General features: G+C 41.6%; 4 protein-coding genes across 4 annotated transcripts; 2 read left to right on the top strand and 2 right to left on the bottom strand.

Moving 5' to 3' along the window:
- Positions 1-2,243: 2,243 nt before the first annotated feature.
- Positions 2,244-5,987, bottom strand: LOC138197042 (histone H3.3A). Its single transcript, XM_069147505.1, has 4 exons — positions 5,880-5,987; positions 4,841-4,984; positions 4,416-4,569; positions 2,244-3,735 (listed from the first exon to the last, which is right to left on the bottom strand). The coding sequence occupies exons 2-4, from the start codon at positions 4,966-4,968 to the stop codon at positions 3,607-3,609; spliced, it is 411 nt and encodes a 136-aa protein (XP_069003606.1). The 5' UTR covers positions 4,969-4,984; positions 5,880-5,987; the 3' UTR covers positions 2,244-3,606.
- A 1,425-nt stretch (positions 5,988-7,412) lies between these two features.
- On the bottom strand, positions 7,413-10,164 carry LOC138197041 (histone H3.3A). The gene is made up of 4 exons (XM_069147503.1): positions 10,056-10,164; positions 8,850-8,993; positions 8,425-8,578; positions 7,413-8,332 (listed from the first exon to the last, which is right to left on the bottom strand). The coding sequence occupies exons 2-4, from the start codon at positions 8,975-8,977 to the stop codon at positions 8,204-8,206; spliced, it is 411 nt and encodes a 136-aa protein (XP_069003604.1). The 5' UTR covers positions 8,978-8,993; positions 10,056-10,164; the 3' UTR covers positions 7,413-8,203.
- A 583-nt stretch (positions 10,165-10,747) lies between these two features.
- On the top strand, positions 10,748-18,917 carry nop53 (NOP53 ribosome biogenesis factor). The gene is made up of 12 exons (XM_069147502.1): positions 10,748-10,972; positions 12,027-12,103; positions 12,239-12,341; positions 13,240-13,442; positions 14,330-14,385; positions 14,483-14,578; positions 15,819-15,920; positions 16,013-16,183; positions 16,983-17,158; positions 18,019-18,085; positions 18,483-18,559; positions 18,670-18,917. The coding sequence occupies exons 1-12, from the start codon at positions 10,767-10,769 to the stop codon at positions 18,728-18,730; spliced, it is 1,395 nt and encodes a 464-aa protein (XP_069003603.1). The 5' UTR covers positions 10,748-10,766; the 3' UTR covers positions 18,731-18,917.
- Positions 18,918-25,336: 6,419 nt separating this feature from the next.
- On the top strand, positions 25,337-55,542 carry LOC138197039 (gap junction delta-2 protein). The gene is made up of 2 exons (XM_069147501.1): positions 25,337-26,149; positions 47,879-55,542. Exons 1-2 carry the CDS (start codon positions 26,079-26,081, stop codon positions 48,726-48,728), a joined length of 921 nt encoding a protein of 306 aa, XP_069003602.1. The 5' UTR covers positions 25,337-26,078; the 3' UTR covers positions 48,729-55,542.
- Positions 55,543-67,724: the final 12,182 nt, after the last annotated feature.

Here is a 67,724-nt window from a genome sequence, read left to right as displayed (position 1 = left end):
CGGAAACATAGTGGAGCAGATTTGTGTTTAGCTGGAGAATAAATAAGAATGTTGTGAGGCTGATCTTCAATATTTCTTGTCACAGTAATTAATAAACCACCAGTCACAAAAGCCTAACCGCACTTGGACGCTCCTCCAGCAGCTGTAATGCTGTAAGCAGCAATGTGCTGACGTTGGGTATGCATAAATACAAGCAGCGCAGTTGAAGCAAGTGGTGACCTAAAAGAACTAAAGGGCTGGATCTCAGTCGCAAAGCAGTCCTTGTATGGAGAGCTGCTCGGGTGTGTAGATGGTGCCACCCTGGGGATTTTCAGTTTGGGTATCAAACCAGTTTGAGTCTAAGAAATCTGAGCCACTCAAGAGGGTAATAATTCAAAAAGTCTTTGGTGTCACATGGATTTTTAATCACAGTTAACAACATAGCAATATATTAAGGCCTTCATCAGGACAAGGACAAAATGGTTGCCTTTGGGCTGTTTCGTATACCTGTTGACCAGTCGTCACATGATCAGTATGTGCCAATAAGCCGTCACATAGTGAAGGCAGGTGAAGTCACATGGTGAGACAACCACACATCAGAAATAATGTATATTGTGAGGGCACGAAAGCAAGATACAAATATATATTGATCATCTTTAAGTCTCTTAAGTTTTCAGTACACACACGCTAAATGGCATGTTACATTTTAAAAGGACCCAGCTGACCAAAGCTCTGGATAAAAGTTTATAGTATTTCTGCCTCTTTAAGTGGTAAATGTGCTTATTCAAAACTCCTGGAAGAAACAAAGGAAATATAGGAGTTCACCAAGCCAGACTAAATAAATAAAAATAAAATCCAGAATCACTGTGTCATGAAACAATCTTCAGTAATAGTTGATTGTTTTAACCGGTCAAATGTGTGTCCTATTAAAATCATTCGAGCTGTCAATCACTCTTCGACACCCCAGTGAGGTGATGCCTGTCAGGGGGTTTGTGGGTGCACGTGTGTCCGTAAGTCTGCACCACTGGAGTTGTCATGCCCATTCAAAACAACAGGATTAATGGCTGGTGTTTGATGTTTGTTTGTCTTTATGTGTTTCATTGCAATGAGTATAGCTGTGGTCACAGCGAGATGGGTGAATGTGTGTTTGTGTGTGTGTGTGTTCATTTCATTGTAATGAATGTAGCTGAGGGCACGGCTTGATCCCTTTTAATCAAGGAAGTAGAAGGATGAAATGAAACACTGATGAGGGGAATGATGTCAACCCAGAAAGGGATATTAATTGTAATGCTGGAGTTTCGCATCTCTGTGTTTTTGTGTTCCTGTGTGTGTGTGTGTGTGTGTGTGTGCGCGCGCGCTAGAGAGGGGCGCTTAAAAAAATGATCCAGAGTCTTTTAGACTTGACTTTAGTTTAAAGAAAGAAGTTAACTATATTCCTTAACTAGTGTACGTACAGACAGATGCAAAAATGTATATATATTAGGGGTACATACATATTTTCATATATAAAGTATGAATATAAATGTTTTTATTCTATTATCTGTTTAACACATATTACACATAATATTGACTCCACTTTAAGTTAAAGAACATTTTAATGGCAGTGTGAGATTTCTGAGTATAAAGGAGGTAAACAGTCCACTGCATGAGTTTGGGTTACAATCAGTGTTTTACTGCCATCTAGTGGTGTGACGGTGCAACTGGCATTAATGTGAGATGAGGAAGTCGCTGAAGGTTTCCTAACTGTAAATCTGTGAAAAGTACATGTACTGAGGCTCCACAATCCTTATAATGGCTTTGAACTGTGAAGTCATGATGTGCTACATATTATAAAGGCCAAAAAGATGCTCTTGTATTAGTTGTTTGTGAGTAGTTATTCATGACGTGTGAACTCACGGTCGTTTTAATATTTCTCACAAACTCCACAAAATTCAAAGCTTAATAGTGGAAGCTGAAAATGAGAAAAAATTATACAGTTCAAAGCTTTTTAGTGTCTGGACTGTTTCTGCTCTATTGTACCTTTGTTTATCGTGGATTTCTTTTACTTATTGCATGTGAGGAACCATTCAGCACACTGCAGGTCTAATTGTTCTGTTTTTTTACTTAATTCTTATCCAGAGCCACCAAACTAGACCGATGTAAAATAAAACAAGTAAAGGATCAGCGGTCCCGTATGCATTTTTGTCTCATTTAATTTCTTCTAATAAAACATAAATCATCTTGGTATAAGGTGAGTGTGTATTTATGCACCGCCGACACAGGAGTGTGTGTAACATCCATTTATTACCACCTTATATGACAAATCTGGAAATTACAAACATTGTTTAATTGAAACATTATCATCAACATTTCAAAAAAAGAAAAAGAAATCAAAATTGAGCCCCAAAAAAAAAGAAAATTAAGTTAAAAGGGTGACAAGTCAACCTGAGAAACGGTACAGAGATGATCAACTGATCCAGAGGGAAAAAAAAAAGAAGCACAGGGGGGACGTATACAGAAAACATGACCAGGAGTGTCAGTCATGTAACACAGATTTAGAATACATTTTCACATTTTAATCAGTCATTTTGTTTTAAAAAAAATAATGTCTACACTTGGAGAACTTTTGGTTTTCGAGAACATTACAAACCTCGATGAACCTCTGCCGTAAAAAGGTCCTTTACTAAAAAACGTGCCGCTGCTATAAAAGTACCTCTGACACCGTTCTCGAGCTCTCCAACTTTGGCTTTAAATAATTAGATGAAACCAATTTGAACACCACAAAAACAGGTGAGGTTAAACTTCTGTTAGGAAACGAGCGTCTACAAGAGGATCAAACTTTGGTGTCAGAACGAGTCAATAGCGTCACATTTCAGTAGAAAAAAATAGTTTTAATCTGCTTTTTTTTGTTTTTGTTCTCGGTGTTTTAATCTGATTCATCCCCCCATCTCTGCCATCCACAAAGAGCTTGAAGTAAAAAAAAAAATTTAAAAAAAAGAAATCCCATGTGTGAGACTTATTTGGAAGAAAGAAAAAAAAAATCCGAACATGATGAATGACAGCAATGATCAATATGGTAATCATAAATCAACTCCTCCAAAGATGCTGATGGATTGTATACAATTTGCTGTGGTGATCAGAGCCAGCACTCATGCAGACACATTCAGGGACACAGAATTGCTGGCTGAGGACAGAAAGCAGGAGAAGAGGACCAGGAAGTTCTTCTAGCACCCTGCTGCAGAAAGAGACCAGAGCCCCCCCTCAGCAGAAAACACCCAGCCTCTCCTCCCGTTTGTCCCTCCTAGATCTGCATTGTTCTCGTCCTCGTTTTTCCTTGTTGGAACCACAAACTCTCCATTCTGTCACAGAGTCAGTCAGAAACAGTGCAAACTAGGAAATGTGTGCTTGAGGAGATCCCATCACCAAAGAGTCGGTACATGCACAAAAAGAGAGTACCCTAGAAGTCTGCTGCCGAGAGCACTAAGAAAAACACGACTATACACTTTAATTATAATATAATCACTTTTCCTCTACACACTACTAACACGGGGAGAGGGGGAGGGATGGGCCGAGGGACGGAGAGACAGAACGGTGAAGGAGGGACAGGAAAAGGGGAAGAGGAGAAAGACCGTGAGGAAGAGAGGGCGTCTAAGCGCGCTCCCCGCGGATACGACGTGCCAGCTGGATGTCTTTGGGCATGATGGTGACACGCTTGGCGTGGATGGCGCACAGGTTGGTGTCCTCAAACAGGCCCACCAGGTAGGCCTCGCTGGCCTCCTGCACAGGAGAGGAAGACAAAACACAACAGTCATAATCGGAGCTGAAATCATGATTAATTGGTCACTTTTGGTTTTGGTCTCTTATTCTAGGCACGTTAGTTTGGAAACTTTTAGAGTAAATGATCTATTTTACAACAAAAATGTTTCACATCATATGTGATAGTGTAAATAACAGTATCAGTACAGCCAGAGATATCAGAGCATTGTATGTCCAAATCTTTAGCAGTTTATATGGACACAACATACATTTGGCACGTTCTGTAAACATACATGTTTTCTCCAGTCCAGTATTTTCTAAACGTCTTTGTTTTGATAATCACACTGCAGACATGTTGTATATCAATATGTTTTTTTCAGCTTTGTCTTGTCCTCACTATGAAATCCTACAACTTTAACAGTCTCTCTCTCAGCTGAGTGCACACATGGGTCTCACGATTATGAACATTGTGAGATATGATTTTAGGAATGTGGGAAAAAGACAAACAAATAAAAAAAATGTAACTATGGGGAGTTCATTCCTTGGATCTTTACTCACATGCGTGAATGTTGTATTGTTCGCTTCGGAAAGTTCCATAAATGATTAAACACAAAGATCTAATGCTATTAGGGGTATGTGGAGGGGATTTCTGAAGCTATGCGTTAAGCTGTTCAGGAGTACAGAGCCCACTTATTACGAACCTGCAGAGCTCCGATGGCTGCGCTCTGGAAACGCAGGTCGGTCTTGAAGTCCTGGGCGATTTCTCTCACCAGACGCTGGAAGGGCAGCTTGCGGATCAGCAGCTCGGTGGACTTCTGATAACGACGGATCTCACGCAGAGCCACGGTACCGGGCCTTCAGATTTCAGAAAGTAGGGATTCAAAAATTGGGCAAACATCGGAAAGCAGAGCTTGGTTGTAGAAAGTCAACGACACTCAAGTCAAACCACACAAACACACACAGATAGTTTACTGGGAGTTTACATTCTCTGTTTTGACCACTTGTTTGTTTTCTACAATTATTTAATGTTTTTTTTTTTCTCTGTGCCTGAACTGATGGTAAATGATTTCTGGCTGGCTTTAAACAGAGTGAAAACACTGGTGGAAGCTGTTGTCGCCTGTCTCACCTGTAACGATGGGGCTTCTTGACTCCACCGGTGGAAGGAGCGCTCTTGCGAGCAGCCTTTGTGGCCAGCTGTTTACGTGGGGCTTTGCCTCCAGTGGACTTACGAGCGGTCTGCTTGGTACGGGCCATGGCTACAACAGATCACCTGGAGAAGACGGGCAAAAGAACAATGATCAGCTTTGGTTTCACGTACAAGACATTTCATAGACGAGAGTTTTCTTTGTTTACAGAAATTACACAAACCGAATGCTTTTGTAGAACTGAAAACACAAGTGTATTATTTTGTTTGTCTACACTTGATGTGATGCTACTGTTGTGGATGACACTTCTCAAATAGTGATTATTAAACTCCTTAAAGTCACTTACGTGTGAACAAGCCATAAATTACAGCTTTTAAACGGGAACTGGCAACTTAAATTAACTTTTTCAGTTAGTAAACATACAAGACGTTCCCGTTCACAGTGAGCCCGACAAACGTCAATCAAAGATAAACGACGATACTATTGGCTGGTAGACCGAAACGTATCTAAAAATAAAACCTAGGAGCCAATCAGCATACAGATTCGGGAAAGTAGGCGGGCTCTACAGCCAGCCGCCCGCCACTGTTGCTAGGCCCCGCCCACCTCGCTCTGATGATGGCGGCGGTTTGATGCGCAAACGGGATAAAGACTCGGGGCAGAAGAGCAGGGGAGCAGCGCCTAAACAACCGCAATTTTATAAATAATCGCGGTGCCAGCGTGTCGGAAAATAAGACAACTACACGAAGGACATTTCAAGGAACTCGCAGAGAGGCGTAGGGAGGCTGAGCGGTGCCGACCGGCCGCGTAGGACCGAGCTGAACCGGCGCATAATTTGAAACCGAATTTCACCTCCTAGAAAAGACCGCATTTCACCGTCGTTTCCACAGACGTCTGTTATCTTCACACACGACTAAATAAGAGCGTTTCCCCTTGTTTAACGTCGCTGTAAACCGAACATAACGTAACTTTAAAAATTTAAAGTTCACTTACGAGCGCGGTGACGTGTTTCGGGAGGCTTACCTGGGGGGAAAGTGAGTAGAAGTCGTGAGAAAACGTTTCGCTTGTCTCTATTTTCTTCTTCGTATCCACAATGGGAAGCAGCGTCCAGCGGGAAAATGGCCGCCGCGTCAATCACCCGACCCACAATGCAACAGCGTTCACAACGTCTCTGTGGTTACTTCGGCACGAGCCGGGTCAACACGGGGTGATCGGAGTGACCCCGGCCCACCCCGGCCCGGCCCGGCCCGGCCCGGTCCGGTTAGGAATATATTACCATTATAAGGCCCGAGAGCAGAAAATAATAGACTCTTTGTTGAGAAACTTTTTCACAAAAGTTTTGTCTTCCAAGCTTTTTGGATGTTGTTTATTTCTTACTTGGTGTAGACTTCTCTAAAGTTTTGTAAACAATGTACACAGACATGGTATTAATTATGGTCAAAAGATGTGTGAAATTGCATATTTTGAAAACAAGATAAATACAAAATTAATATTTTCTTGCGAGAAGCCTCCAACCAAATATACACACCTGAGTCGTCCACAAACTTGGGGAAAAATACTATAGATGTACCTTTAAAATAACAGAAATTCTTTCTTTTATGTTTTTAATGTCCTGCAGTGTTTGGTGAATTTGTAGAATTATAATTTTTATGGGTGATTTTGCCTATAGAGATGTCAAGAAAAATGTCCTTTAAATGATGTCCTGGATTTAACTTGAATATAATAAAATAATCAGGTCATTTGCAGCATTATGCATGATTTTTTATTTTAACCATGCAGTCCTGACCACACCGGGCATTGACATTTTTTCTTTGTTTTTGACCCACAAACTAAGCCCACATTGTATTTTTATAGCCTACTGATTTTGAATATGATTTTAGTTTTTTTCCCTTTCAGGCCTGCTTTTTAAGTAAGTTTATGCTTTTTAACTTGTTTATAAATATGACTGCAGTTACACTTAAAACATGAAATCTTACTTCTAAAATGTATACAAGTGTATGAGTGTCGGCATATGGCCTCAGGAACATCCCTCTATAGTGTCCAAAGATTAATCTGTCGACAAAAAAGGGGGCTCAGTTTGCTAAAATATATGATCAACTTTTTTTGGTTTAGCATGGGTTGAAGTCTTGACCAGTGTTCTTGGAAGGATGCAATAATTAAAAAAAAATCTTTGCATCAGAATATTAACCAGGACAGAAATTTATGGGGGATAGTTTTATTACATTAATATTATTTTAATGTGACATTTATTTTTATAAAATAGTTGTTTAGTTTAACAAAAGTCTATAATTTGTGAAATTTCCTTATGTATTGATGTTTTGAGCAACTGAACATGACTTGTTTTCGTGAGACCCAACAGACCAAGGAAGCTCACTTCATGTTCACAACAGACAAAAAAAGCACATTAAGAAGCAAATTACAGGATGTTTTACACATGTTTGAAAAATGAACAGAAATGTAGTCTAAAAGTAATTTTTTGTCCAACAGGTAAATTGACCAATAGTTTTAGATCAAACATGAAGTGCTCTGATGTAGATAAATCACTGTGACAGCTCATTTAACCACAAGAATCTGTTTATTATGTTTATATGTGAATTCCGGAGTACAAATACTTTTTAAAAATGACTGAAAACATAAATCAAAAACACAGTAGAAAAAAAAAAAAAAAAGGTTATCATACCAACCTGAGAGAGGAACAAAAAGTCATAACCTGGACAGAATAACGTGGCTGAAAATCAAAAGATGATCAACATAGGTCTGCTACATATATGCCGCTTGTAGTCTGTCAAACCATGCAGTGTCATCATAGCACAATGACGTTTCTAATTGACAACCAGAATCAAACTTTTGTATTTTGATACATTAAACAGTAACAGTAGAAATACACCATTATTGTAAAAAAAAAAGAAAGAAAACTAACTACTTTTACAACAAATTTCAATTTTTTTTTTTTTTTTTTAAAGGAAAAAAAATCAGAAGATCGATTATATCAATGTATGTGTCCGTCTAAAGATGAAAATATCTCAACCTTAATGCTAATTCCTATGCTCATGTCAGATCATATGCTATTCTTGGCTGGCAAAAACACCTTATTCAAAGAGGCATTCCTGTGCACTTACTAATTAGAACTCATGAGCGTGACTCAAAGTTTGAAACATACATGAAGATAGCTCAAAGGAAAGTCTGCTACTAGCAGCACCAAAGAAGACATGATCACACATTTACGGTTATCACGATCATATGATATATATAGAACCTCAAACCAAACTACTAACTAAGTATAGAGCAAGGAGAGGGAGAAACAAGTGGTGAAAGGGAGGACAGCGGATAATAAATCAGAAAGCATTTTAAGCGCGCTCCCCGCGGATACGACGTGCCAGCTGGATGTCTTTGGGCATGATGGTGACACGCTTGGCGTGGATGGCGCACAGGTTGGTGTCCTCAAATAGGCCCACCAGGTAGGCCTCACTGGCCTCCTGCAGAGAGCAGAATGAAACATTTCAGCATTTTGGTGGAAAAGTCAAATGTGGCACAACATGAAGAATTTTCTACGGTGAGCGCTGCTGACCTGCAGAGCTCCGATGGCTGCGCTCTGGAAACGCAGGTCGGTCTTGAAGTCCTGGGCGATTTCTCTCACCAGACGCTGGAAGGGCAGCTTGCGGATCAGCAGCTCGGTGGACTTCTGATAACGACGGATCTCACGCAGAGCCACGGTACCGGGCCTTCAGATTTCAGAAAGTAGGGATTCAAAAATTGGGCAAACATCGGAAAGCAGAGCTTGGTTGTAGAAAGTCAACGACACTCAAGTCAAACCACACAAACACACACAGATGGTTTACTGGGAGTTTACATTCTCTGTTTTGACCACTTGTTTGTTTTCTACAATTATTTAATGTTTTTTTTTTTCTCTGTGCCTGAACTGATGGTAAATGATTTCTGGCTGGCTTTAAACAGAGTGAAAACACTGGTGGAAGCTGTTGTCGCCTGTCTCACCTGTAACGATGGGGCTTCTTGACTCCACCAGTGGAAGGAGCGCTCTTGCGAGCAGCCTTTGTGGCCAGCTGTTTACGTGGGGCTTTGCCTCCAGTGGACTTACGAGCGGTCTGCTTGGTACGGGCCATGGCTACAACAGATCACCTGGAGAAGACGGGCAAAAGAACAATGATCAGCTTTGGTTTCAAATGTGTTGCACGTTCCAGAAATGAGTAGTCTTCTGATTTCTTGTACAAAGTTTATTACAGTACAGTAACAAAAAAAACAAAAAAAAATATATATTTTTTTTAGTTTTTTTTTTAAAAGTCTAATGTTGAACATTATGGATTCAAGATTTAAAAAGATGGACATTTTATTATTTATAAATATATACAATTTTACATCAGCGAGTCTTCTCAGTTAGAGTGTGTTATAAAAAATCAGCATCAGGAACTTCAGGGTTTTTTTTCAAGTTATACCAAAGTCAGCTTACGCAACGGCAGAGAGATATGGGCAGTTAATGCATCGAATCACATCACAGCGCTTTATCAGATAAACCAATCAAATTCAGTTGTCTTGCCTGTGGGGCGGGATGTTGTGAACCTTTCGACCACTCACCGCACGATGTTTGTCAGAGAAGCCCCGCCCCCTGCGCATTGACTGCGGGTTAGTTCGTTTCTTCACAGTGGGCTCGCCGATTGCGCACGAGTCTTGTGTTTTTATTCAGAATGAGCTATTTTCAAGGAAAACCAGCCGACCCCGCCCTCACCGGCTGCCCGTCGTTTATAAACTAGCGCACCTAAAGATGATGGCTGGCTGTTGGCTTGAAGAATGTAAACGGGAAGGAAAAAAAAAAAAAAAAAAAAAAAAAATCGTTGTAGCAAACAGGAGAAGGTGATGATAAAAACGACGGAAGAACATTAAAACCACGGCACGAAAGCGGGATATACTTTTTGAAGATGACACTAGACATGTCAGGGGATCTTTTGATGAACAATATTTTGTCGGATGACCCCTCACTTTGGGCGCATTTCCGAGTCAAATTCGACCCGATCACAAAGTGCTGTTTTCGGTCCCCGACTCCCCGAGCAGCCGGAGAGCAGCTCGACTCCCTCTCTCGCGTTTTCTTTCTTTCTCACCGAAAATAAACGAAAAAAACAACATTTATCCCAAACTAACACGACGCGACACGATAGATCGGAGGTTTATTCAAGTAGTCATACTTACCTGTAAAAACTTAGTGAAAGATTTGCAGCTGAAAAACGGGGATTTATTCTTGAGTCTCTTAAGCGTTGTTCTCGCTATAAAATGAAGGGAGGGAAAAAAAAAAGGAAAAAGAACATAGGAACGCAAGAGGAGACACGTTTCCCATGATGCATTTGGAACAAACATGTCACACACATGCTGCAGCATGATGAACTATAGCGCGGCCACATACACAAGTTTTGCAACAACTTTTCCTCGACCCTGATACTTGATCTTTTTTCTTAGTTTAGATAAATAGCAGACGGTTTTTGTTTTTCCATTTCATCTCATCTTCCTTGCATGGAAAGGAAAAAAAAAAAATGCAACTAAAACACCACCAGTATCTGAGAGTGACGATAGGGAGGAGTGGAATTCATTCTGTTAGTCTTTTGAGACTGTATTTACTGTTTTAACACTATTTGTTTTGTAATTAATATAAAATGTACAATTTAAAACCAACAAAATAACACTCATTTTTTTATTTTTTATTTTACACCCAAATTTATAATAAATTGACTCCAATGATCAGAATCTTTAAATAATATGATATAGTTGGGAAAACAACAACTTTACATTAGTTATTTGTCAGAGACACTTGAGCAAGCGTTTACACCGTCAGCCCCGCAGGGGGCGCCACCACCGTCAACTCCGACACCAACGAAGAAGAAGAAGCTGCTTCTGTTGTCTTCCGACATGGCGCCTAGCAGGAGGCTGAGACGCATGGCGGCCTCGCAACCGGGTTTTTTAACTTTAAAAGCCACTTCGGACGGTGCGGGCTCGGCCAGCGGTCGGAGAAAACGCACGAACAAGAACAAGAAGAAGAACTGGAACAAACACAGCGATATAAACGACGTCGAGGGGTTTTTAGAGGACGTCAGGCATCAGGAGAGGACCACGGGGTGAGGTGGCCATGTGAGGGCAGGACTGGAAGAAACAAAGCTTTAAAGTTCAAATTATTCACAACCAGTCAAACTAGATCAAACTGGGAATCATGCTTTCAGGTTTAGAAATTGTATTGTTTTTATATCAATATTGTGATATCCAGAGTCAAAAAGTCCTGTTGAAGGTTTACTTCTTTTTGTTTTTTTACATCGTCTTTTAGGATTCCTACATTTTTTTTTTTCCTCCAAACGTTTTATCTGACTGTGTGACTATTTAAATTTTCACAATCCAGGAAAAGTATATTTCTCACATTACTGGTCAAATTCTTCAAAGATTTCTTTCATCTCTTTAAGATTTACCAGCAGGACTCATAAATCTGATTGAAAGCAACTTATTTCCATCACTGCACCAACAATTTAACTAATTATGTATTTTGTTCAATTTTTATTTTCATACAATTTTACAAATTCACCAAATTATTTGTGCGCATCACAATCATGATTAAGGTCGGGAAAGTGATAGATTTTGTTGAGTGCTCACAATGTTTATTATACAAATACAGCATTTTTATTTTTACAATCAAACAAATGCACAAAAATATTTATACTTTCTAATGTTTCTTGTACAGATTTAAAAACACATGACATTTAACAAATATTACTCAATCTTTACATGTAGATAGTTACCGTCTTACGTTTTGAATGTCGAGATATGGCAGAAATGTTGTATTTTCTTGGTTGCATCACAGTAAAACTTACCAGACTGTTCTAGCTGTTATAAAATCTGCCTTTATCATTTAGTCAGTTTATCCACATCAGTGAATATTTCATGGCGAAGCACCAGTAATCATTCTTACTATACTGTTGCAACATCAATAGCAAGGTATTTGGTAAAAATATAGTAATTGTTTTTTGTATTTGTTCATCAACCAGCCTTGCGTACTTGTACTCATTAACCATCAGATGTACTGATGAAGTGAAATGATTGTTAGTAGTTGTAGATAAAATGGTGAAAATGTTTTTTTTTTTTTCAGTTTCTAATATGCGATGATGTGATCTGTGTGTATTTCAGTGGTTTGCTGTCTGAGAAATCAGATGAAACTTTGTTCTTTTTGGATGTTGGACAACCAGCGAAAGCTGAACAGAAGGGTAAGTATGTGATTTCATGACACAATCAGTTGTAATAAATAGTAATGAAGCAGCTTCTTCATCTCTTTACTTTTACACTGTTCAATTTCAGCTTTTTCATTTGGTTGATCTGAAAAATCTCTTTTCTGTGTGAAGCGCCTGAACCGGTCGAGGGGAAGACGAGGAAAGGGAAAGCGTCACGTCCTCTGAGGATAGACCTGATCCTCCAGCATGACTCCCTCATCCCAGCACCTAAAGAGTCAGTATCCATCAGTGTGACCTTTTCTTTTTTTTTTTCTTGGACGATATAATGTTGTCCACTGTGTGTCAGTCTAACACTCCACACCTCCATAAAACCTCTCTGACTTCAGCTTCCTAAATGTGAATAATTTCTGGTCCCTTTAGTTCTTTGTAATAATACACGGAGTATTTTTTCTTTGTTGACTGTTGGTCAGGATCAGTTGAAAACATTACAGGCTCCAGTTTGGCTTTTGGAAATACTGACTGACAATTTTAATCACTTTCTGACATTTTACAGACCAAACAGCTGATCAGTTAAATGAGGAAATACATGGCAGATGAACTGATAATGAAAATAATCACAATTACCACACTGTCATATACAAGTGGTCATATTACATAGATCACAGACCAGTGTAATTTGTCTGTTCTTATTAAAAGTGCGGGTTACGCTAAAAGCACAACTGCAGAGCTAGAACTGTGTGTGTTTGTGATAAACTCGGTGTCCGTGAGTCAAGATGTCCGGCTGACTGGTTTCATGTCTGATGTCTGAATTAACTGAACAAAGAGGTTCCTCAAGTCTGCCTGTAGCAGAGTTTTACAACAAATGATGCATTTGTTAAAGCAGATGATGTTTAGAATTTATGGAAAAATCGTCTTTATATTTCACTGTGTCCTGTGATGATCTCATCCTTGCGCTCCCAGTATTTCCTTCATGGGAATGTGAAGACAACATAGAGGAGCTCAGGAGACTGTTGTGTGAACAGTGTCCGGGGATCTGAGGATGTGCAAACACAGTAGTCCTAAACATGTAGTGTGCTCTCCATCACATCTGGCGTCACTGATTTCCTTTACGTGTTGCCGCCTCTCTTAATCATAATGACCAATACTAATGATGTCTCCTGCTCCCCCGCCAGTGTGCTGGCTTACCAGCAACCGAACGCCAAGAAGCTCCGCCGCATCGCTCAGAAGGCCGAGCAGCTGGCAGCCAAAGGCGTGGTGCCACGGAGGCAGAAACGGCTGCTGAACAGACGGCCCGTCGACAGGACGACCAAGAAGGCGGTGACGGAGGCCAACAACAACCCAGACAGAGACTATTACGACATATGGGGTCAAGAGAGTGAGTGCAGTTTGTGCGCACGCATGTCTGTCCGGTGATGATCCCATCCTTGCGCTCCCAGTATTTCCTTCATGGGAATGTGAAGACCAACATGGAGCTCGGATGACTGTTCTGTGAACGGCCATCTTGGGTCTGAGGATACACATGTAAAGTGTATTTGACTACTTCTAGAGGTTGCCTGGAGATCCACATGTGAAAGTAGCATTGTAATAAACAGACCTGCAGTCGTCCCAAACGTTGTGTCCAAAGTCCGATTCGGGATGAGACTTCTTCGGTTTGTTACGACCTGCGATCCTGTTAGAAGTCCGTTCATGTCGACGTACTCGCACTACCAGAACTAACGAGGATTACAGCCTCGGAGTTGTCCGTCTCTGCCAACCAGTTAAGTTTCAGTTTACGTCCACATCTGTCCAAACTCATGTAATGCATGTAGACGTTGGTCAGTACATCTGATTCTGATAGAAAACAAAGTTGTAGCCACGACAGTAAAAGAGCGGCGTGAGTGAATGCTTAGTTAAAGATTTCTTTGCCACGAGAGTTTTCTAGTCGCTGCCAGCTGCTGCGATCAGAGAATCCAAGAGAGGGAGCAGCCAGAGTTTTGTTTTATTGAACAAACTGGTGACGGCTGGCCCATTTAATAGACTCTTGTGAAGCCCCAGTTTATGCCAGTAGTAAAATCTAGTCTGCTTTCTCAGAGCCTTGTTTTCCTTGCAGCTGTATTGACTAGAAACTCAACAACTTAAAGGACTCCTGCAGGCGTCTCATCTGATTTTTGCAGCCGCTTTTAAAACTTTTGACATGTGACACTTTTATTAAAAGGTTGTAATGTTGCAGAAGTCTGTTAAACAACTTTTATAAAACAAGTTTTTCTTTTCTTTTGAATGTAGCCAAAGAGTCAGGTGATCCCTGGTATCTTCAACAGACGGGCAAGAAGCGTGTCAAGGTGAGAAAAACAGTTGACGGACAGCTTGACTGATATTTGACAGTTGGCGTGCGGATGTTGGAGTTAAACTAACGTGGCTGCATCTCTGATTCCTCAGCGTCCAGAGTCGTTATACGAGAAGCCGTCTATGCTCCCCGCTGTGGAGGTGATCGCTCCCGGAGGATCCTACAACCCCGACTTCTTCTCCCACCAGGTAACTCAAAAACCAATCAATATTCAGATTAGTGAAGGGTGATATGGTGATGAGATAATATCCCAAACATAATAATGTTTCAGGGAGCTTCAAAAGTTTTGGAAAATGTTTTATTGTTATATTAATGAACATACAATTAAAACAAAATAAGTGTTTTAGTTTGGTATTCCAGTCTGTCTTGGATGTACTACATGGTGTAACAGTTGGATGTACTACGTGGTGTAACAGTTGGATGTACTACGTGGTGTAACAGTTGGATGTACTACGTGGTGTAACAGTTGGATGTACTACGTGGTGTGACAGTTGGATGTACTACGTGGTGTGACAGTTGGATGTACTACATGGTGTGACAGTTGGATGTACTACGTGGTGTGACAGTTGGATGTACTACGTGGTGTAACAGTTGGATGTACTACGTGGTGTGACAGTTGGATGTACTACATGGTGTGACAGTTGGATGTACTACGTGGTGTGACAGTTGGATGTACTACGTGGTGTGACAGTTGGATGTACTACGTGGTGTGACAGTTGGATGTACTACGTGGTGTAACAGTTGGATGTACTACGTGGTGTAACAGTTGGATGTACTACGTGGCGTGACAGTTGGATGTACTACGTGGCGTGACAGTTGGATGTACTACGTGGCGTGACAGTTGGATGTACTACGTGGCGTGACAGTTGGATGTACTACGTGGCGTGACAGTTGGATGTACTACGTGGCGTGACAGTTGGATGTACTACGTGGCGTGACAGTTGGATGTACTACGTGGTGTGACAGTTGGATGTACTACGTGGTGTGACAGTTGGATGTACTACGTGGTGTGACAGTTGGATGTACTACGTGGCGTGACAGTTGGATGTACTACGTGGCGTAACAGTTGGATGTACTACGTGGTGTAACAGTTGTACATGTATTACACTAAAAGTATTGTTACCTGTTGAACTGATGCTTAAACGTGTTCAGCCCGTCTTTGGTTTGTCGACGTTTTAAAAGGCATGAATGTATTTAGCTCAGTATTCAGTACAGCATCAGTGTTCTTGCAGACCGTTGTGCCGTTCCATCACACTGTTGATGTTCGTCTGTTATAACTTTGTTGAAGTTTCAACATCATTACTTGCACATATTTGGATCTCAACTTTACAACATGTGCTCAAAACAAGTCTGACCTGAAGGTTACAGCTCATTAACCACAGACTGTGCTGTTAGAAATGCTGACTGTTCATCTCTCTGTAAATCCAGGCTCTGCTGCAGGACGCCCACGAGGTGGAGGTCAAGAGGCAAAAGCAGGAAGACAAAATAGAGCGGCAGCTGGCTGTCAACCGAGCGGACACGGCCACCGAGGTACAGATGATTACTCCAGGTCCTCCGTCACCTCTCGCTTTAGTCATGCTGCATTTTTAACTTTTGTGCTTTTGCGTGTTGTTTTTTTTTAGGAGACGATCCTCCGTGAGCAGGTGGAAGGTTTGGTCGAGGAGGATAATGAAGGAGGTGAAGGCCATGCGGCTCCTACTGAGGACGAGGAGGATGTGGCAGGGGGAGGGATCGCAATGGCCGAGAAGAAGACCGAGAGACAGAGAAAGAAAGAGAGGGCAGAAAAAATTAAGGTACGGACGTAATCACTCCAACTCATTTATAAACTTCACAAATGAACTAAATCGGTGTTTTCTACGATTGAGGTTGTAAACATTCGTAAGTTTGTGCTGTAACGCTGAAGAGAGAATTGGACCTTATTCACCGCAGACAGTTATTTCTCTTAAGTTTAGCAATATCGACTAAAAGCAAGAAAAAAAGAGTCTTTTTTTAGGATTTTATTTAGATTGGAAATAGTGAGGCAGCATTTGAACGTAGATCTGAAGAAAATGTATTGATTAAATGATTGGTTAATGGAAAGAGTATTTATTGGCAAATATTTAAATAATTGATATGTTTTTTCATTGATTCTATATTTTTCAATGACTGAGGAGGCTAACATGTCTTCTAACCAGGCTGCTCTGTACTGCGTATAGAGATCAATAAATAATCTTTGGCTTTTTGGGTCGTTTGTGGGTCAAAACCAGCTATTTGAAAACATATGTTGGGCTCTGGGAAATTGTGATGGCTGTACTTTTTCTTTATTTTAGTGTGTCGTAGAAACATTTACTATTACAGAGCAGTTCTTTCAGACATGAGAGTGAAATAATTCACCTTTTTCTGGCTCATGCTTGTAGCAAAAACAAACCAAAAAAAAGTCATTTTCAGATGCATCTTGAACTGGTAAATCTGAAATGAGATAATGTTGCAACTTGTCAAAGTGTCCGTTATAATGGCCTCCAGGAAGTGTTCTCAAAACGTTTCCGCATTGTCGTTGCACTCGCCATTGAAGCAGCCACCTCACCGCTCCTCATCTTTTTAACCCGACTCCAGGAGCAGCGGCGGCTGGCTGGCAGGCGGCAGACGGACCAGCAGCAGCAGCTCTTCCAGCTTCGCTCCATAAAGTCCTCCATCAAACAGCAGGAACAGAAGACCAAGACCGAACAGATTAAACGCAAAGCCAAGCAGGAGGCCCAGAAATCTCAGCCCAGACGCCTCGGCAAACTCAAGTACACAGCTAACCCCGTTCATGCACATTCCTCTGCTTCTTAAACGGGTACTTCCGTGACTTAGTGTAGCGCCTTCATGAAGTCACGGGGATCCAAAACCGCTCAGTTGAGAGGAGGCTGAGACATCCTGACTTTTAGTCCTTAGCATGGGTCATTTCAGCTCCAGTGTCTTTTGTTACATCGTTGTTTCCTCGTAGTCAACCACATCAAAACTCTCCGCCCCAGTTTGTCACGCAGCCTTTTTATTATACATCTGAAGTCTCAAGCACAAACCAAGATGACATCATCAGGGTTATTTCCTTGGTGTCCTCAGAGCCACAGAAAACAACCGTATTACTACCACACAGCTGCTCACACGGCGAGGAGTATTTAATCAAGACGAGCTAACCGATTTTCTTTTTTTTTTTTTTTAAATGGACGGAGTGCCCCTTTAAAGCTCTTTAGTATTATCTTAGACATACAGTCTATTGATGTTCATCAGCAAATTGTAATATTTAAACAATGATAACACTCATGATAACATTCATAAGTTGTAGAGATTATTGAATCTGTTTTCTTTTGGAGAGAGTCGGCTTCCTCTCTGAATGATGATTTCTTTCTCTCTCTTTTCAGTCTTAGTTTTTCTGATTGCAAAATGAACGTGACTAATTTCAATCAATAAGTCCAAAAATTTCCACTAATCTTAATGGGCTAAATGTGTACAAATAGACAGTCAGGTTTGTTGCAACCGAGCCCTTTTATTTAGTGCCACCATAACATTAACAGCATTAATGTGAAGCCTTTACCTGCACGTATTTCAGCAGGTGACAGTTTGGTGGTGAACAGACCATTTTATCAACATTGTAAATGTTCGCTTGCAGGTTCCAGGCTCCGGACCTGGAGGTTCAGTTGAGTGACGAGCTGGCTGGCTCCTTACGACAACTCAAGGTACATCACTAACATTTGTAATTTGTGCTCTCTCATCCACTTTGACCTTCTCCAGCAAGGACGCAGTTTATCTGTAATGAGTTTTGGTTCATTTGATCGGTGTATTATCTTCAGTACTCTGTATTGTCTTATTCTAAGCTTTATCCTATTCTTTAATACTGCGACGACCCACTTTCCCCACTGGGATCATTATAGTTTCATTTGATCTAATTGCCAGTGGATAATTCCCAGGTTTTCTCTTTTATCTGCTGCCATTATGTCTTTGAATAGTGCTTAAATCAGCCTTTGTGCTGTGAATAGGGTTTTATAATTTGGGTGGGTGTTGCATCGGAGCATACTGATATTTGCTTCACATGTCTGGACTTGTCTCACCCCTTGTAATGGTGTGCCTCTGCAGCCAGAGGGCAGCATCCTCAAGGACCGCTTCAAGAGTATGCAGAAGAGGAACCTCATTGAACCGAGAGAAAGAGCCAAGTAAGGAGCTCAGGCTTTACTCTTGCGTAACATCTCATCAAAGGCCCACAGTCATGTGCAGATTCATTATGTGTCTGTTGAGTAAAATATATCTTTCCACTGTCTCTTAGGTTCAAGAGGAGACTCAAGGTGAAGTATGCGGAGAAGAGGGCTTTCAGAGAGATCACTTAGTGCCGAGCCACAGACCACCGAAACAAGGAGCTGGCCGGCATTTCAAAACCACAAGTGCAACAAAATGGGACTGTGTATATACAACGTAATGACTGCTGAGGGGGGCTTGACCCTTTGAGACGATTACATCTGCCAACAAATTATTCTGTCACCGACAACAACGATATATAAACTGTGACGAACACTGCTGGACACGAGTGTTGTGTGTTTCCTCCAATCGTTTACGCCTTGCACTTTTTATATCACTTCTTCCAGTTAAACACAGAACATGTTATTTCTGTGTACGTTACGTAACCCCTATCAGGGTAAGGTTATCAAAGGCTTTATAGTATACAGCTGAGGCCAAGTGTCAGTGGGCCACTACTCTGCTCATGCATGGGCTCACACATCTCACAGCTTAGGTTAAAAACAGGGTCAGCAGCCACATCGTATCACTATCCACTGCAGGGTCTGCTTCATGTCAGCATGTCTGTTTCTCAAGACCACTGACACTTAAGACACCTAAACCTTTGTCATATGTCCTCAATTTCCTGGTGGCAACTCAAAGGGTTTGCTTTAAAGCTGGTCACATTTCATCAGTATTGCAGCGCGACTGATCCCCGAGCCTGCTCAAGAAAAAAACCGCAGCAGCTGAAAGCTTCATTCACATTTCTCTCTGATCTCCTCGCTGTCTGCTTTAGATGCCACAACTTCTAGATGAAAATAAAAATACATCAAAAGGTTTGGATAGTGTTTTATAAAGTTTAGTGAATTCATTCATGTTGTAATCCTTACAATTAGATTAATTGATTAAGTTGAGGTCAATTGAAGTAGATGAATGATTTTTTTTAAAAATTTTTATGTTAGATGGGGGAACAAAATGAAGACACGGGCTAAAGGAAGTTGGCATGTGATAATTGAATCCAACCCTCTTAACCTGCTTGAAACCATAATTGCCTTCAGTGTCCTGTTAGTGTGAACAAGGACACACACACACACACACACACACACACGAACACTGTGTCTCATGATGCCTGGAGCTACGCCAAAGCTTATCTGTTGATCAGTGTGAAAATATAATCTTTTACCTTCAGGGTCTGAAAAAGCCCCCTTGTACTCCCCCACCCACATAGCTGCCTAAATCAGTTAATCTCCCCTCTCACAAGACCAAGTGTGCACTAGACCCTTGACCACTTCCCATTTCAGTGACTTATCAATGGCTCTGGGCCAATCTGTTGATACATTTACCTGCTGATTTTTTACTGATAGGATTAAGAGCAAAATACACTAAAATTCCAGAGGCATTATGTTTTCGGGTTGTTTGTACATCTGCCTGCACGTACTGTATGTTCTTTTTCATGAACACGATTTCTCACACATTTGGCAGTAATTTCTTCAACTTCAGGACAAACATTCCCTTGGAGTCGAGACGAGCTGATAAGAAGTTACCGGTCAAAGGTCGAGGTCACTGTGACCCCCACAAAATACATGTGGCCATGACTCGAGAATACGTGCACAAATTATGACAACATTTCACAGAAACAATTATCTAATTGGAAACGGTAATAAAGTAATGGTCATCTTCGATGTGACGTCACAAAATTCTGAAAAAAACATTTTTCTGTCCATAACTCGGGACCAAATAGGCAGAGTGTGACCTTGTTTCACCGTTAGTCAGAAACTGAATTGGTGACACTAATCTTGGATGTCCACCTTGAAACTGTGCTGATTGTGGATCCTCTGTGCTGTCGGGTTGAAGATGTTTGTGAAGCATGCACGTTCAAAAATTCTTAGCTTATTTGCAGCAACATACATATTTGAAGCATCGTCTGCTCTTGTGGCTACAACTTCGTCTTCTATCAAAATAAGCTTTATTGGACAAATTCCTTCAAAGTCTTAATGTGTGAGTTTGGACAGGCGTGACTTTAAACTGCAACTTGCCAACTTAGTGGCAAGGCGGTAATTCACACTTGAACTTTGGAGCCAGAAGTGACCATATTTGGACGAACTGGGGAGGAACGACTTGATCTGATTGGAACCTCCAATGATCCTACGTCCCGCCCACAGACAGCCATAACCTGACTGCACTGCAGGCCTGTCAATCAGATATGCCCCAAATACACAGCTTTTGAGGCAAATTTTGTAATTAATGATGAGATTATTTTCAGACGTACAGCCAGAAAAATAATTTAAAAAAAGGCCAACTTTAGCTAACAACACAGAAATAAGTTGTGAAACAAATTTATTGACTTTGAATTTCATTAGACAAGTTCAATGGGAGTCTATGGAGCCAATGGCTTTTTGGAGCCGATCTCTAGCGGCACTCTTTGGTATTGCACCTTAAGACACCTCCGCATCGGCTTCATTTTTGAGTTCACTTTTATATACAGACCATGGTGACAACGCAGATGAACCCGTTGATGCTGAAGAGGAGCCTGAGTCGACAGCTCAGCAGCAGAGTGGTGCCACTTCTATCAAGATAAGTAAATGTATTATTTAAATGTGCAACAACAGCTTTATGTTGCCATTTAGCCTTTCTGAGGCTATTGCATGCATGCATGGTTAAATCAGTGAATTTTATTGTATGAAAAAAATGTTTTGGTATTGGGAAACTTAACTTGGTAGGTAGTGTAAAAATTAGGGAACCTCTGCCTTAGATGAAAAATGTGAAAATGGGCGAGCATGTTCACAGTGGCAATGTTAATGTGCTTATGCTAAGCAGATATAGTTGTTTAAAAAAAAAAAAAAACTTCAACTTTGCACTATTGTTTAGTTAGTTTTAATTTAATTATTCTATTTTATTCTATTTATTGTATATACTGTGCATTTTTATATTTAATACTTTTTACTGTTGTTTTATTGCTTTCCTGTATCTATAATGCTACTGTAGCAGAAAAAAAATTCCCCTTGGGGATTATTAAAATAACTATTTATCTATCTATCTATCTATCTAGCTATCTAGCTATCTATTTATGTGTTCACCATTTTAGCTTGTTAGTAGACTAACATTCTCTAAGAAGCTCTGAGCACTATGTAAAACTAAGGCTAATGGGAATGTTCTTAGTTTTCAGACATTTGGCCCTAAACCAGGATCACAGGTCATCCTGAGGAGGACATTCATCTCTGGTGTCATGACAGTCCATCAAGGAACCTGTGACATCATTTAACTCAAAACTCACAAATGTTAACCTGCTGGTGGTGCCAGTGGAGAAGTCTGGGGATATCTGGTGTCGGTGTGATTCAGCTTTGGAGCATTATTATCGTTCGTACAAGATGCCATGAGAATGCTTTAAAGGTAGCGACGCTTCAGCCTGGACCAAAGAGACCTTAATATCGTGTGTTTTCAGTTGCCTGTACAGTCAAACAACAAGGCTTACTGTCCCCTTACAAGGAAGCTGGAGAATTATCTCAGCGTCTTCTTGCACACTCCAGCCAGATACAGATTGCAGCCAAGTTGTTTGTGTAGTTCTTCCCCCTCTCTTTGGCCTTCCTCTCTTCACGTGTGAGACACGGTGCTGCCAGATTGTCTTGGCATGGGGTATGACGGATTACGTGTGTGTGTGCACTCACTCATTACCTCCTTCAGAATAGATTACTACTCCGTTCTGCGGAGCCCGGACGTGATGGAGGGAGCCACTAAAAACACTTAGCTGCACTGCATGTCACTGTGTATTTACGTGTGAGTGAATATTGTTATGTGATCCCGAGCTTGTTTGCTGAAAAATCACAGGCATTTGTGTTGGCGTCCCAGTGTCCCCCTGCCTGTCTCACCTCTTCGCTCACAGATACTGTAGTTGAGCACACGCGGAGGCACGTGGACGCACTGAGCTGTATGCTGCCAGATAAGGGAGGTCATAAACATCCCAGAATGCCCCCAAAATAAGATGAAATTCATACAGGGTGGCTGCACTGACATTATCAGCGTATCAACAAAAAATGAATCGGTATCAAGTTCGAACCAGTGAACTGCTATGTCATCACCTTGCACAGTTGTTACAGCAAATCTGAGAGCAAACAGCTTATTCATGCATCCTGCATCATTAACATTAATTTGGAGATAAATCTAACACTGTGTTCTGCATGGTGCTGAGCAGGCAGTGTGCAGTCGGTATCTGAGAGCCTTGCAGCAGAAAACGGCAACCTACTGTGGCAGAAACTCTGCACTGATGGCAGCGAGAGCACTAAAACATTAAAGTACGGGAGCCATAAAAATGAAATTGGTTTTCTGAAGAGCTGAGGGGAACTCCAGAGTTGGTGACGCTTCTCCATTTATGATGTAACATTTAAATATAGTAAATATTCATAGTTACCAAGCAAAATGGTCAAACATTTTCTCTTTTTCTGTTTTTAATATCATTATAAACTAAATGTTATTGGGCTTTTTAAAAAAAACACAAAAAAAACCAACAAAGAACAAGCTAACGGAAGACCCTATATAATTGCCAGAGCCTGAATCTTTATTCTTCTTTTTCATTTTCAGTAATAACAAGGCCCCTGATGACTGTCATCCTCCTGTGAAACATTTGATTTGCCAGCAGAAAAAAAGGTTATTTCTGTTTCCACAATTTGTATAATAGCTTTGATTTCAATGTATATTCTGTAATTTTTCCAACAACTCTCTTCAAAGGGTATTTCAAAACCTTCCCTTCAAAGGCAGGAATTTAACTCCAGTGGAAAAATATCATTGATATCATAATTGATGTTTTTGTAAGAAATTGTCTTGTTGGATCTCATAATTAGACTGAAAATCTCAACGTTTTATTTGTAATTGTAGATTGTAAACTCCTACGGGGGTCTAAACGTTGGTAAATATACTACATGATATATATTCCATATTCTAGTGAAAGCGATATCTGATGATAATTTGGTGGTCAAAGCTTGCTGACACCTTTTTGTGCCTCTGCCACACCAACAGCCATGTTCGGAGGCACTATGTTTTTGAGTCGTCCATCTTTCCGTCCCATTCATCCCATGCAGTATCTCAAGAACGCCTCAAAGGAATTCCTCCAAATTTGGCAAGAATTTTCACTTCGACTCAAAGATGAGCTGATTAGATTTTAGTGGTTGAAGGTGTCTATTACCTCACAAAACATATTGTGGCTGTAACTCAAGAATCTATATGCTATGTATGACAACACTTCACACAACAAAATCGCCAATAGGAGAGAATGACGAAGCGATGACATTTTATATCCAAGTTAAACTTCACTGTAATCCTCATAATGTTGTATAAAACCTTTTTTCTGTTCATTTTTCAACATCATAACTCAGGAAAAGAAGGTGAGATTGGGACCATATGATGCTGAGTTGGTGACACTAATCTTGGGTGTCCACCTTGAAACTGTGGTGACTTCGGAGATCATCTGTTCTGTCGGGCTGAAGATGTTTGTGAAACAATCATGTTATTTTAAGCTTTGCAGCAATATCCATTTTTCAAATATTTTCCAATTTACACACTAATACAAAAAAATTACAGCAAAACAAGACCAACAAAGTAAAAAATACACTTAGTACTGTTGATTAAATTCATTCAAAGTCTTCACTACGTAGATACGTCTGGATTCGTCTGGACGTATCTACGGACAGACAGGGATATAAACTGGAGGTATAGTATGTCTGGTTTGTCATGACATTTTATAGACTGAAAAATTAGTGGATTCATTCGAATAAACAGCCAGCAGATTAACTGATAATGAAAACACCTGGATGTTCGCTCATGCATGATTTTTTTTTTTGCATGACTACTGATTGTGTGTTTGAGTGAGAGAAAGCATCCTCTGAGTAATCTAGATGACTGTCACTAATTCTGCTTTCATCGCTCGCACGCACGTATGCACACACACACACACACACACACACACACACACACACACACACACACACACACACACACACACTGATTCCACCACATTCGGGCTCTATCACACACTTCCTTTTTTTCAGCTCAGTATCCTTGTATAGCCTCGGCATGGCACTGCCTCTCATGTCTCTGTCTGAACGTGCATGCGTGTGTGTGTGTGTGTGTGTGTGCGTGCGTGTGTGTGTGTGTGTGTGTGTGTGTAAGCAGAAAAGCAGTTGCAGTGCACAACCGATACAAAAAGATGACAAAAACATAGATGGAGTACAAAATTGTGGTGTGTGAGACAGGAGTGGAGAAAGGTTTGTGTGGTGCTGTCAGTGGTGGAGCAGTGCGAGATGAAAGGGAGGAGGAGGAGCGCGGATAAACACGGTGATGGAGAGCAAGAGGGAGCGGGGGGGAGGGAGGGGGGGAGGAGCTGAGGGATGATTCCTCTCTCTAATCCTCTAGACACACGCTCGGTCTGGCTGCCTACTGGCTCAGAGAGGGAGACAGAGACGGAGGCAGGTGGAGGGCGCAAACAGAGAGAAACCAAGTGGGAAGGAAGCAAAAGAAGATGAAGGGAAGAGAAGAAAGGAGAGCTGCCTCAAGTAAAGCCTGCTGAGAGAGAGAGAGAGAGACAGAGAGAGAGAGAGACAGGCACTGAGGACGAGGAGGACTGGAGAAACCAGCGACGGTTTCTAGCGGAGGGAAGGAGGAGGAAGAGTGTGATGCTTCTGTGTGCCTGAACCAAACCAGGACCGAAGGAAGGAGCAACAGAGGAGGAGGAGGAGGAGGAGGAGGAATTCCTTGAAACATAGCTGGAAGAGAAGACGGAGGAAGAGGGGACAGAAAGAGGAAGAAATGAAGAGGATGGAGGAGAGAAGAACGAGCAGAGCCACAGATCCCTGGTTACTCAGGCTCACATGAGTTTATGGAGCTGAGCCTGGCCGGAGTTACTACAAGATGCTGTCAAAGAACGAGCGTGCAGGGACGAAGCATTAGTGTGCAGGTGATGGATGTCTGTTTGCACAAACTGAGGCTGCTCCTTGAAACACAGCAGAAGTAGACGAAGGCTCAGAGCCTCCGTTTTCGACCAGGTGTGTGAGACCATATGACAGACCAGCTGTTTAGGAGGTAAACGGGGTCTGGGGCACCCAAGGGAAGGAAACAAGGAGGGAAGACACGTGGAACTGCATTAACAGAGAAATACACACACAGACGAGGTTCAGTCGAAGCATCTCAAGAGCTGCAGTCAGAGTGTGTTTTGAGATTGCACCTTCAAAAAAAAGACGAGGGAGATCACAATGAGGCGTCACTGAGCTGCTTCGGGGTTCCATTCGACTCCTCTGTTACACAGAAGCAGCTGCCTGAAGCCACTCCCTACCTCATCGTAACCCAACAAGTGGACTTGAAGCCTCAGAGTGACGGACTGTCAAGCCAGCGCTGCTTCTCCTGCTGACTGGGAAGCCCACTTTGAAGTGGGGTCGGTGCTGATTTCCTGTGCCCAGTGGATGCCTCCTAACTCCAACCATGGGAGAATGGACCATCCTAGAGCGCCTCCTGGAGGCTGCCGTGCAGCAGCACTCCACTATGATCGGAAGGTGAGCTGCTGACGGGGTGCGATTGTTGGTCTTCAGAGAGATGCTTGCATCATTTGGGGATGTTTCTGAATTCCAGTTGAAATCGAGAACAAGCTGTTCTTGCTCACTTTGTCTGTCATCTGTGCACGAGTCTTCATCAGTGCATGTTTGTCTGTGAATATATTTGAAATACGGTGAATGTGTAACATGTGCATGCAAAATATAAATCCCTCTCTGCGACCAGTCAGTGATTCCTGGTCCAAAGTGGCTGATTGCTGGGTGAGGGGGGCTTTAGCTTCTTTAATCCCTCTGAGTGACATGATGGGAGGGTTAGGCAGCCGGACTATTAGTCCCCACAGAGGCTTTAGACATCAGAGGATCCAGAGCAGTGTCAGAGCATCTCACCTGAAACATCCCCGGTGCTTTCATGTACAGTTTTCACCTGTACCTCTCCACACTGATGTCTTTGTGCCTCATTTCAGCTTTACCACAATCCCCCCCCCTTCTCTTTTTCATGTCAAGTATGAAGTCATTTTTACAACCTAAAAAAAAAAAAAAACGAGTCACAAGCACGAGGTCAGGTCAGTTATGATTTATGCATCCTCCTACATGCTGAGATGTCTTGTATTTTAGTTTGTAAGAACTCCCTCTCATCGGCCGCAGAATGAGCAAATTATTGATGAGCGTTTTAGCCACGGAGGCACATCAGCTGTGTAACCGGTATTAAACATGATTTTGCATCTTGTAAAGGACACACTATTGAGTTTGAAGGTCGTCTTAGGACGTCTTTGAACCCAGAGTTCAATAGAAGCTGTCTGAATTTGCAGTTTCAACCAATCCCCTCAAGCTCCTGACTCACTCCGGCTATGGTACTCTTGAATTATCGAGTGGATAAATGTTTATGAAGTAAATCATCTGTGGAAACATTCTTTTGTTTTGGCAGAAGATGAGTCTCTCAGTGTGAATTTTGTTGCGTGGAGTAATGAAACTGATGTGATTGTGAGAGCAGTCTGTCGGCTGAACGGTTAGTTAGAGTTGCTTCCTTTGGTGTTATGATGAATGATTGGTCAGCATTTGCTTTCCCTCATTCATGAGACAGTGGAAGACACTGTCGCTCATCAACTGGGCGAGTCATACTGGCTGCAGGGTCTCGGCGAGAGCGAGAAAGAGAAGAGACAGAGAGAGGAGAGGGTTGCTGAGGAGAAAATCGCTGAAGAAGAATGACATCCACAGAGTCAGTCGAGGAAAAGAAACATGCAAAGCCAGAGAGTTTGGGTGCAAAGTGGAGAGGAGGCGAGCAGAATCAGCAATCAAGAGATGTGGGAGACACGAAGCAGATGACGGGGAACGAGTAAAAAGAGAGGGAGTGAAGGCGAAGGCAGCGAGGGGCGGTTATTCACAGACAAGTGAGCAGACACATGGCCACAGTCTGCAGGGCGTCGGTAGGAAGCCAAGAGGACTGTCTCGTCACAAGATGGTGCTGCATGTCATGACCTAAGCAGGGCAACCAGGACACCCGGAGGCAAAAGAGCCTCCGATCATCTTCGCACTGATTATATCTGTTGGCGAGACAGATGAAATGTTCAGATGATGGGAGGAACTGGACACAACATAGACTTTCCAGCAGCCCCTTAATGATTCATGTTGCATTTGTTTAGCATCAATAAGTTGTGTGTCCTTCATCCAGAACCATTTAGAGCAATATTTTAGATTTCATAATATACAGCAGGTTTGTGTCTGTAAGCTATAGAAGTGGATCTTTCTAAGGAGACTGAGGTTGCATTTTGTTTTGAAATATATAAAAACATTTTTTTTCAGAGGTCAGGGTTATATCAGCTGCGTCTCTTCAAATAGAGAACACATTCAGTGGCTTGTTCAAGGATACTTCATTATACTGTGATTGTATCAGCTGAATGTCTACACAATCAAGTTAATGCTCTCCACAGGATGAGTTGTAATAACTTTTATCTGATGTGTCCAGTGCTTTGGTTTATGATCAAATTCCAGCACAAATGACGACCATCAGCCTCTGGTATTCTAGAGTTGGAGATAACGCCGTTAAACATCAACATGTGAGCATTGTCATTGTGAGCAGGTCAGCTTGATGTTGCACAGTCTCCCTGAGCTGCTTGCACTGCTATGTGGCAGTGATGTGAGTAAAGAAGGAGATTTACAGTCATTATCATGAAGCATGATGTCACCCGGTGGAGCTATTTTGGCATTCAGTCTTAGTTGGACTGCTGCCGACTGGATTGACTGACATATTGATTGACTGTCCAATTAACCATGCGATTGAATCTTACTACCTCTTCTAAATAAATAATTTGTTGTGGTTTCCATGGTGACTGAGGTATTTCTTTAATGGCCGTAAACTTCACAGCTCATCCCCAGGTGTGCCCAAGTGTGTTTATTGGAAATCTCAAGGGGTGTTGCATTTTATTTTATCAACTTGTCCGTTTAGAAATAAATGGATCAACAAAGGGATTATGTCTTTCAAGGTATTTATTCATTTTTGGTAATTTCATGCTAGAAAGAGCCAGACACCCATTTTTAGCTTTGGTTTCTGTACATTCCCACAGTTATGTGCTCTCCCTGCATCTGGCTTTTCCGCATCTCTAAACCATCTAATCTGAGCCATCACCGCTGACATGAATTTTTATAAATGCTCGCTAATACTCCCTCAGTCTCTCAAACCCATTGGTCCCTCCACGGTAATTTGTGCTTGTCTCATTGGTCAATGAAGGTGCCGTCCTGCGGGGTGAAGCACTGGACAGGTTTCCGTCCCTGAGGCGATGCCAGCGTGTGCTCTCACGAGTCGACTCGTCATACATGAGTCACGCACACATTATAGCACTCGTTTGTGTAAGAAGACTCCCCTCTACAGTCAGAGTGCGTATGTGTGCGTGCGTGCGTGCGTGCGTGTGTGTGCGTGCGTGAGTGTGTGTGTGTGTGTGTGTGTGAGTGTGTGTGTGTGTGTGTGTGTGTGTGTGTGTGTGCGTGCGTGTGAGTGTGTGTGTGTGTGCGCGTGCGTGCGTGTGTGTGTGCAGAAACAGTCAGACTGCTTGTGAAACGTGATCTTTGTGGGCTTAACGCATGCGCTTGGAAGGATTTCAGTCCTGTCTGTCTGTCGTCGGTCTCTGTGTGAGTGTGTGCATGTGTGTGTGGATTTGTGTGTGTGTGTGTGTATATATATGTGTGTGTGCATGTGTGTGTATATATTTGTGTGTGTGTGCAGAAACAGTCAGACTGTTTGTGAAACGTGAGCTTTGTGGGCTTAACGCATGCGCTTGGACAGATTTCAGTCCTGTGTGTGTGTGTGTGTGTGTGTGTGCGTGTGTGTTGTGTTGTGTGCGTGTGTGTGTGTGTGTGTGTGTGCGTGTGTGTGTGTGTGTGTGTGTGTGAGAGTGAGTGTGTGTGTAGAAACAGTCAGACTGTTTGTGAAACGTGAGCTTTGTGGGCATAACACATGCGCTTGGACAGATTTCAGTCCTGTGTGTGTTTGTTTGTGTGTGTGTGTGTGTGTGTGTGTGTGTGTGTGTGTGTGTGTGTGTGTGTGTTCACCTGCTGCCAGTGATTTATTCCTGCCATTACGAGCAGTCGACCAGGTGTAAATCGACTTCCCTGGGACCCTCTGATGGACTGTGGCACTGCGTGTTGGTACACCGCCTCCGAGGATAAACCGTGATGAAACACTCCACCGAACTGTCAACACATATCTCATGCTATCTCTGTGGTCCTCGTCCCATTGGCTACTGTCCCATTTGTGAGTTGCCATTGGTCAGAGTGGGACTGCTAAACATGAAAGTCCGTCCTCATATTGATTTCCGATAACGTAATAGGAAGTGGAGCTCGAAAGAAGACAGGACACTTAATGAAACAGTCTTTAGGCCTGGCCATTTGCAATACAAATGGATTGTGGGTTGCACTGACTGGAATGTTAAGTGAGTGATTAAAGCTGAGAGTACCTCATTGACAATGAGATAAAAATTAAAGTGACTCCTCACAATTAATGTCAGCGAGCCACAAACTGGATCAATCTCTCTTCCAACAAGACTTCTATTATATGACAAGCCTTTTCCAAAACCTGCTTTTGAAAAACTACTTTTTGGAGAAATATAAGACTTCTAAACAAGCGAAGTTGTGGAAGTTTCCCCATGATACTGTTTGTTTATGGACATGCTAGTCCATCAATCACTCTCCTGTCATTCTCTCGAGAGCCATCAGAATAAGTTTCTGGCTGTTTTTCAGGCTTCTCTTTGAGCCTCTTTTTGTGACGCTGCTTATTTTTGGCTGCTTGACAGATGATTTGGTCTCTGGTGTATTTCTGCAGTACAGCTGTAAGGAGACGCTTTTAACACGTTTTCAGTCGTCATGAATTTACTTCCTCTGTGGCGGAGAAACAAACTAAAATACATTCTTTAGTTTAGTAACATTTAAGCTACAAATGCATAATGCTCCAATCTCGCCACTCCAAGTGAATATGTAAATGTCTTATCCTCAAATATAAAATTATTCTCACTTTTCAAACATAGTTTCCAAAAAACTATGCTCTTATAGTTGTGCCAATACAATTATGTCTAAAGGCAAAAGTATTTAGAGTTTTCATTCATAGTTTCTACTTTTGAAGATTTGAAACATTTATGACGTTGCACTTTGCTGTTCCAGCCCGTTCTCATTTTGATGCTGTCAAATACTGACGTTTTGTGAAAGCCGCCGGCATCACAGAGATACGAACAAAATGCTCCTTGGTGTCGGTGAAGTAACTCCCCAGTTTGAAGAAGGAAATCTGGTGAGGTAGTATGAAAAGTTGAGTTAAGGGATGGAGGATGGATGGATCAAATGCAGGTCTTTCACTGAAGAGACCGACTCCACGAAAAAAATGTACTCAGCATGCATAAATGCTTAAATAATGTACTTGACATTCCTTCGTAAGTGACGTACTTCTTTGAGCCCAAACCATAATCTTTTCCTAAAGCTAACTACGTAGAGAGCTTTAACAAAATGACAGTGTTTGATGTCCGAGGATGGAAACAAGGTGGTTGTGCACACAAAAGATGATGTTAAATATTGGTAAAAATTACTGATGCAAGCCTGTGCAATTGCACCATCAGAGAGTTTTTTTTTAGATGCTGTTACATAATTTTACAATCACTCTGTTTGAATCATATTGAGGCTTTAAAACTACTTTGTTGATGTGAACTTGAAGTAGTCCTTGCAGCTGAACTTCATTCGCAGCAGTAGGTGTAATCCCTGAGATTTAAGAGATGCTGTGAGGTTTGCTTGTATCTCAGCATGCCTCTGCACATGTAAGCTTTTCAGCAGGTGATCAAGAGCGTACGTGTTTTGACGGAAGCTTTGCGCCTCACTCTTGACACAGGCCACCTCGCTCAGTGTGACTCCTCGACATGGCTCCCCAGAGTCAAATGAGCGTTGTCACTCAGGAGGCACAGTTCATCCATCTAGGAAAACGTGTGTGCATATATCCGTGTATGCCACAGGCAGCCATTAACACAATGCTACAAATACACCAAAACCAACATTGTTGTGTTTACATGCGACTCAGTGTGTCTGTGTTTGGTGACAAGTTACAGCTCTGTCGTAGCATGACCTTTAGATCATCAAGCTTTTATTTAGAAAAATCCCCGTGGAGCACTCACAACCCCCGCGGAGGTGGCGGCTGATTTTGTTTGCACAGAATTAGGCTTATCCAGCAAATGTATTGCAGAGGAGAAGGGAAGATGCTATGATATCGCCTCGCCTGCAGCAGATTCTCTTGTCAGATTGTTAAAAACAACACTTACACAGGGCCAAGTGAGACCTCTAACATTTATTCACTCCATCCCTCAGTGTCTCTTCTTTCACACTTCCTCCTTCCACATCACCGAGGGGAGGCAGATTCATGTCAGTCCTGCTGCATCTCAGACTGTTATAACTAATGCACAGCAGCCACCTGCTGATAAAACCTACAGTACAACCTATATCATTGTAAAGCCAAAGGATAAGTTCATGACTGAAGATGCTGATAGTGGGATTGATCAGCTATGGCTGCGCTACTAGAGATACAACGATCCTGGAAGTGAGCCCCAGGAGGAAGAAAGTGCTGCTCTGTTGCTGCTTGCAGTCTTTGCATGATTGGAGGAGTACAACCAGCCTCCACCGGGACCGCTGGAGAAGCAGAGTTGTAGCTGGAGGAGAAAGAGAGAGCAACTGCACATAATTATGCAGCTTGTGTTCTCATTTCTTTCTGCTAACACCTCATATATATTTCCTCCCCACATTCTCCCAATGCGTCTCAGCTGCTTCCTTCTCCTGCTCATCATCCTCACAGTCCACATATGCCAGGTCAGCTCAGGGTTGATCTGGTGTTTACATGCTGATGGATTAATCGATTAAGCTCCCATTGTACTGTAAATGTGCGTCCTCATCAGACATTATGTCAGGAGTTAAACCTCCATCCTCATCCTAAAGCTGCCAATCACTTTTAACATCTACATCAACACTGTAGATGCTGTGTTGCATGATTAAGCAGGTGATAAAAAGCTCTTGAGGTCAAAAGAATAACAATAACATGGATATGAATGAATAAAGTATGAATGGATAAAGAAGGATATTAGAGTAGGCGAAGGGGTCAGGGTTCAGACAGATTTCACCTTGCAGGACCTCAGGGAGAAGCTGTCTCCAGCATGGTGACTCAGCATGGCTTATAGGTTTAGTGTTAGCACCTTGCTGGAGGACAGAGCAGGTCGGTGTTAGAATGACACCGGGGGGTTGGTTCAACTAGGACATTACCTCAAGCACACAAACTCAGGAAAGCAACCCTGCGAAAATATTCACCTGCAAGGGTTATTGAGCCTTCTCATCATTTACAAAGTATTCTTATTATCTGGGATAACCACTCACACCATTTGCTATAAAATATTTAAATTATGTTGGTTGGCTTTGATTTTTACTCCAGTGCTGCTATAATTGCCTTTTAGTCAATTGCTTTTTAGACCCATACCTTCTCAAGTTTCCCTCACAGCCATTAGTTTCAGCTAAATGTGACTTATGACTGTGAATCCATCCCAGTGATCAAGCTGTTGGCTCTAATTTTTTTTTATTTTTATTTTTACAAAATGTAGCTAAAAGCAGAGCCAGGTTTGAAAAAGGTGTCACTGCTGGTGCGTTTAAACTCGTGTGATCACATTTGAAACTCAGGGATAAATGTCACCTGCCAGGATCCACTGTGTTCAATCAATACTTGAACATCCCAACATGAAAAGAAGTCCCTGCACTCTTCGCCACACGATTGCCAACAGTGGCATGATAAATTATTTATCTGAGACACATTTTACATCTCTGCATGTTGATTTCATACTATCTGAATGAGTAACATCAAAGTGCTAACATGTCACATTTTAACGTGACTTTGGATTATTGAAAAGGGAAGTTGATGAACTTTTCTCAGTGGTAAATTTTAGATTTTGTGTGTTTGTGTAAAAGCCTTTACACACCAGGGGAGTGAAGATTTAACAACGCGAAAATGTAAAATAATGGCCTACGAATTGAAAACAATTCAAAAAATTGCCCCTAAACATTTTTGAAAAAAATGCAAAAGAATTTAAAAAAATTTTTTTTTAATAAACGTCAGGTCATTCTTCAGAAAAAAAACTACGTCTTCATTATCATCCAGTGATGATGATTACTCCTCCTCACTCAATAAAAGAAGAGGAGATTTTGTTTTGCTAGCCGAACCTGCTGCGACACTGTTGTCTGCTTCCTGTCAACTCTTCTACATCCCAAAGTAAACTACATAAACTACTCAGTATCCTGACAGCGATGCTACTCCATACGTTGTCTTTCTTGTGCCCTTTTTCACATAACATTGGGTGGCTGGAGACACAACATTGATATAAACTGTAAGGTTGCAAATAAAAGCCCACATTTTTTTAAATCTCACACCTCTAGTTTGTAACACATGCCTGAATTAAATTTCAAGTCTGGTGCCCAAACTGAGAAAACAAACCTGGTGACATTAGTACAGTATACAAAGTGTTGTAAATTTACACTTAAATGAAAAAGGTTGATATTTTTTTTCCATAAATCTACACACAAGCCATAATAACAACAAAGTGAAAACATGTTTCTAGAAATGCTTGCTAATATATAATAATAATAATAATAATAATAATAATAATAATAATAATATTATAATATTAATATATTAAGGTTCAAAAACTGAAATCTGTCCTTTATAAAATTATTCTGACCTTTAATTCAGTATTTTGTAGAAGCCCCTTACAGCCTAGGGTCTTCTTGGGTAAGTCTCGGCAGGCTTTGAACATCTGGATTTGGGCAGTTTATCCTGTTCTTCCTGGCAGAGTCTGTAAAGCTCCATCCGATTGGATTGTGTCTGTCCACAGATGTTCTCAGGGGTTCTCAAGTGTGGGTGTTGACTGGGCCACTCAAGGACAGTCAGACTTGTCCTGAAGCCACTCCCGCGTTATCTTTGGTCCATTGTCATGCTGAAAGGTGAACTGTCGCCCCAGTCTCAGGTTGCTGGACTCTTCAAGGCTCTCTCTATATTTGGCTGCAGTCATCCATCTCTCTATTCTGATGAGTTTCCCTGTTCCTATACTGCCGAGAAGTACCACCACAGCAATGATGCTACCACCACCATGCTTCACTGTGGTGTTAGCGTTAGCCGCATGACGAGCAGCGCCGGGTGTTTGCCAGATATAGTTCTGCCCGAATACTTCAGTTTTTGATTCAGCAGATGAGAGAATATTTCTCCTCATCTTTCAGGGCCGAAGACATACTTGCTTTAGAACCACGCGTTCGTGTTGACAACCGTTTACATTGTGGACGTCACTTGCTTATGTGCTCTGCAGGTTACTGCAGAACTCCAATAGAAGGCAGACCAGAGAGACAATGATATAATTAGAACACCCAGATAACTTGATGTAAACAATAATCATGGTAACAATCAAAGGGGTCACGACTTTGTTTATTCTGAGATCACAAGGGGACAAAAAAACGTCATCAGCACCGTCCGTACTCCATTTTACAGTATTTTCCGCCGTGCACGTTCTTAATAATCTTGTACTTACTTCCGTTTAGTTTTGTCAGTCACATCTCAATACTGCCCCTAAACCACTCTTACACTGGTTATGTGTATAATGCAACATTGGTAATGCACTGCGTTAATTCCTGAGGATAATATAGGCAAATATATCTCCTGCCTTAGAAAGCTATTTTGTAAACTCTAAACAGGCCCTTAAATCAGAGTGGCTTTTCTCCAGCTGCTGTATCTTACATGTAATGTTCTATTTTAATAAGGTCACGGTTGTGTTTACGTGTTCCTTGGAAACATTTTAACATTCGATAAGAGTGGAGCAGTGGACTCTTGTCGGGCCATGGGACAATATGTAATGTGTAAAGGGTGCAACTGCACACAATGCAAACAAAACACAGTGAGTCTGTCCACCTGGTTCTGCCTTTTTAGTTTAGTTTATTTCCTGTTTTCTTTTGTGAGCACTTACCCCATGTGTTTTGGTCTTTGTGTGTTTTCCTGCCAGTTTTCATACCCACCTGCGTCTCATCAGCCAATCCGCCCCTGTGTGTATAAATAGCCCCAGCTCTCCTCTTTTCAGCTGCCAGATCGTCCTGTGTCATAGTTGTTCCCTGCGAGATCACCACTTTTCCACAGTAATCCCTATGACAGAGGTTGTTTTTTTTTTAATGGTTTTCAGACTTCTGTTTGTTCCCCGGTGTTTGGATTTTGCCAGCTCCTTCTGTTTATGTAACTGTCTATCAGCTTTTTATAACTAAAGCTCGCCTTTTATTTCTGGCCTCTGTCTCTTGTGCATTTGGGACCTCTTCTTGTGACTTGTGACAGAGGCTGTCATTTAATGGTAAAGAAATGTCCTTAAGACTCTAAACTAGACTTTGATCAGTGGTGTAATAAAAAAAATAAAAATGGCAGAAACAGAAATAAACCAAGTTACATAAAACATGAGGGATAAAATTAAAACAAATAGCCATCTTTGATCTTTGTTTGGTACAAAGCAACGCTGCGGCGTTTGAAGTTTTCTCTGTTGGGTCTATTTCTGTGAGCTTTGTGAGATTACTGTCTTGTTTGTACAATCTGCTTTTATTACACATGACTAACAGCATTTCGATGTAGCCTTCGTAAAGCTGATGTTCTCATCCCGTTTGATTGATCATTGTGTTCGTCTGCTGAAGTTCAGATAACACCGCTGCTCTACACCCCCCCGTGTATCCTTTTTGTTTTCTTTATTATTCTGCCTCTACACTTTATCTCCCTCCATCTCGCTCTTTGAAGATGAAAAGGATGCTCTTCTGACATTGACTCCTCCTCTTTACCCCTGACCCACCACAGCTCCCATTACTGGCTCCATCTTGACACTTTACCGAGGTCTCTAATGAACAAGGTGAGAGTATTAGAGTCACTTAGACGGTGGCACGCTCATCTCTTTGAGCACGTCTGAGTGTGCGTGTATTCGTGATGACTCTTCCTTAGAGGCAGTATCAGCTTCTGCATCGTGCGATTGACTCAGCATGGATAGGATGCAAGAGTGCACACACCTTACACCTTGCTAAGACACACACCGTCTCCGCCAGGACTAAAATACTGTACGAAGCCATCTGATTCACTGCCTCCTCACACACACACACACACACACACACATACATACATACATACATACATGCGCGTGCATCTCATAACCAGATGGTCATCCAAATATATGAACATGTGCGTAAGCGAACTGGCAGCGTGGTTGCTATATTTACTCATTACTCAGGAGCAGAAACGTACACGTAGACACGCTTTCTCACACACGCATGCATTTTGCCAAACCTGTCACAGTCCCACATGTTTGCAGCTGATCATATGAGCAACCAGATAGGGTGTGACAATGCATTCACACCTCACCACACACACACAAAGCCATTTGCACATTCTTCAGCTAATCAATGAAGCGAGCTGCAGGGAGCGCACTCGACTCTCGGCAATATGCTGCATTCACACCGCTCTCGTAGCCAGTTATTAAAAAGGTACTTAGCAGACAGAGCAGTGATGTGGATAAATTTAGACTTCACAACCTGTAGGATGACAGCAGCAGGACTCGTGCTGCTTTTTACTGGAGAAAACTGTATCTCCCAAAAGGCATTTTGGGAATGTGAATCTGCATTCACCAATAACATATATTTTTACAGCAGTCAGTTTGCTGGAATATCAAATAGTGTAATGGTCGGTCTACCTAAAACCTAGACTCAAACTGGTTGGCAAAACAATTACATCACCTCATCCATTGAATAGCTGCTCTGGAGCTTTTGATCACGATTTCCCCCAGCAGACGCCCTAAAAACATGAACATGGCATTGGAGATGTTCTCATTTCTAGACTCTTTAAGGACTTCTTTCCTGTTTTGGCTTTAAATTGGGGAGTTAAACTTCTACATGTTAGCTCAGCTACTGTGTAGACCAATTGATGAGGAAGAAAAGAGAGAAGAAAGGATCAGTCGTGTAAAAATTGCACAAACACTATAATTTAATCTGTCAATAATCTGATTGATTGGACAGTTATTGTACATTAAACGTTAGCTGAGTTTTAAACCGCCAGGATTCAGGAGGAGCGTCTGGAATACTCTTAAATTCATGAGTTGAGACCCCGCTCACAGAAACTCCCCATTGTATTTGTAAAACCACATTTAATCATACATGTATCTTTCTCAACAGGGAAAACTGATTAAATACACATTTAAATGCAACACTGAAGATCCATTGACCAAAGACGCGAATGAAGCTTTCTTCAACGTAATATTTCCATGACATGCTTATGCAGCAAAAGAAAAGAAAGCAGATATGAATAAACAATTAGATGTGATGTTTACTGTCAGTGTTAAAAAGTTGTAAATAGGAGAACCAGACATCAAGATTTCAGTGTATAAATTGAACATTAGATACCCATTATGGGAAATGTAAACCATGTCTTAGGGAACTCCACAAAAGCCACTATGGAAGGTTAGGATTACTGTGTAAAAATAGGTAAAGGAGTATTTTTGTTTTAGTGTGTTTGGGATGTTCCCTGGATGGCCATGTGCTGTCTGCTTGTGTGTCATGGAGGCTCCCTGCATGTGCCAGAGCGGCTGATTTGGGTTGTGGTTTGGCACGGGAGAGCCGCGGTGGGTGGGGAGTTTGGCATGGACCTGACGGCCCAAGCTCGGGATTGTCCAAAACCCACTGATTTAATCCGGATTACGGCCATCATTTCTCTCTTTTTTTTTCTTTCTGTATTTCCCTCCCCGCTGTCCTTTCCCACCCACGCATTCGCTCTCTTCCTCTTCCCTGCTGCTCTTTCTCCTGCTTATGCCTCACCCCTCCATTACGACCTTACAAACTACACCTAAAATCCACAATGCTCTCACTGGCTGGTCTGTTGCCGTGGTGACCACTCATGTCACTTTTTTTTTTCCCCCCAGCATTCTTGCAGTGGATAGACTGTGAATAATCGCTCACAGTAGATTTTAGAAAATCTATTTCTAATGTCACGTTCACCTGTTTCACTCTTTCTTGATCGCCTAATCTGTTACCAAGGTAACTGCCATCATCATTACCGTCATGGAGACCCTTGCATACAGTGCACGTATGTACCTGTGACTGGGAAATAGAATACACTCAATCTTTTCTATATGTAAAACAGAAATATTTTTTTCAGTGAGACTGCAGGAAAATATTTCCTAATGGGTTTGTAGCATTTCATTATCCTCATTTATATAACCACACAAAAATACATCGGACATTTGCACAGCCTGTTCATGTGCATATACGTGTGTGTATGTGTATGTGAACATTAAAATTGTAATTATTGTCAGCCTTAGTAGGGCTATGATCTCCATCCATTTATCTCCGGGGCTAGCCAGTTCATGAAAACAACATTTAAATACCATTGTCTGTGTGAGTCTGTGAGAGAGCAAACAAGACTGAGATGGATGGATAAGTTAACAGTATTAGAACATACTGTTACTAAATTTTCATTTTAGCAGTTTACAGACACGGGATTACACACATTAATCTATGGTATATCTTAATAAATGTTGTCGCCAACCACCTTATTATTACAACAGAGATATACAGTAGTCCATACAGTGCATAAAGCTGATGAATACACAGCTGCATCTGTACCTACGTGCTCCTATATTCAAGGCAACATCATCTTTGTAAAGAAAACAACATAATAATGGAAAAAAAAAGGTAATTTTACTTACAGTATGTATAATTATTTATCTACAGTATCGCCTGTCAATTCTCATCCAACCACATTCTGTGTTGATTAAGGCACTTGTACCTCTATTTTTAAATACGTTTTAAAAATTAAAATTCCTACTTATAAAACCTCCACTTCAGTCTCAATGTACTTAAAATCCTTTTTTTCTTGGCCCCTGTGACTGATATACTATTATATTTTATATGAATAGATTATTACTGCTACATCAGTGTGGAGGTAGAGAGTGGGGCAGAAAACAAAACAAAGTTCCATTACATAAATCTGTGAAACACAAGTATAAAGTAGCATCATACAAGTACCTCAAAATTTAATTTGGAGTACATGGATTTAGTTACATCGCTGCATATGATGTTTCCTCCAGTGATTGGTGTATGCTGCTTGTGGAATATTTAGCCAAATAAGCAGCAGCGGTGCATAATGTCGCTTACAGACTCGGTGAACCTGAGGGACTCTGAAGGCAGCTGATTGCAGAGCAAAGGCTCCCACGGTAGACGATGGTAAAACCATTATTACTGGTTGGTATGATAGAAATGTATCTTCATCATCTCCAGAGATGATGGAACCGGCAATGTCAGACACAATCGGCTTTCTGCTGCCCTGCAACAGCTGGAAGAGTGTGTGTTTGTGTGTGTGTTTGTGTGTGTGTTTGTTTGCGTGTCTGATTAAAATGTGTGCGTGTGCACATGTGCATGGAGAGGTGTCCTTATTCTGCAGGACTCATGCTGTCTTTCTGAGTAATCAATGCATACACTGTACAGTGTATGTTTGTTATAGTGGTCTCAGCATCTGAGCCATATTTTTGAATGTCTGCATGTGTGTGAGTGTACATGTACATGTGTGTGTTTGGAGGTGGGTGGCTGTGCAGGGTAAAGGTCTGTCAGCAGGGGAGGGAGCAGCCCCCTCAACCCTTCTGTCACTGGCCTGGAGCACCGGAACACCCCTTCTGGCTATACGTGTGTGTGTGTGTGTGTGTGTGTGTGTGTGTGTGTGTGTGTGTGTGTGTGTGTGTGTGTGTGTGTGTGTGTGTGTGTGCGTGTGCGTGTGCGTGTGAGGGCTCCTGTGTGAGGCTGGATCCAGCTGGTCGCCAGATGACCTGCCGTGAGCTACGAGCTATTGATAAACCTTGGAACAGGAACACAAAGACTGAGAGAGAGAGTATGACAAGTGTCCGTCCATATTTGAGGTGACAGGATAGCATTTGTCAGCATTGCTGGTACGTTGCATGCAGGTTACCGAGTGAAGCCCTGAAGACACACAGGAGAGGCAGAAACTCAAAACCTTAAGAGGGGAAATAGAAATAAGGAGAGGAGAGGCAGGACAAAGGTCGCAGTAAACAAAGAGATGGAGGGAGTTTCCTAAAGCACTGCTGACGAGACAAACAAATTTACGAAGTGATGATTCTTCTGTGATTCGACGCCCCTGACAGAAAGACATAAAAACGTGGGATGATGTTTCTCAAACTTTCTCCTTCTAGCATAGGTTCATTTAATGTTTCCAAACTAAGCACATATACATTTTATCATTTTATTCTTTTATTCTTTATATAGCAGAACTAAAGTCAGTGCCAGTTCTCTGTTTCCCTTCTCGTTTCTGTTTGTCTGCAGGATTAAATAATTTTGAAATGATGAGAAAATCATAGTCAAGTCTGTCCTGTAAAAGGTAAAACTGACCCGAGCTTATTTACTTTCACATTTTTTTCAAAGGCACGGCCAACTGACGTTGGCAGCACATTCCCATCGTGTATTGTGCTCGCGTGGTCTGCTAACCTCTGTAAAAATAGGTGAACTGCACACTTTGTGAAACTCAATTTGGTGTGTAACCACAGCAGAGAAGCGAACCCGGTTTCAGATCTCTTCACTTGGAGTGAAACAGCAATTAATGCTGATTATCAGGCGAAGTGAGGGGCGCACGCGTCTGAGGTGGTGAAACGTGGGAGGCTGATTGGTGAATATTTCAGTGACAGAAAATCTGAAGGGTAGATTAAAGAAACTCACGTTAGAAGTTTAATTAATAGTAGAAACAGAGCGGCGGTGGGGACGGGAGTGTAAGGGGAGACGGGGTAGGGGAGCGGTGCAGAGAAAAGCTTGTTTACACCACAACCCAGAGCAGCTATCCGACTCCTCAGCCTCACAAACGGAGCTGACTTTTAAACAGAAATTTAATTTATGGACCACGTATCCATTTTTGAAATAATCTATTTTCTTCCTCTTTTCTTCTTGGCTTGCTTTTAAACACGTTTTTTCCCCCCCTTAAAGGAGGTCAATATGTTCTGCTTCTTGTTACTGAAATATTTTCTCAACAAAACTTCAACACAGCATAATTTGTTTTGCCTCACTGGCATCATTTGCTGTTTCCGTGAACTCTTCTTCGGGCTTTTTTTGCATCGAGTAAACCGGCATCCAGCTCTCCGAGGCACCTAAGCCATCTCTAACGGCTGCAACAAATCTGCTCCCCTCCACTGCAGAAACGTACCGTTCTTTAGTTGACTTGGCTTCTAGTCGGCACACTTTCTCTCCCTTCATCTCCCTTCGTTTTCTGCCCCTCGCCTGTTGCCGTGGTAACTAGCAGAGGGAAATTGACTTGGAGGGGAGATTAAAGGGAGGGAAGGGGGGGGGGGGTGTGCTGAGTTTCTGGGTAAAGGAACCATGGCTGCTCTTCCTCCACTTTCCTCCTCCTCCTCCTCCTCCAGTGCCACATCTTCCAACCTACAATCTCATCCTCCTTATCGATCCCTTGAGCCAATTATTCTCCATCCTTTGCCACCTCTTCCTCATTAAACCACTCACTTTTGGCTTATACCGGTTTGATTTCTCCTCCTCACCTTCTCATTCAGCCTGAATTTAGTGATATTTCTATTTTATGCCCGTTTTAACCTTTGTTCCTGTCTTATACAACACACTCTACTTTTTAGTGCTCCAGAATGCCTCTCCATAAATCCTGCAACACGAAAAAAGGTGTACTTTTTTCATACGCTTTGCCTCATTACCCTTAAAACTGCAGCTCCAGGTCGACACACTGTGCTACACACAACTCCAACCTCACCTCCACTTCTATTTGTATGCTACACTGTGAATTGCATTTTGATTTTCTCTGGAAGTTGAATAACACAGTCCGCTGGGGCAGCAACAGCATTCTGTGTGCGTGCATATGGAGTGGGCAGATGGAGCCGGATTTTTGCCTGTCAGATGCCGAAACTGTGATTATTTCTTCCACGTTAATGTACATGTTTAATTTTCCACAATTAACTGCACGACCGTAATAAGAGCTTTGTGCTGTGTCCATTGCCAGATAATGAGGAGGAGAAAGTGGAAAAAATATGGCAGGTCAGGCACTCACAATTGCTGTGAAGAGAGGAGGCGTTATAGAGTTGGCATAATGTTTTTGCATAATTACCATATTATTCAAAAAGTACAACAAACACTGTCTGCTGGGAACAGAGGGTGTGAGCATGATGAGATACAGTACGTGCTGAATATGTTGTCATAGCTTTCACACATATTCTACCTTGCTGCATTGTTTACAGTAAATATGCTTTTGGTTAACAATATAAAGCATTTGAGAGGCTGAAACCAGCACATTTTTTGGCATCTTTAATGATAAAACTATTTTACTAATTAATTCAGCAGCACAACACAAATCTAGTGTAAATAGTTCTGCATAATTTGGCGGTTCGCACATTTCCATAAGAATATTCAGAGGCAGTAAGTGAGTGCATCGGATGGACTTTTTTGAGGTGTTTTCTATTTCTGAAACCATCGCCTATTTAAAAGCCTCTTGAGACTATTTGCAGAGAAACAATGCTTTTCATAGAAAACTACAGACACAATCTGGAGATTATTCCTGACAGAGGGGAGGTGGTCACGGAGAGAGTGGAAGGGCCAGAGCAGGATCCCCGGGAGAGCAAATTAAATCAAGAAAAAAAATAAAAGAAATAAAGATGCTCTTGAGAGGGGAGAAAAAACAGGTGGGGGCTGCTGCGTGGGGTACGATAATCTAAAGCTATTCGATGGCATTAAAAAAAAACTAAAAAAAAACTAAAAAAAACTAATGCAAGAATCCTCCCTTGGCCCTGCCACAGATTACAGAACTGGGTTTGCGTGTGGAAGCTATTATATAATTCATTCTCTATGATGAGATTTTTCTCCATTGCTGGTTTTCCTTACTAACCCCCCTCTATCGCTCGCGCTCCGTCCCGGCACTGGCAGGTTTCTCTTTTAATTTAAGGGGAAGATGTCTGAGCCACACTGTGTTTTTTGGTGACTTTCATAATCTTTTTATCCCTGTCTGGAACTAATTCATCTTCTACAGCGATTTGATGTCTTCTGTTAGCACTGTTAGTTTTAAGCAGTTCCCCCGCTCACTGTCTGGATGGTGCTTTGTTGCATGGATACGTGCGTGTGTGTGTGTGTGTGTGTGTGTGTGTGTGTGTGGCTGCACGTATACATGTTTGTGTGTTTGTGTGCACATTTAGTGCAATACACTCTGGTATTGTGGATTCTCTGCTCACTAAGCTCCTTAATGGAGTCACTACAAGGGCAAAAGCATTTTTTATTTTTTTTATTTTTTTGCATTTATTCTTTTCTTCCTCCCCCTCCACATCCCATCTGATCACAGGTGGGTGGATTGGCAATAAGTCTTTTACTGTTTCATTTTGGAGGCCATCGCTGATGACCTACCGTTTTTGACGAGAGGTACACGGTACATGTGAATCGCACGCTGTCCGACTGGAAAGGATTAACTCTGCCCTTCAGCTCCACATCTGTGCCACACAAGACTGGAAAAACCACTGTGCGATTGGTAGATTACCCTCCACACACCCAAATGCCATCTAATGATAATCTGGCAGTGCCTAAGGTTCAGTGGGCCTGCTCCTGGATTCACTGTCCGCTCAACACTGTCCCGATAAACAGATCTTCTAATTATTTGGATAAATTTGAGAAGCCCACATTGTTGCCCACTTCTCTTCATTTAACCTTTTATCTACTGAAATAATAAGAATACACAATCAAACTTTAAGCCAAATGCTGCAGTAAACAAACCAGCAAGTCTATTTAACAAAAGTTTGATTTCACTGTAAAACAGACAATACTTTAGTGATGCACAGTATCTGTCTTCATGAAGCACTGTTTTCAATAACAACATATGCTACCCCCTTTCATGTCCACGCTCCATTGACGAGCGTTTTCACTCATTGAATCCTAATGAGTGTAGACCTCGGGTTAATTTTTCAAACTGTAGGAGCAGCATTTAACCAATCAGCACTAACCACCATATGATGTGTGCACTGAAACCCATCAAGCTGTAAACTCAAGACTCTCCATGGCAGTAAATGACCACTGCGAGGAATAGGCTGGCGGAGCCATGCTCTAAATCTAAAGACATGTTGGATGTATCTGTTTGAGGCATTTGGTATTTTACACATACTGCCTCTGTTATAAATATTCACTCTTCAAATATGACAGGACCGTTATGTCTCGAGCTGTAATGTTGCGTAACTGGAGGTGATGTAATATGAACCCAGGTGTTTGCTAGTTTACTGTAAAAAGCCACTGATTTCTGTGGGCAAAGAGAGAGAAAATGCCTGATACTAATATCAAATCAGTTTTTGGAAAGAAGTAGTGTGTCTTATGAATCGCACAGATGTCTCACTTTAGAGACAGTCTCCTTTATTTTATTTTTATGATCAAGGAGCAGAGTGTCACGTCGTCCCCTCTTGCTCTTGGTTTATTAGATATGCAGTAACATTTGAATATTCATATCAGTGTGACCTCTTTTATTCCCACTTGAGCTGTGTAGAAAGTAGGCAGAAGAGTGACTTTTACAGGGAACCTCTTCTGTAATGACACCAACATGCGAAAATGGAGGAGTTACAGCGCGCTACTAAAGTCTAAAATACACCAACTGCTTCTAGTGAAGCTTCATACAGTACTGCCCCCTCAGCACTGCCTCTAAGGCTATTTTTATGTCACAATCTATTGACTTGTATGCACACAAACCCATAAATCCACGATAAATCTAATGAGGTCAGGTTTTGATGGGCTGCTGTAATGGCGTGTCCTCTGGGTTCACGTGAAGTAATGAAGGTGATTTATCAGTTATTTATGAGATTATTAATATAAATTGTAATAAGTGGGGATCTTGCGCAGAACTCGGTCCGAACTGCTTCATTTCTGTGGGATTAAACTACAACGCAACAATCAATCAACTAATTAACGGTAATGTTGGGCTGTCTTGTTACAGACTTAGTTTAGTCACATATTACGGTGCGAGACACCCGGCTGGCTCGTACACACTGAAAATCATGCTGTCTATTCCTTCTTGGTCTAAGAGCTGAAAAATAAATGAGGGATGAACACAGTAAGAAAAGAATAAAGAGAAAGATGTCTGCAAGAAAGTAAAACAGAACAGAGGGAGGAAAACAAAACTGTAGTCCATCTATTGTGTGTGTCTAACATAACTCACTAAGTGTACAGACATGCCAAGTCAGCACACGTAAGCATGTGCTCAGTTAGCACAGACACACACACACACACACACGCGCGTGTTTCTCTATATTTGTGAGAACACTCATTGACATAATGCATTGCCTAGCCCCTTACCCTAACCTTAACCATCACAACAAGTGCCTAACCTCCACCCTGACCCTAACCAAATTTGAACCGTGAACCTCAAACCAAGTTTTAACCCTCAAATTGCACTTCAAAGTAGTGAGGACCAGCCTAAATGTCCTTACAAAGTGTGTTTGTCCTCATAAATGTTTTTTTTAACCAAAATTAGTCCACACGATAGCAATACATGCCTGCCTGCACGCACGCACGCACACACACACACACACACACACACACACACACACACAGACTGAATTAAAGTCAACCCATTTCAGCAACAATAATTTCTTTCTCTTACCACACCCGACACAGAAATAGCACCTAATCTGCCAGCAAGGCTCACCACAGTATCACCTGTTGCTATGGAAAGCACAGGAAGAGTGTATTTGTGTGTGTGTTTGGATATTGTCAAAAATCAATCCCAGCTCCAATTTAAGTGAATCTAGACTGCAGTTGCCATGCTTACTGGGCCTGATGATGCAGATGACACTAAAATTAGACAGAGATATGTCATCACCTCTTTTCACTTGTAAACAGCCTCACCAAACACACGTACTTGGTCTTGCATCACCAGTAAGAGAGTTATGAGGGCTGACGACACATCGCGGCTCCACTCATAACTGTTCTTCTTCTGGAGTGTTTATCTCTGGCTGATAGATGAGATGTGGAGCACTCGTTTTCTCTGGTTTCTTATAGGAGGAACAGTGACGGTGACACAATGTCCCTCTGTCTCATTCGTACAGTTTTTCCCTCTTCTCTCTGTCTCTGTGACTTCTCCCTTTCAGATTAAGGAGTTCACAGACCTTCCTTAAGCCCCCTGCAATGATCTCACATTTAAATCCCTCCTCTCGACCTAATTTCAGACTTTTTTCATCCATACTTTGTGTCTCTTATCAGATTCCTCTTGTATTTCCTTCCTAATTATTTAGCACATTTTAAACACAGCTTTAAAGGCAAGTGTAATTCCTTTTTCTTTTTTTTCTTTTTTTTTAACTCTGACCTCCAGTCTAGTTCAATACAGTCTATATAGTTGTACATATATATGTGGAATGTGCATAATTTCATTTTAATTAAAGAGGGGAAAAAGCTCCCTGAGCCAGCTAGCTTTATTATATAACTTTCAGTTCACCAGCAGACCAGTTAGCTCAGTTATTAGCTTGCTAACAAACAACAATAACAAGATTGGTAACTGGCCTATGAAGCATGTTAGTTTATTAAGCAACAATAATCCCACAGTTCAATCAGAACATTTATTTTGACCTTTATACGTCCCTGTTAAGTGGAGCAGTTTATACTTCAACAGAGGGCGTAAAATAAAACTTAATAGATTCTCTTCCTTTTAAGGTCAGGACTGTTATGACGGCTTGCTATTGTGTGAATTGGTGTCAAAGAATGTACTTGTGGACTTGACACAAAATATTTAGCAAATTTACTTTGAGCCATAAATCCTCCTGGCAATTCTATTAAATCACAATGAAAAACTTTCACTGTCTTAAATTGTGGTGTGACTGGACCTTTGGACGTTTGCTTATAAAAAGGATAATAGAAGACCTACAGAGAGTACTTTGGCACACTGATATTTTTCAACACTACATATTGTTGTATTTTGCACTTTTCAAAGTTGATGATACAAACCTTTACATTGACATTGTTTGTGCTGTACATTTCATTTAATCTTTTACCATCTCACTTGTCTCTTCAACCTCTCTTGCGTTCTCCCGATGTCCTCTCATACTCGGTACATGTGTAGAGCCTCTGCTGGGAAGGGCTTCTCATAATGTATATAATAAAGTAAATCACTGTATATCTTTGACCGTATTGACTCCATTCATTTCTCTGTTTCTCCTTTAGGATCTTGTTGACAGTCGTAGTGATCTTTCGCATCCTGATCGTGGCCATCGTTGGGGAGACGGTGTACGAGGATGAGCAGACCATGTTCATCTGTAACACTCTGCAGCCGGGCTGCAACCAGGCCTGCTATGACAAAGCCTTCCCCATTTCCCACATCCGCTACTGGGTCTTCCAGATCATACTGGTGTGCACGCCCAGCCTCTGCTTCATCACCTACTCTGTCCACCAGTCGGCCAAGCAGAAAGACCGGCGCTACTCTTTTCTCTATCCCATAATGGAGAGGGACTACGGGGGAAGGGAAGGGGCGCGAAAGCTCCGCAACATAAATGGAATTCTAGTTCAGCATGGTGGCGATGGCGGAGGAGGGAAAGAAGAACCGGACTGCCTGGAGGTGAAAGAGATCCCCAACGCCCCGCGGGGCCTCACCCACGGGAAGAGCTCCAAGGTTCGCCGGCAAGAAGGGATCTCCCGCTTTTACATCATTCAGGTGGTGTTCAGGAACGCACTGGAAATTGGCTTCCTGGCAGGCCAATACTTCCTTTACGGCTTCAGCGTGCCTGGGATTTTTGAGTGCGACCGCTACCCATGCCTGAAGGAGGTGGAGTGCTACGTGTCCCGGCCCACGGAAAAAACGGTCTTCCTGGTGTTCATGTTCGCGGTGAGCGGCATCTGCGTGGTGCTCAACTTGGCCGAGCTCAACCACCTGGGCTGGCGCAAGATCAAGGCCGCCATCAGGGGCGTCCAGGCCCGCCGGAAGTCAATCTGTGAGATCAGGAAGAAGGACATGGCGCATCTGTCCCAGCCGCCCAACCTGGGTCGCACACAGTCCAGCGAATCAGCCTACGTCTGACGATGAAGAGAAGATAAAGAGGAGGGGTGGGGTGAATGTGCAAGGGAGAAAATTAATTAATTATGATTTTAATTTAATGAAGATGGTGTGGAGCTCAAACAAGATGACCTGTCCTCTGTGATGATGGAAAGAAGCAGAATGTAAAAAAACACAAACCTCCAGCTCGCCAACTTCGAGAGCCATGAGAGGGTAGAGGAGGAAGGTAATTATACAAAGCGTAAGAGGGCAAAAAGTTTTGTTCCGCAAATGAACATAATTAAAACATTTTGATCTCATGGGGAGATATTCCAACTGCCATTTTATACTTTTGTCTTTTTTAACTAATTACCTTCTCCCCTGCCCCTCGTTCCTTGTAATGGGAAGATTTAAATTCTCATGGGGCTCGAGAGGGAAGAACTGGAGATGAAAAGAAGAGTGTAAGAGAGCAGATGAGAGGCTGTTTTGTGTTCTTTGGGGATAATGGAAGACGACGACGGTGTTTGATGCTTCCCATGGTGCTTTTCTTCTGGACAGTGTCAGCCTCAGTGAACAAGGGAGGACAGGATAGGGGATGGGACAAGGAGGATGAGCAGCAACATCATTAAAAGAGGAACGGAAGAACTGTCAAAGCCATGACAGACTCTGGAGAACGAAGGCAAGTTTGGGAGTGAGGGCGAGTCGAAGGGGGAGACATCACGCTCTGGGAGCCGGGAGAGAAAAGAGCTGCCTCTGAACAGTGTGTCTTGCCTCTGCTGGAACATCGTCACAAGCCAAAACCAAAAGAAAAAGACTGACGATGTTTATGTTTTGTCTCTTGGCAAAAGATGATTTTAACACAAACACAGCGAGTACCATAAACACTTTTACTCTCCTCCCCCCCGTCTCTTGCTCTCTGTGCTCCGCGGCTGGCAGCCATGTAGACCCCGGCAGCTTCGACTGACATTAATGACCGTCACTGCTCTCCTGCTGCGTAAACTTTGGAGAGGAACTAATGAACAAAGGGACAAACAGCCGGTTAACGTCAGTCTCTCCTAAAGCACAAACCAAATTTCCCTCCCTCCAGTGTTTTTGTGTGCTAAGAGACAAAGGAGAAACAGAAGGAAACGAGATGGAGAGCCTGTGGAGGAGGAACAGATCACTTTATTACATCTTTAAACAAATTTTATAAAATACATCACCATGAATTATGACTTCTTTTTTTGAGAAAGCAATGGTGCCATCCTTAAGATATTTAATTATTGTTGAAAAGTTACATAGAGTATATCATGGTAATATTATTTATCCATTTAGAGTATATCCAAATAGATTTATTTATCTTTGCGGGCGGGTTGGTGGGGGAATCATGTTGCTGTTTTTTCAAATGTATAAACTGTCTGTCTTTTTTTTTTTTTTTCATTTTTGTTTAGTTTAAAGCATTTCTCACTGATGGAACTGATTCATGACATGTATGGGGTGGGAAGGGACGAGTTTGTGAACTTTGTTATGAAACGCTTTGAAGATGTGCAGCTGATTTTTTTTTTTTCACTTTTTATTTGCAGCTCTTTAGAGACAGCTTACATGCAACTACTACTTAACATACAAAATGCAGCAAAACACCACATCTGTACGTGTTTCCTACAGAGAGCCTTGGTTTTCTTCAAAGTCAGCTGCACAGCTTCGAGCAGATACGGCCTGTGAGCCATTTGATAGAGGCATGTTTACACGACGCGGTGTTTCTTGAATGATCAAGCTGTGTAACTGATGAGCAGTTGCACCTTAGCGACAGTTGTGTTTTTGAATCTCAGTGGCTTTCATTTTGTATTACTTTCCTGACTGGATTTCAGCATGCATGCATCGTAAGATAATGACATGAAAGAAACAGAAAAAGATCAAGATGACGGAGAATTGTTTGCACCTTGATTACTGCTGACGAGTGGGTGAGTGGCGGACTGAAGGAACTCTTGGTGGGATAGAGGCTGTGTTTGTGGACACACACAGACATGAACAAGTGCATAATTTAAAACATGGAGCCAACAGACTGTGAGCTGACAAAACCAGATATAAGGACAGTTCAGTGGATTACATGCTGTAAACTCACATGGACACACAGAAAGTCATTCGACCAGCATGATGTCGTCCTGTGACTCTGTGGGGAGGAGGCTCAGGTGACTCAGACAAGCACACACAATCACAAAGCAGTTCACGACAAGATATAGAAGCGTTCAGTAAAATGATCAGTTATCAACTAACTGATTAAAAATAATTCTTAAATCCGGTATGAATATGCAAATCAGAGCTCTGTGTTTCAGCCCTGACATTTACTGTAGATTATCAACTGAGAATCTGCACACTGAATGGCCTTTTGCAGCTCAACACTGCAGTAGCTTCTCATTGCCACATTTTGGCGAGCACTAAGGTTACTTTCTCACTCTACTTTTGTGATACACCAAATGGTAGACATGTTATGGCATATTGTAGCTACCGTACTTAATCCTCTGCCCCTGTGCTGCACTATTAATTGCTGGAAATGTAAAGTGCAGCAGGAAATCTGACCACACCTGAAATCAAAAGTGTTAGCACCTGATCCGAACAGCCAAACTTAAGGGTGTGAAAAGGCAGCCACATCGTTTAAAGGTCCCATATTGAATCAATTCAGATTTCCATTTCTCATAAAGCAGGTCCAGGTGCTACATATATATATATATATATATATATATATATACTGTGACAGTGTCAAAACCCTCAGTCCATTGAGAAATGTACTGTGTAACCGTTTGGAAAGACCGTGTGGACTTGTGTAGTTTTGTGATGTCACAAACTCACTCTCATGTCAGATGTTCGCCTTCAGCACAGCCCACCTTTCAAAAAACGTTGAACCTTTTCTACAGAAGAAAACACAGAGCGATCATTCTGTCGGAGAGTTGGCAAGCTACAAAACCAAAGAATATGTGTGGGTGTGTGTCACTCAGAAAAGACTCAGCCAATCAGAAGAGAGGGTTATTGATATCAATGCTTCTGAAAGACACAGACACAAAACAGTCTGTTTTTGGTAGAGCTCCAGAGAGAAGTTGAAGAGAGGAAACGTTAACCTATATTGCAATGGTCTTTGACACTTTAAACCACAAAAATGTTTTCTTATGGAGATCAAAAAATTAAAATACCAGAAAAGTGTAAAATATGGGACTTTTAAATATATGGATAGCAGCACACATTTTCAGACTCTCTCTGTTAGAAGATGTTCATATTGCTGTTAAATTAAAAAAGGAGATAGGAGACATTTTCTCACCAACAATTTAAGCAACTTAAAAACCCAATTTTTTGAATATTTTCAATCTTTTTAGTGCATTTTATACAAACTCATAAACAACAACAAAAAAAAATCACAAGCACATGTAAAATTGTTCCATTCTTCATTCTCTCTGTCTAAATATGTGTCATCAGACACCATTAATGCTCCGGAAATACCCTGACGTAACATGGCAGTGTGAGACTCAACACCATAAACACACCGTAGCCAGAGCTACAGTTGGTCTTTGAGCTGCAGTAACAGCTGATGTAGCACAAGAAAAGACCCCCAAGCCTCCCTCCATTCACTACCACTGTCATAATCTCTGGGATTCTTACAGGTGATTATCCCCAAATTTAGTCTCCTTTGAGGTTGTAGATGGGACTCAGTGGGATCGGTGCGGTCTACTGTATGGACTAGGAAGGCCAAACATACTGACAGGGCATGCCAGAATGCCTAATAATAGAGGTTGAGCAACCCCTTGGCTAGCCCTTACGTACTGTGAGCGTGTGCTTCTAGCGAAAGCTTAAATGCTGACCTTGGGCTTAAAAGCCAAGCCAATGTCCTGTACTATATGAGGTTCCCGCTGAGAGACACTGCTGTGCTGCACTGATCTAATCTCCAGACAGCACAGTTCAATGCTGGTGTGAGTACTATTTTTAATGAATGAAAAAAAAACAAGTAAATCTGAATGTAGGAACAGCAGGTTGTTTAGTTTTGTGTTTTTTGGATTCTGGCTGTCTGTCTAGTTTCATTCAGGTCAGAAACACAAACACACACAAACAACACAACACAACACAACACAACACACACACACACACACACACACACACACACACACACACACACACACGCACGCACGCACGCACACACACACACACACACACACACACACACACACACACACACACACACACACACACACAGTGTGAGGATGCAGAGGGCCATACAATTGTCCTTGTTATCTTCGGTTTACATGTGTCCAGCATCCTCTATTGACTCACGACTCCTGCAGTTAGTGGGTCCCCCATTTTCCAAAGTAAAAGGAGGCCCCGGTTCTTCCAACAGTCCACCACTCTCCACAGTCTGCTTTTCTATTTGTCAATGTGAAATGAATTATGCAACTTTGTTTTTCTCATTTGCTTATATTTTTGAGTTGTGGATTCATTTTGTTGTCTGTTGCTCTTTTTGTGCAGTGACATATCAAAAAAGAAAGGTGTTTTTTTATGTAAAGGAACAAAAAAAAAGTTTTTTAACGTGTAAAATCAAGGGTAGAGTGTTAAAATATAAGACTAGCAGAAAAAAAAATGTCATATCTCCTCCCTTGCCAAAGTGATATGCAAAATTTGAATAATTTTCAAAGATTTTTTTTAACTGCATGTGTAATGGCTAGAATAAGCATGTTTCTATGTTTTCTTCGACAGAATCTTCAAAGAAAGACTTTTTTTTAGTCCAAACTATGGAGTGAAGCTGTTATGTCTTGATGCCAAGTGTGTATATTTAGAACCCAGTTCTTCAGACGGTACAGAGCCAGGCAGACAATACCAACTCAGTGATGTTATGATTAGCTATTACATTTTAATTCCCAAAAGATTTTGAAAACCACTACAAACAGTTACTCTTCTATTTTAAGAAATTTGCACATAAATATATACCTTTATAATCAGTCATAGAAGATGTTTTGATATGTAAACTCAAAAGATCTAGTGTAAAACACGGGGTAGACAGAAAAAACAAGCGTTAGATGTCAGACGCCACAACATTCCAGGGTTTAGCCCCCAGCACAATGTCGAATTAACCTACAATTCACAACGTTTCAATCCTCAGTGAAGCTCACATCTTATTGGGGTTCAGTACACTGCCAGCAGACTCAGGAAAGAAAACAATGCTGATTTTTTACACCAAGCTGTTGCTACGTTAACACTCATAGAAACCGTCAGCATACTTTCCATTTACCATCTAATCTTGTACTGTAAAGCCCACCCAAGAAAAACTGCTCTCAAGCTTGATTATTTACCTGTTGGTGCTACTGGGATTGGACTCTTTACCAAAAACATTTACTCACGTACATTCCCTTCTGTCCAGCGCACTACTGCCCACACACCACAGGTCATGTAGCACTCCTTAAAAGGTCTCCTTAAAAAAAAAAAAATCAAGCTGTAACTCTTGACTGTTACTATTAAATGGGTCTGCATAAAGCCTAAAGCAGGTAGTGATATTCATGAAACGCTGCACTGCAGAACAGTAGCAAACAATTTGAGTCCTCAGGAATGCAGCACATAGTTGAGCTGTTCAATCATTAACATAGAGCCCACTGAACCAAAACATTAGTCTTTATTCTGCCGCCAGAAGGCCCTTAGATTCATTTAGTAATCACATTATGTAGCCAGTCCAATGGGCCAGCTGGTGGCCACTGAATACGTTTTGAAAAACGCCCCTTTTGCAGTCTGTATTCAAGGGCTTCTTACTCATTCTTCTTACTTATTACAAACTAAAAAGCCATAGTTTGAAAAAAAAAAAAAAAAAAAAAAATTCTAACTTCACCAGGCACATTATTTTGAAAGAGTACAATGTGCATTCAAGAGCCAAGATTAATCACATTCATATGCAGTCAGTTAGGCATTGAAAGTGTTTTTGCATTTAAATTAAAAATTTTAAATCTTGTTTCAAATGAAAAGCTTTTACTTTGTTTAACTGAATGAGAGAGATGTAAGATATAAAGCTCCTTTAAATATATATAAAGCTCCCCCCCTCACCCGTCCAGCCCTGTATGATACTGGTGCTGCTGTTGCTAGATTATGACCATTTCAGGGTCCAGGAGTGGACCTCTCAGCCTCTCGCTAATCTGCCATGATATCAGTTGTGATTACTTCATCTAATTACGCTGAGTGGCAGATACAGGCAGAGTGGAGTTTAAACCAACATCCGGATTTGACCAAATAGCCGCCGTGCATCTCCCTCTCTCTCACCAGCACTGCCACCACCTACTGGCAAACGCGCTCATGGATGTGAGATTATGACCCGAAACAGCTTCAGTTTGCTTATCTGAAAATCCACTAAAGATTTGTAGAGTGGAAGAGAGGGAGATTATGAGCAGAGGAATAACATACCTCACATTTCCACTCCTTCTTGAGACCAGCAACTCAGACCAGATCACCTTGATGTCATGACATGTGTCTGTAAACTGTCTGATAAACCAGATGCAACAGTGAGAGGGATGAATGGTGTCAGGGGAGTGGGGGAGCAATGTCAAATGTGGCCAATATTTGGCATCCAGTAGTGGTGATACATTTTTAGGGGCTCTAAAAGAGAAAATAGTTAAAGATTTTAGCCCTAGGAACTTGTCATTCTTCAGCGTAGCTTCTATAGTCATCTGTATGGAGGTAAAAACATGGACTGAAAAGAAGAACGACACACTCAAACACGCTCACGCTTTGTAACCTTCATTGGAAAATCTGTCGTTACTGAGTGCAGATTTGATGATGTACGTGACGGACCTTTGTTGAAGGTCCACTGTATATTTTTGACTGGTGTACTGTATGTAAAGACTGAATAAAACCTTGAATGTTACATCAAGCCTGAACTGGCCTCGTGCCTGCTGATTTATGACCTATAAGCGAGTGTGTTCGTGCATTTGTGGGTTTGAGATTGTGTTGTTTCCTGTACAGTGTGTGTGTGTGTGGAAAACGTGAGTGGGTGGGAATGATGGGATTTAGGAAATAAAAAAGCATTTTGTGCTGTGAAGGAAAGCAAACCAAGGTGGCCACAATTCATATTGATACAGGTCTATATATAGCAGACCATATCTGTAGCGAGTTGTGTGCAGCGCAGCTGGTAGTTGTAATAACATTTCTGAACTCAATGAATGACACTCAAACCTTTCAGCGGGATTAAAACTTTTAGATCATGAGAGGATAGGAGGCATGTATGTGCCTTTGTGTTTGTGTGTGTGTGTGTGTGTGTGTGTGTGTGTGTCTCCCTCCCATTGAGTGCACAGTTCATGTACATGTAACAGCATGTGTACATTCAGAAAAATGGGATTTATGAATGTATGCGCCATATTTGTAAACCTGTGTGTGTTTGTGTGCGTACAGCCGTGTGCGTGTGTCCAACCCCCATCCACCTTCCTCAGCAAGGTCACATGATGGCTGCGCTGGACTGGGATTGAAGGCTTGTTGCCACGGCGATAAGCCAGCCGGTAATATCTCTAAGCACAGCCAGGATTAATCTGCCGACAGATGGCTTGCTGCTCAGCGTCACTTCCTGAAACACACACACATGCACAGGATTCATGTTCACCATCATCATCCTCATCGTTATTGTCTCCTTATCCTTTCACATCACCTTCACTTCCGTTGGCATGCAGTCACACACATCGTCATCTTCCTTCTGCCAAAATCCAAGACTGAAGCCATCCACATAGCCACATCAGCCTTCATCATTGCTATTATTACTCCTCGTCCTCATCATGACCCACCACAGCCACCACTCTTCTTCCCTGATCATCATATCCATTACCACCACTATCATCTGAAACACCACGGCCATTATCTGAAACTGCTTTCGTCCCACATGGATCAATACACCCGGTATCTGTTAAATCACCCTGTGAGCTTTGCCATTCATCAGCACAGCTGCATGTTAGTGGAAAAAGGACCTTAGTTCATGGTTCAGGGGGTCTGCACCTCATGCACACGTAGAGCTCTTGATTTACTTTCTTGATCATTTGCATAAGTGCAGAAATGAGAACAAGGCAGTGTGAATACCAAAAGCACAGCATGGGTGCAGACTGTCGGCACATCTGAGATGTGTTCAGTTTTTCGGGTCATTGTTCAACAGATGTAGATTTGTTTATTTAAAACTGTTGGACGCGATGTCCCCAACTTCACTGAGAAGTCCATTTTAAGTATGTATAAAACTGAGAACATTGCCGTGCACTTTCCCTAAGATCGTAAATGATTCAAATCTATATCATCTTATAATTATGACAAATGAAATGATCTTACAACTGGTATAATTAAAAAAGAAACTGGTTAGGTAGACTACATTGACAATACAGGCCTCAAAGTACTACCTCCTACTTTCTCCTGCACATTTTTCTGAATATTGTCATTTTAGAAAGTCCATGAGCCTGGGAGCTGCCTTTTCATTCAGTAATTGTATGTAGAAACAAAACAGCAATCCACAGTGACGTCACACACTGTTTTGTGAATTTCAAAGCCTTGAGTTTGGCATTTTGGCCATCGCTTTTTGTCCATCGCCACACACACAAACATATGAAGACTTTCCAAGGGTTGAATCTGACCAAAGACTGTAAATAGATGTTGCTTTGGGGTCTGAAAAGTGAAGGGCTTAAAATGTAATATCACTGAGGGCCACTAGGGACTCGTTCCAAAACAACGCTGCCTCCGAATAGTCTCCCATTTGAACAGCGACAACTTCGCTCATGAAATATGAAGTCATTAATGACTTTCTGAAGTCAAACATGAGGACACTATGCCCACCCACCTATATCTATAACCTGACTGTACCTCTGGACTATCAATCAAACCAGAAATGCCCCTCAAACATAGCTCTCTTTGAAGCCTCATATCTAATTAATCATGGAATTATTTTTAGAAGAGCCACCAGAACACTGATCAGAAGGAGTGAATGACAACATGACATGTGGAAATTTTTTATTGGCATTGTATTTAATAAGAGGAGCTGAATAGGAGTCTATTGGAGACAGAGGTTTCCTGGAGCCAGCCCCTAGTGGCCATCAGTGGTAGTGCACTTCAAGGCACTTCAGAATTGGCTTCACTTTTCAGACCCTGCAGACTACGTCCATTTTATATACAGTCCATGATGTAAAATAACATTCACTGTGTCATGTATAAATGTCACCTCTGCACCTCCTTCACTCATGCAGCCCGTTATCAGCAGACCTCCAACCTCTGTGTTTCACAAACAGCATGATGCAGTCACCGTCATGGTCCCAGCTAAACATGCTGGATCACATCTAATCCAAACTAATTTATGTGCTGCTAGTGATCATCAGGCTTCCAAGACATTATCTTGACTGTTGAACCATTCAGTTTCACCAAATATGAAGCAACACTCATAATAACAGTAATTTCCATTTTGTATGCATTCAGCCCTAGACTTAACTTCATTTGATAGTCATGTCATTTTCATTCATAAAGCCCAGTATCACTAATTTGCCTCAAAGGGCTTTACATTGTGCACAGCACATCAAACCATCTATCCTTTGATAAAACTTCTCTCTTAAAAGTTCTGTCTCGCCAAGCTTTCAGCACCAATTATCTCAAGTACATGTGAATGAATTTAGCTTTTTAATTGAATTGCCTATGTGTGTGAAAAATGTTCTTATGCCTGTAAAAAAACTGACATCAGGGGTCTCATCAAATGGGATTAGATACATGGAACTAATAATAAATGACTGTAGCATGCGAATTCATGACTGTAGCGAGCTAACATGAGCGAAGAGTGTTTAAAGACAAACTGCTGAGAGGCAACTGGAATCAGCAGCTAGCCAACAGCTCAATCATTTTGAGTGAGATGTCTCGCAGCCACTTCCTACAACTCCAATATGTGCTTTTATCTGTGTGTCTTTTATTTAAATGAGCGTGTCTTATTTCTTTTTTTTTTTTTAAGACAGAGCCACTGCCCCTCAAAATTCCGCTGCACACGATGTGACAGGGCTCTGGGCAAAGTAGAAATAGGCAAGAAAATCATTACCATAAATATGTGACACTGATAAAAACTGTACGAGAAGGGAAGGAGGAGATGATGAGAATTGAGGAGTAAATAAAAACAGAGAATCACAAAAACAAAAGAGCAGCGGAGATTTAGTGTAAAGCCGTGGGAAAGAGGAAGCGTGGAAACCATACGGATAATGGTAGAAACAGCAGGGGAAAGGAAAGGAGAGGAGAGAGTTGGAGGAAGAGGGAGACAACAGTGGCCTCGAGGAATGTTTGGCAGGGTGGGAGAAGATAGAGGAGAGATACAAGGACCAAGGATAAAGCCTAGAGGGGTAAATAAAAGGAAGAGGAAGAGGAGCACAGTGCAAGGAGAAGGAGAAGATGAATTGAAAATGAGGAAAGTTACACAACAGAAGAAAGTAAGAAAAAGTAAGAAAGAGAACCTCAGAAAAGATAATGGAGGAAAGGATGTATGGAGGAGAAGAAAGGGGGGTGATGCAGAGAGAAACGGAGAGGTTTAAGAGGGCTGCTGCAGCCGCAGAGCTGGAGTAAGAGAACATGGGAACATGCTGGCTGTTCTGCCTGGCTGACTCTGCTCTGTCTTCAGGGAGAGCAGCTGAGGAGGAGGAAGAAGGGGGTGAGGAAGAGAGGGAGGAAGAGACAGAGGAGGAGGATGGGGGTTGCTGTGGGACTGAATACAGAGCAGATATGGAAAGAGGAAGAGGTTAAGGAAGGGGAGGGAATTATTGGAGTGTTTGACGGGGGCAGAAACTGGGAGCGAGTGGCGAAGAAATGCTTCATTGAGGATGATGGACTGTCTGTCATGTTGTTAAAACAAAAGTGGTCTTGAGAGAGTTAAGAGGGAGAGCAGAGAGAGACAAATGGAGAAGGACTGGGGGAGGGGGAGGAGCACCATGATAGTGGGAATAAGATAGAAATGTAGAAGATGAAGGAGAAAGAAATGTGAAACAGGAGCAGAGAATCGGGAGGTATATTTAAAGAAAGGCTCGAAAGCAAGACGACAAGTACGAAAGACAGAAAGTCAGAAGAGAAGAGAAGAGAAGAGAAGAGAAGAGAAGAGAAGAGAAGAGAAGAGAAGAGAAGAGAAGAGAAGAGAAGAAGAAGAAGAAGAAGAAGAAGAAAAAAATAAGGAGAAGGGAAGGAACTGTGTCAGAGTGATTGTGAGATGGCGAGGCAGTAGCTCTGGGCAGGGTGAGAGGAAGTGATGCGTACGCTAACAGGAAGAAGCAGATCTCGGCGGCATGCGCCAATCAAACACCAGTCCTCCCAGGCGCCCTCCTTGACCGCCAGCACAAACACACACACCCACATTACCAGCACGTGCACACACTCGCACACACAAACACACTCGCACACACAAACACATTACACAGCATTGAAGGGGATCCTGGCACCAATTTGCTTGTACATACTCAAAAAGACATGATATATGCAAACTAGAGCATTGGCAGGAGCATTGGCAGGCCTTCAGTGGCATGACACCGTGTCCAGGCAACGTCTGGACACTTCCTCAAGCACCAGTCCCTTCATGCTCCTGCAGTCTATCTGGAATATATAGCCTGTACGTGAGATGTACATCACCCAGTAAACAAAAGTGTACATTACCATTACACTGTTACATCATTTTGACAGTGTTGTACTTCCTTAAATTACTTACTTACCTTTGTTTTTACTACAGCTGAGAGGCACCCAGCAGTGGAAAAAAGCACTCAGATCATTTACTAGTTGTAAAAGTAGCAACGTCACTCTTCAGTGTTAAATTATGGAGCCCCCGAGGTCCTGAAAGATGACTTTTAAAAATGTCATATGCACAAGATAACAAGTTATTAACTTAAGTAATTTAACTGAAAACACCTGTCTGGCTGTGCAGTGTTTATTTTAATAGTACAACATATTTTATAAGCTGATCATGTGTTTGTGATGCTGTCTTCAAATGGAGTTTACCGTGTTTGAGGTATTCACAACCTCTGACATTTCTGAATGCTCTGAGTTCTTGAGTTATGACTTGTTTGCTGATGTTTATGAAAATGGTGTTTGCTTTGGAAGTTCAGTTTATGTTGGATGTGAAGCTAATATATTGCAATTTTAGTTATTTTGCAATTTTTCTCTAATTTGATAATACGTCTTAGGAAAATGTTCATTTTCCCAGAGAGCTCATCTTTTCCCTCTTTCATTACACCTTTGCATTTCCTGCATCTAGATCACAACTTTCATTTGAAAGCAGCAGAATATCAAAGTAAACATCAAGTATGACTGTCAGGTAGTGGACTAAATGAGAATATGGTACTAATACCAAAGTTCCTGAAGGTTGTCCTTATTGTTAGTACAGCAGTACTCTGCTGTAGTGTACTCTGGTTGAAAGGTACCACATGGTTATTGTAATAAAAAGGCTATTATCAATTATTTAGTAACAGCTATTCATGACATGAGCAGGGAGGCTCTAAAAACGAACGGCAGCAAACACAACTGAGCTGAAACAAATAGTGGAGGATTCAATAAATATAACTTTTACTGTAACACTAACACACGATGAAAAGAGCTTTCTTAGTATGCATAGTGAGCTGATTTTACTTTACCAGTAGTGACTTAAAAAGGAGCTAATTATTTATTCATTCATAGTTTAGTTGTAAACGTGTGGTTGCTAGTGGTGAAGTGGTGAAGAAAATGTAAAGAAACCAGTATATATCCGTCATTGTTGTTATTGTTTCTCATTTTGTTTTCATTACGTTTTACACGTCCACAAGGATACACAGAGACCAGATGTTTTCAAATCTGTGTTGGAAGGCATTTCAAAGAAAATCACAGTTTCAGTGAACAAAAACTGCATTTACATGTACAGTAGATGAGAGGCCAAAATGTACAGGACTTGTATTTGTTTTGCTAAGTATCCTTACTAATGGGGACAAGGCCGAGATCTCTGTAGGTTTCTCTCAAGAAATAATCTATCAGTTGGCGTTCTTAGCCACCAGTCAAATAAAAAAAATATCAAAGAAAAAAAAAATCAAGAAAGCAGCAGCTAAGTTTTACTGTAAGAAACAGACGTACATCACAGCGTCTCAAAGGTTAACAGAGGCATATTTTCAGTCATGTATACACAAAAATGTTGAGATCCTGTCATGCAAAAGGGAAACTGAGGCAGTTAAAAATGTCTTATTATGTATGAGGATGTGATAGCAAAGAATAAACCGGAGGTGCCGGCAGTGACAAAATTGTATTATTTCCATTGGAATAACAAGAAATTCCACGACTACAAATAGTCGTAAAGATCAGTCAGTGATACACAGCCCAGGAACCTCAATGTAAACAGAACAACGTGCCAGGAACCCACAGCTCTTTTTAAACACCACCACATATACCGTTCCCTTTATGGTCACATGGAAGCCTCGTGACTCTGATAACCATATAAATCCAATTGATATTTTCACTCATGTTTATGGATGTGAATTTTTAGTTTATAAATTTACTTTAAAAATACAATATCACAACATTTCCATTGTGTGTGAACGTATTTTCTTGCTGATCACATTAAAAGCTCTTATGTGACCTACATGATGTTATAAAGGCGTCAAATGGCAGGTTGTGAAGCGTTGCACAAGTATGGTATATTCAACCTGACATGCCCTTTAAAGCGGCCTGATTCTAAATGTCTCCAGCAGACGCTTACTCTACATACTGCGTAAGTCATAAATATAAATTAATACCAGTGATTTATTAAAAAAAATAAATCCCTATGCTGCTTTTGTACAGCAGATATTAATATTAATTGTGATTGCTCAGCCTGTGTGAAATTAGTCCTTGTTGTCCTGTCTGTGCCCCAAAACCACTCCATCTTTAAAAGCACCTATTAATTATTGACCATCTCTGGGAGAGTCAGCCTATTATTTTAGCCATGATGTCACTCCAACTCAGGCTTTACATAATTTCTCCCTTACAGTGGCCTCATTGATAAAATGTAAAATTCACGCTTACAAGTTAAATCAGTCCCAAATTAACACATTAAATGAATCATTAAAATGTCCTAATATGATGGAGATTTTGAGCACACAGAAAACTTAAATTACAGCTCTAAACTGCCAAATGAAGAAAATCCTTTTTAGTCGACTTTAGCGGTGCCTTTGATCTCTTTCCTTTTTACTCTGCTTCCAGAGGAGTCTCTCCAATGAGCTCACATGTTGTAATCTCGCTTTGCTTTGTTCAGGATTTATCTTTTTTTCAATTCCAGTTACCTATCAGAAGCTAAAAATAAACTGTCTATGGTGCATGTCTGTAATAACACTTTGAAATCTTTTTTTATCATTACAGTTGTTGAAATGACTGCACTTTTAAATCCAGGATGATGTCAAAGAGCATGTTGAATAAATTAGGCCCCAGTGTTTCCTTACATAATGCCCAGGAACAGAGGGACAGTGGACATTAGACAGGAGCTCTTGTTACAGGACTGCTGGACTGTGTCTGCCGAGTGTTTTCAGAGAGAGAGCAAGAGCAGCAGGATGACTTACATCGACAGGCACGTATATACGCGCATACACACATACATATAGGCAGTATATCTGTACGCAAGTACACATGCATGTGCCCATCCCTGTCCCCTTTGAACTTGACACTCCTCTGTCCCCGCCTCCATCCACGCATACACAAACCAGAGAGATCCACCATCCATCTAATCGACATACACTCTCCTTATATAATCTTCAACATGAGAGATCATTACAGGGGCTTTAAAGCTCCAATCCGTCACTTTAACTGCATCTCGGTGCTCATGAGTTGCTCTCATGACGTTCTTCAAGCGGTGCACTTTAAATACATAGCAACCTGCAGAGAAAGAACAAAGAGACCAAAACCTGAAGGGTCATCTCTCATGACTGGGCCTTTAAATTACAACAACCCATCGGACCAGTCAGGGTGCCGTGTTTTCCTTTCATTAGTCAGAGTCCAGCACAGAGCTGACAAGACACAAGAGGAGAGAGAAAGGGGAGATCCTTAACTATACTCAATTACAAATAAAAGCAATGCATTCATACATGTTTACAAATACTATCAGCAAAGGACTAAAAGTATCAAAAGTAAAAGTATGTTTGTCTAGCTGATTAAAATTTGATTATAGTTATATCATAATCCCATACTAGTAATATAAATTGTAAATAATCAAGTACATAGAAGTCATATGTTGCAATCGCATGGCCAGCGTCTTCAGGTAACTGGTACTCCTTCAGGGTAAGCATCAAAACCAGAGCAGTGGTGGTTGTCATGGCATCCAGGAGTTTTCTGAGTTTTTAGCTGAAATCTTTCCAAAATATGATAGTATTTAGTTTTCGGTGATTTTAATATTCACGTGTGTTGTTCTTTTAAGCCAATGGTGAATGGCTTTTTAAACCTGATTGACTCTTTTAATCTTGAACAGCTCGTCTCTGGTCACAATCATGAACATATCTTTTGGCATTTCTGTGAGCATCAGTGAAATTTGTGAAGCAACGTTTTCTGATCACAAGCCTGTTGTTTTTGAAGCTGTTACTGTCGGCTCAGACACTCTCTCTCCTGCTCCTGTTCGTTGCTCTCGTCTTATCACCTCCTACACCGCACAATAATTTTTAAATTCTTTTAGAGACACTCCACTGTTTTCTTTTAATCAAACTCCCCAATCACATCTTTCTCCGGAAGATATTTTAACAACTTTTAACTCCACCTGCTCTGTAATTCTGGATAGTGTCGCCCCCATGAGGTCATACTGCCCCGAGCTGAAACCTCAGCCCTGGTTAAATGAAGCCACTCGGGCACTCAGGCAGAAGTGCAGGAGGGCTAAGAGAAAATGGAAGAAAGACAGACTCCACGTGTCCTTTGAAATCTTAAGGAACTCTCTCACAAACTATCTGAATGCAGTTAAGTCAGCTAGAAACAGCTTCTTCTCTGACTTAATTGCAAATCACTGCGACAGGACAACAGTTCTCTTCAACTCCATTAACTCTCTTATCAACCCCCCAATCCCTACATGTTCAAGTATGTATCCGGCACAGTGTGACACCTTTCTTAGGTTCTTCCAGAATAAAATTTCAAAACTTAGGTCTGGTGTTACATCCCATTACATTGATCCAACTAATTCTCTCACTTCCTCTGCTGTGTTGGACCACTTTGAACCCGCTTCCCTCACAGCTCTCACTAAAATGTTTGACCAACTAAAAACTACAATGTGCCACTCTGACATCATCCCCTCAGTTCTCTTTAAAAAGGTTTTTGATAAAATTAGACCATGTATACTGTCAATTATCAATAGCTGTCTGTCTTCTGGTTTAGTCCCAGTCTATTTTAAACATGCAACAGTGATTCCTCTCATTAAGAAAGATAATTTGGAGCCCTCTGACCCATCAAATTACAGACCAATATCCACTTTGCCTTTTCTGTCCAAGATCTTGGCGAAAGTTGTATTTCAGCAGCTTCAGTCTTTTCTCAGTTTTAATGGCATCTGTGATGTTTTTCAACCTGGTTTTAGAACCTTTCACAGCACTGAATCTGCCCTTTTAAAAGTTTTTAACAACCTTTTACTCATTGCTGATGCTGGTGATCCCGCCATTTTCCTTTTACTCAATCTCACTGCTGCTTTTGACACTGTGGAGCATGAAATTTTAATCTCCCGCCTTGAGCACTCCGTCAGCATCCGAGGTTCTGCCCTACAATGCTTTAAGTCCTCCCTGAATGACAGATCATTTTCTGTTAACATGAGCAAACAACTGCTCCTCTTAACAGGCCCCCCTGACCTGTGGGGTACCGCAGGGGTCCCTTTTGGGTCCACTTCTGTTCTCACTCTACATGTTTCCTCTTGGATCCATTTTCCAAAAACACAACATTTCTTATCACCTCTATGCCGGCGATATTCAAATATACCTTCTCCTGAAATCTGGCATTGCCTCTGTAAATTCATTAATGAGCTGCTTGGCTGATATCAAAACTTGCTCTCGCAAAATGCTGTATGCCTCAATGAAGGTAAAACAGATCTTGCTGCTCAATCCCTTTCGCCTTTCAGCTGTTACACCGAACAGTCCTTCATTGTGTCTTGTTCCCATGGCAACCTACTGTAATTTTCACGTTAAGAATCTGGGTGTGATTTTTGTCCTTTCTCTCCTCAAAAGACCTTGAGAAAGTTATTCATGCATTTATCTCGTCTAGATTGGACTATTGTAATTCATGCGGGAATTGGCCAGAATCTTTTATCACGATTTCAATTGGTACAAAATGCTGCAGTGAGACTTTTAAGCGTGAACACATTTCAATCCTAAAATGTCTTCATCGGCCATCTGTCAAGTACAGAATGTTTGTTTTCAAGTGTTTAAATGGAGCCGATCTGTCCGACCTGCTGCAGCTCTATAACCCACCTCGCTCACTCAGGTCTCTCGACCAACAGTTATTAGTGGTTCCTAGATCTAAAATGACGACCCGGGCCGACCGTACCTTCTCTGTTGCAGCCACGAAACTCTGGAACAACCTTCCCCTTCATATTAGGTCGTCAACCACTTTACCAATGTTTAAAAGCCATTTAAAAACCTCTTTATTTTCACGGGCCTATCTGCTTTAACCTCTACTTAAGACTTTTGTGTGATTTGTGTTAACTTATCTTGATTTTGATGTGACTTGTTTTTATTGATCGAGTCTGTTCGTATGCATGACTGTCAGGGGCAGAACGTCAACACTAAATTCAACTGTGATGTTCTGAGGCATCTGAACGAAAACATTTGGCGCGAACAATCTGAACTATCACAAGGGCAATTTGACAGAACAACAACTCACCCTCTTAAAGCGCATTCAAAATGTGTCGCCTGCAACAACACAATGATCACATCCACCACCACTGCTTAGGGGAGTTGGCTCTGTGAGACGTCTTTCTGTTTCCCAAAAATTGGACACAAACCTTGATGTGCACTCTTTGCTCAAGTTACAAATGAAATCGCAAATGCGAACGTACCAGCAGTCACAAAAATGTGTGTAACTCAAGTGCTAATGTTGATCAAAAGAAATAACATGGAATAGTAGCTTCAGCCTGATCTGTGCACATCATGGTGCTGTCTCCAAACTTTCTCATCACTCCTTGTGTTTATACTCAGGAGTTAGATAATGAGGTTGATAATATTAGATTAATATCTGTCTGTTAAAATTAAAAGCTAAGCAGGCAGCTCAGCACAAACACTTCAAACAACTAGCCTGACTTTGTTGAAAGGTCTCCTCTAAAGCTCACATATCATATATATGTTAAATAATTTTTAAGTGTACTAAAAAAACATGGAGGCAGAATTACAGTTAGTGGTCTCATGAGGGTTTTGTTCTGGTCTATTTCTTACCCAGGCACAGTGACCTCCTGAAGTCACTGTTGGTTGTCTGGCAACCTCCCAGGGACCTTTTAGCTAGCCATATCTTTAACAGACGGGGCTGGCGCAGTGATTAGCGCTGCCGCCTCACAGCATGAAAAGGTCTGGGCCTTTCTGCACAGAGTTCACATGTTCTCCCTGTGTTGGCGTCGGTCTCCTCCAGGTGCTCTGACCTCCCTCACACAGTGCAGAGACATGCCGGTCAGGTTCACTGACACCTCTGAATTACCTGCAGGTGTGAGTCTGTGATTGACTGGCGACCTCTCACTTAGTGTCAGCTGGGAGGCTCCAGTCCTTCCTCAGTCAATCTTCTCATCCAACCTACAGCAAGTAAGGAAATATGCATTTTTCACAAACATCATGTTCAAGTAGCTACTATGTGAAATCATATACGCAGCTGCCACATTGTTGTGAATGTCATCATAGTAGAGACCACATTTATTTCTAACTTGGCAGTCTAAATTGTTATGAAATGTAGGGGGCTGTATGTGATTTTACCAAATATTTGTGTTCGACTGAAGTCGCTGGTACTGCGTCCCAAAGAACAAATGTTTCCTGCTGAAAATTTCAAAAGTACCGAAGTAAGAACTAGCCGTCACTTTCCATCCCTGTAATTTCACAGCAAGTCTGTCAGCATCAGCAGTTAGTCATCTGACTTTGGCTGCAGCTATAAGCC

The sequence above is a fragment of the Embiotoca jacksoni genome, unplaced genomic scaffold, assembly GCF_022577435.1.
Source record: "Embiotoca jacksoni isolate LCO1_2020_lvr unplaced genomic scaffold, fEmbJac1.0.p SCAF_14, whole genome shotgun sequence".
Taxonomy (NCBI): Eukaryota; Metazoa; Chordata; class Actinopteri; family Embiotocidae; genus Embiotoca; species Embiotoca jacksoni.
The sequence above is the reverse complement of the archived record's forward strand: the minus strand, read 5'-3'. Positions and strand labels throughout refer to the sequence as shown.

Bases quoted from the DNA above. Each gene is read 5' to 3' on its own strand.
- LOC138197042 (XM_069147505.1), bottom strand. From the start codon at position 4,968: ATGGCCCGTACCAAGCAGACCGCTCGTAAGTCCACTGGAGGCAAAGCC. The intron at 4,570-4,840 runs GTGAGACAGGCG...TGAAATCTGAAG, and splicing joins AAGAAGCCCCATCGTTACAG to GCCCGGTACCGTGGCTCTGC. The intron at 3,736-4,415 runs GTTCGTAATAAG...TCTCCTGTGCAG, and splicing joins CAGCCATCGGAGCTCTGCAG to GAGGCCAGCGAGGCCTACCT.
- LOC138197041 (XM_069147503.1), bottom strand. From the start codon at position 8,977: ATGGCCCGTACCAAGCAGACCGCTCGTAAGTCCACTGGAGGCAAAGCC. The intron at 8,579-8,849 runs GTGAGACAGGCG...TGAAATCTGAAG, and splicing joins AAGAAGCCCCATCGTTACAG to GCCCGGTACCGTGGCTCTGC. The intron at 8,333-8,424 runs GTCAGCAGCGCT...TGCTCTCTGCAG, and splicing joins CAGCCATCGGAGCTCTGCAG to GAGGCCAGTGAGGCCTACCT.
- nop53 (XM_069147502.1), top strand. From the start codon at position 10,767: ATGGCGCCTAGCAGGAGGCTGAGACGCATGGCGGCCTCGCAACCGGGT. The intron at 12,342-13,239 runs GTCAGTATCCAT...CTCCCCCGCCAG, and splicing joins CTCATCCCAGCACCTAAAGA to TGTGCTGGCTTACCAGCAAC. The intron at 15,921-16,012 runs GTACAGATGATT...GTTTTTTTTTAG, and splicing joins GAGCGGACACGGCCACCGAG to GAGACGATCCTCCGTGAGCA.
- LOC138197039 (XM_069147501.1), top strand. From the start codon at position 26,079: ATGGGAGAATGGACCATCCTAGAGCGCCTCCTGGAGGCTGCCGTGCAG. The intron at 26,150-47,878 runs GTGAGCTGCTGA...TTTCTCCTTTAG, and splicing joins CACTCCACTATGATCGGAAG to GATCTTGTTGACAGTCGTAG.